At 39.3% G+C, this 72,089-nt stretch overlaps 2 long non-coding RNA genes and 1 pseudogene across 2 annotated transcripts; all 3 read right to left on the reverse strand.

The window, feature by feature from the left end:
- Window positions 1-3,341: 3,341 nt before the first annotated feature.
- On the reverse strand, window positions 3,342-40,108 carry LOC104236422 (transcription initiation factor TFIID subunit 11-like; annotated as a pseudogene).
- A 1,225-nt stretch (window positions 40,109-41,333) lies between these two features.
- On the reverse strand, window positions 41,334-44,649 carry LOC138880523 (uncharacterized). Its single transcript, XR_011403250.1, has 2 exons — window positions 44,575-44,649; window positions 41,334-41,573 (listed from the first exon to the last, which is right to left on the reverse strand). It is a non-coding gene; the product is annotated as an uncharacterized lncRNA (long non-coding RNA).
- A 107-nt stretch (window positions 44,650-44,756) lies between these two features.
- Window positions 44,757-46,378, reverse strand: LOC138880522 (uncharacterized). The gene is made up of 3 exons (XR_011403248.1): window positions 46,172-46,378; window positions 45,623-45,719; window positions 44,757-44,850 (listed from the first exon to the last, which is right to left on the reverse strand). It is a non-coding gene; the product is annotated as an uncharacterized lncRNA (long non-coding RNA).
- Between the last annotated feature and the right edge of the window lie 25,711 nt (window positions 46,379-72,089).

Genomic DNA, 72,089 nt, shown 5'->3' on the forward strand with positions numbered 1-72,089 from the left:
CCGTTGCTAACCTCCACTTCATCCACCCCACCCCTATACGATGTGTGACATCCTCGTCGATCTCCCCGGTCCCCTGAATAACTGACCCAAGGTACTTGAAACTACCCCTCTTAGGGATGACTTGAGAGTCGAGCCTCATTTCCACTCCTACTTCCGTCGGCTCGGCCCCAAATTTGCACTCGAGGTATTCCGTCTTCGTCCTGCTCAGCCTGAAACCTTTAGACTCAAGAGCATGTCTCCAAACCTCTAGCCTCTCGTTGACGCCGCGTCGTGTCTCGTCAATTAGGACTATGTCATCAGCAAATAGCATGCACCATGGCACCTCCCCTTGAATATGATGTGTTATGGCATCCATCACCAGGGCAAATAGGAAAGGGCCGAACGCAGACCCTTGGTGCAACCCCGTAACAACCGAAAAATGGTCGGAGTCGCCTCCTACTGTCCTAACCCGAGTCTTAGCTCCATCATACATGTCTTTAATCATCCTAATGTAGTTAACCGGGACCCCTTTAACCTCTAGGCATCTCCATAGGACCTCCCTAGGAACCCGTTTTCTCTAGATCGATAAACACCATGTGGAGATCCCTCTTCTTATCTCTGTATTGTTCCATCATCCTCCTAATAAGGTGGATAGCTTCTGTGGTAGATCACCCCGGCATGAACCCGAACGGGTTATCTGAAATAGACACCGTCCTTCGCACTCTCATTTCTACCATTCTCTCCCAGACTTTCATGGTATGACTCAATAATTTAATACCCCTATAGTTGTTACAGCTCTGAACATCGCCTTTGTTCTTATACAGCGGAACCATTGTAATCCACCTCCACTCTTCAGGCATCTTATTAGTCTTGAATATAACATTAAACAACCCAGTAAGCCATTCCAAGCCTGCTCTACCCACACACCTCCAAAGTTCAACCGGAATTTCATCTGGCCCGGTAACTCTGCCCCTCCTCATCTTACGCATTGCCTCCATGACCTCATCGTCTTCAATGTCCCTACAATAACTTAATTCATGGGGGTTGTTGGCATTCCTCAATTCACCTAGCACAATATCCTGATCCACTTCTTCATTTAGAAGTTTATGAAAGTAGGTCTGTCATCTCCTCTTAACTGGTCATCCCTCATCAAAACTTTGTTGTCATCATCTTTTATACACCTCACTTGGTCCAAATCCCGAGCCGTCCTCTCTCTAACCTTAGCGAGTCGGAATAACTTCTTCTCCCCTCCTTTGTTCCCTAGTTCCTCATACAGACGAGAAAAAGTTGTCGTCTTAGCCTCCATTACTGCTATCTTCGCCTCCTTCCTAGCTACCTTATATCTCTCACTGCTCGCTCTCTTCTCCTCCTCTCCAGAGCTCCCTACGAACTGCAGGTACGCCGCCTTCTTCGCTTCCACTTTATCTTGGACAACTGCATTCCACCACTAGTCTCCTTTGTGGCCACCAGTGCGGCCCGAAGATATCCCTAACACCTCTCTCGCCGCCTTCCTTATACAATCAGCCGTCGTCGACCACATAGTGTTTGCGTCCCCACTACTTCTCCAAGCTCCCATTGCCGATAACCTTCCTTCCAACTCCTGAGCTTTATCCTTAGTCAAGGCGCCCCACCTAATCCTCGGACGGTCTCGTACTGACCTCTTCTTCCTCCTTATCCTAATACCAATGTCCATCACCAAAAGCCTATGTTGCGTTGCTAGGGTCTCACCTGGGATAACTTTGCAATCCTCGCACAACCTTCTGTCGCATCTCCTGAGGAGGAGATAGTCAATCTGTGTCTTCGCCACCGAACTTTTGTAAGTAACCAAATGATCATCCCGCTTCGGAAAACTTGAGTTCGCAATCACTAGATCGAATGCCTTGGCAAAGTCCAACAGCGAAGTGCCCCCCCCCCCTCGTTCCGCTCCCCGACACCAAAGCCGCCATGCACCTCAGTATAACTAACTGCAGATGACCCAATATGACCATTGAAATCTCCTCCTATGAATAACCTCTCCGAAGGCGGAATACTATGAACGATGTCATTCAACCCCTCCCAAAAATGCCTTTTAATCTCCTCATCCAAGCCTACTTGCGGCGCGTACGCGCTAACGACATTTAAAGTACATTCACCCACCACTAATTTAATAGTCATTAGTCTATCATTCACCCGCCTGACCTCTACCACCGAATCTCTAAGATGGTTATCTACCAGGATGCCCACTCCATTCTTACCCCTCAGGACTCCAGAGTACCATAACTTATACTCATCCACGTTTTTCGCCCTCGATCCAACCCACCTAGTCTCCTGGACACACGCTATATTAATCTTCCTCTTCTGAAGTATCTTCGTCAACTCTATAGACTTACTCGTTAGCGAACCTATGTTCCATGACCCGATTCTCAACCTATAGGCTCCCTTGTCCCCTCTACCTCCCCTACCTCCCGTCCCACACCCTAACCCCGGCCCACACTCTGCCCCACCCGAGGACATGCCCTTAATCTATCATCCCAGATTGCAGCCACTACAAAAATATTAGGACATAAAGTAGTCATATTAACATGACTAAAACTTAATCACAACTAACGTCGCCTATATATATATATATACAACAACAATAACATCCCAGTATAATCCCACATATATATATATATATATATATATATATATATATATATATATATATATATATATATATATATATATTCTTGACTTGCTGGACTAAACTCATATAGTGTGTAAGCCTCACTTGCTAAGCGATAGAAAAACATATAATCTTGACATCAATGAGACATTTTATTGCTTTATATTGTATAAAGCCCTCCGACTGCATATATATGTGTGTGAGAGATGTTGAATCTCCTTAACATGAAGAAAAATTCAAGTATTGTAGTAAAAATAACACGGTATAGCTATTTTTCGGACTAGTCATTCAAAAATAGCCAGCGTTTACGAAGTCAATGAAAAATAGCCACTATTTTGCTGCAACAGAGACCGGTCCAGCATAATATACTGGAGTTCGATGCACCTGTGTATGAACTCCAGTATATTATGCTGGACCGGTATACTTTGCTGACTCCTTATAATATACTGGCGTATTTTTCGAATTTTGAACAGTATTTTCGCTCAGATTTATCTCTACATGAAAAGTGGTTAAATTTGAATTACTTTTGAAACTGGGCTATTTTTGAACGACCAGTTATAAATCTAACTATTTTTGAATTTCTCCCAGTATTGTAGTGAAGGGGGTTCAAAAGTTGCTTTAGGTCATAGGTTTAAATCCAAACGGCAACATCCTAGAAATTTTTTGGATCCCTTTATATAAATTTCTGGTTCTGCTACTGTTCAAACCTGTTCTGAGATAAAAGAAATAAAGGATCCAGTTCTATTATACTTTATCTTTGTCCAATGGTTAAAGATCTGGTCATTAACCATATCATTTCTTGACCTTCTAACATTTCCTACTAATTTTCATAATTTCTTGTATGCTAATTGCTAAGTATGCCCTTCTGAACAGGGAAAAAGGAAAGCGACAGCTTAAAGTCAATGTATTACACACTCTAAACTGTACAATTGAGTACTTCAAGATGTACCACGATTCATCGACTTGGCTGAATGCTCTTAAAATTAATTCTCCGAAAATCACCAGCATCTCACCTTGTAAAGGTAATATTGAGCTCCAGAAAACCTAAATAATCAGTCATTGAGCTTTTCATCCAAGATTTAAAAGGGTGTCCGACGACTTTCTGCAAGGAAAATGGCTGGCTGCTACAAATCTGAGATAAAAGGAAACACAGGATGAGAAACACTATAAAAACTTAGAACATGTGAATAAATTGAGCATAGAAGTTGACGCCCACAGTTAGAATTAAAAAGGAGCACCCAAACTGCTCCGCACTGTCCTTTGGTTTCTTTTTATACTCAACGAAAGTTTTGGTCGATCTTGCCTCCTTCAAACATCATGGTGGATGGAGTATTGTGGTCCATCACTCCATATTTTCTCTTTTGTCCGAGTGCATCCAAACGTTCAATACCAATAGATGATACCAAGTCTCGCACGTTCAAAGTATTAGTAGTTTATACACAAGCTAATTTAAGAGACAGTGACTAGATAGACGTGTGGTTCTTACAGATATAATGATGCTGTTATTAAATAGCCACACTTTCAGTTCCAGGTTAGGAGCAGTATGAATATAGTTTGAGACTATTTCTTGTCAATTTTTATAAATGTTAACTTTTTCCCTCTGATTAAAGCAAACCCCACATTTAACAGGGCAGAACTGCCACAACTTTATGACTAGCAATGTTTACTTGACCTGAAAGTGCAAAGATTATGGTTTTATGACAATCTAACAAAGGCATATAAAAGGGCTCAACTGGTGTAAGCAAAGGGAGGACAGCTAACCTGAAATAAAACTACAGGTTGCTTCAGCATCTGCTAACGGAAAAGCCTTGGCACTGATTTTTTTGGAATCTTGCCTTCAAGTTTTAGCCTTCTATATGCTTCTCTAACGTGACACGGCCTGATTGGCCCTGTATCTTTTCTCTCTGCCATCACCATTCTAGCTGCAAAATGAATTATAAAATGACTGAGTATGATTACTTGGGGAAAAATTAATGCAGCATAGGCCCTTCAACTTTTCTTCACCGAGAACAATTCCACCTCAAAACACTAAAGATTGTCACCAGCAGCCCTTCAGTTAACTAAAGTCTCACATAGTAAAAGCACTATTCAGGAATTAGCAACTTTTCACTGCATAATTACAGTGGAAATTGGTTAACCACAGTTCACTGAGGTTTACGAAAGACATCCCGTCTATCAATCTTTTGAAGAAGGGAGAGGAGAAGCAGGGCAAAGAGTGAGATTGAGCTTTTACAGGTAGAAGGTAGCAGAGAACACTAGCAGCAAAGGGCAATGCTTTTGGGTTAACAGGCATGCAGAAAAGTCATTTTATTTATCTTGCCTTAAAGCCCTTCTCATTCGCTGATTGCAGGTGTTTCCAGATCTATTAGGGCTTTTCTAGAAAAAAATAAAACCATATATGTAATGCAAGGAAAATTTAAGAATTTCATTCATAACAATTTCCTTAACAATTAATGTATCTTTTTTCCAATTCTATTTATTGTTTTGCACCGCTTTATTCAAGATAGAACTTATTGGCAATGAGGCGCACGCCTTAGTGCCTTGCCTACACTAAAGCACAGCCTAAGTGAGGCAAAGTGCATACCCTGAGCTTTTTTGAGCTTCGGGCTTAAGCGCGCCTCAAATGAGCCTTTGAGAACAGTGGTTTAATTAGTACAGGACTCTTCCATGCAATCTGTGAGTCCGCAAGACATTTTAAGCCACTCTTTAGTACTCTATAGGGGTAAGTTTCCAAATAAATTTTAACCACCAACACGCTTAGTCATGGACAGTATATGACAATAAGGACTCTAAGGCTTTGAATCATGATTGTCGCAAATCGATCAGACACCAATGACAGAGTTTGGCCAAATATTTGAAGCTGTGCACTAGACTCAAAGAAAAGAAACTAAATAAAGTTTCGGGGAGAAAATAAAATCATTCCAGAAACAACATCCCTTGTTTCCAAATCATGGAGAAACATTTTGCTTCAGTAATCATCTTATAAAAAGTTATAGATGTCTATGGACCTGTTTCAATTAGCTCACCAACAAACATTTTCGCTATCCCAGAAACCACAATTGTCATAGGAATAGAAATCTTGGCACTTCCGGTGATGCTCGTCAGCAACTGCATTGACAACACAGAAGAAGATTCACGAGAGAGCAATTAAGAACATCAAATTATCAAACTGGAAAAGCAAACATCTCACGCCCTGAGGCTTCAACAAGTTCCTCATGTTTCCCAATTATATTCACAGAGATTTGGTTTCATTCTCAATTTTCTGATATCACATGTCTGTAATGAAAGACGAAACACTTTGCTTCAATGGGCTAAATGTTAGGGATTGGTCAAATATCTGGTAACGGGGCCATCTCAACTCAAACAAATGATACCAAATCATGCTAGGAAAAGTATAAGATAAGACAAGTAAGCATCTCAATGGGCCACAAGACCATAGAGAACAAAGATATTCTCTCCAACATTTATCTTTAACAATTTGTCATGTTCTGACATTATATTCTTACGGAAAGACAACACTTAATGCTTACATGGGCTAAATGTTAGGGGAAAATATCAGATAAAAGGCCCTCTGAACTCACACAAATCAAACGCAAACTAGCATGGGACTGCATGTGAGACAATTTCCAAATTAAGGTCTTCTCATAGAGAGTTGGAGACAGGGAGAAAATTACTATATTAGGAAGTATGCAAGTCGAAGAGATCAAATATTTTGCGAGTATCAGAGATGAATATAAAGAAAATGAAAGCGGTTTATTGGTTATGAGGACAGCCCAGTTCACTAAGCTCCTACTATACACGTAGTCCGGGGAAGGACTGCACCATACTGATTATGAAGTCACATTAGAGGATCAGTTGATATAAAAATTAATTTCTGCCCATTTTCTCAGTGTATTCCTTTTTTTTAACTCCATTCCCCAGCCCAAGCAAACAAAAGGTGACACACACATGAATAAGGCCACGAACACACATGCACAAGCTAAGGGAGAGGAGAGAACCACTCTCAAGCAATCATCTGCCGTGCTTTGTGAACAATAATATAGAACATATACAGGACATGCAAGAAGAGGGAAATAAAAGATGGTAAAGGGGGAGAATGGGAAAACATACCCGCTTCATGTTGGATTTCTGAAATCCAGATCTCCGAAAAAATTCATATCTACTCATTTGCTCCTCTGTAAATTGGGATAATATGGACCTGAAAGAGAAAAGATTAAAAAAAATGTGGTCTCCTTTTTTGCTTTCACTGATTTGAAAGGAGCGGAAAATAGATAACAAAGTTTGACAACAAAAAGCCACGTACAAGTTTTCCGAAGCCAATATCCACCTCCTTTCTTCTACCTTACCTTATCCAAAAAAAATATCTACCTTCTTTCTTGAAGTGTCGCAGCGACATTATTATTTCCGGGTCGAAAACTGCTGAGAATAGGAGAGAGAATTTATCTGAATTGGAGCTTACATAACAAGGAGGTTTAGAAGAAATACTTTAACATAACAGGTATATATATAGCTGCGATGAACTATTCACATTAGTTATTTTCCAATTTTGCCCTCAAGTAACAGTGCTCCTACAAGTAAGACTTAGAGACTTGCTAGGAGAAAAGTATTTTATCTGGGCAGTAGGAGGCACCTCATAAAGTTTTACATAGAGCTAGTCTTTTTTATTTCCTTTTTGGGGATAAATTTTTGCATCGAGCTAGTTTGAAAATGTGAATTTAATATTTAACACCTACTAATATTTTCTATTGGTATTTAACTTTATTATATCACGCAAGATGCATCTTATCTGTTCACAGATCTCAATAGAAGCATCAACCTTCTTGATATAGATACATAGTTTTTGAATATTTTCATATAGCAGATATCCTATGGGTACGCAACATACTGAAGAGAGTTAAATTAATAGTTTGAGTAACAAATAGACAAGGAGAGAAAGACGAGGGGGAAGGATAGAAATGATAAGAAAAAGAGTTTTTCTTGTACGCCAAGCGATTATTAGGCAGGTCCCACCAGCCACAGAAGCTATCACGGAACAGGATAATAACATACAATCCTGACAATTCTCTACGAATGAAATCCTTAAAAACAAAAAAGAATCAAGAAATTTGATAATATAAATTGACAAACTTACTGCATCTTAGACATTTTGTCAGGATCACTACTTGCTGAGAATTTTCCTAACTGCACATCCATGTTTTCTTCCTCTTCCTCCTCATCTTCCTCTTTGGGCTTGATAATCGGACCAGCAGTACCAACAGACTGATGCAGCTCTAGATGCTGAAGGGTTGTCACGAGAACCAGTATTAGCATCATCACCTACATGAACATGAACATCAACTGCAGCTTGGTCTTGGCCTTCATTCTCGTCAATGCCAACAGGGGATTCAGGGGGTGAGTCGTCCTGCCCCTCAAAAGCAGCTTCAAAAGGATCCTTAGATCGCTTCATGGAATTCACTGCACCAGAATGTGAGATTCAGGTGAAGTGTACACCATGCTTATCATTCATCCATTTTGATTGAGATAAACCAACTTCCAAGTATGAACACTGGTGTATTATGTTAGAATGCTTTTTTGGGGCAAGCGTGATAAAAAGATATGAACTAGTTTGATTTGGACCTCATATGATATAGAGTTCTGCCAAACTTCCAAATCAGGTTGATTGATAAATTAATGGCATTCAACTCTTGCAGCTCTAATATTCTCAAGTCACATGATCAATTGTGAGGATGAAAAAGATTAAAGCATTCAAAATGAAGGTAAACAAAAGGATGAGGCAACAATGTTAAAGGAACATTGTTGCGCTTTGGATTAAAAGCGACACCATCCCTCTATATTTCTAGATGAAGAAAAAAAATGAGTAGGAGTAGAAAATAAAAGCAGGCAGTCAACTAATGATGAAAAAGAACAAGAAACACTGCACTATAGCAAGCGAGACCAAAAAGGTAAAGCAGTTGCACACTTTATTTTCAAGTAGTTGCCCACTTGCCCTGTTAGAGTTTGATTTTATAACTGCAGTTGTTTCCTTGAAAGAAATTTTAGAAAATAGACTAAGATGCAGCCTAGCGCATAGTGTAATGAGAGAAAGAGAAATGTTATCATTCTTTGATTTTCTTTCCTTTGATTATTCAAACTTTATCTTTTACCCTTTGTAAGCATCTCCTTTTAGTTCTAGAGTGTCTTGAGATATCATCATGGTTCGTTTTTGATCGGTAAAGAGTTACTTTGTATTAATAAATAAAACCAGCAAAAAGTATAAGATGATGGCGGGAATGTTACAAACAAAAGGAATATGTTACAGGTTGTGTAATGTGCTAATGAAGTCAATCAAGGCATCAGGGACAGAGACATTTACGTCAGCCATGTTACACCAAACTTAAGCAAAAAGAAAACATTTTTTTTTTATATACACTACCAGTCCACCATACCTCAGCTAGTACAGATATCATCCTGATTCAAAAAAATTAAATTTTACACTATTCACCAAATTTCATCTACTTAATCATATAAATTTAGGCTTCTGGCCGACTCTCTTTGGCACATATCTTGGAAACTCCGCAGGGAATGGGCCCACCCCTTTACCCTCCTCCCAACTTAAGAATAAGAATATGTATATAAGCAACACGGGAATTAACTATTTAAAGACGAAAATTTCCTTTTAAAGTAAGTAATTCATGTATAACAATTCCTTCACTAAGCACCACATAACTATCCCTTCATTTTTACAAACAACAACAACAACATACCCTTCCATATTAATCACCTCATAAATAATCATTGCATAAAATTTGAGGCATAGTTGTTGTTATTAAAAGGACAGCTCGGTGCACAAGGCATCCCGCGTTCAAGCAGGATCCGGGGAAGGGCCGCACCTCGAGGGGTATGATGGAGACAGTCTACCCTAAAGCAAGCATTAATGGCTGCTTCCACCACTCAAACCGGTGACTTATAGGTCACACGGAGGCAACTTTACCGTTGCTCCAAGACTCACCTTCGTTGTTGTTATATAAGTGAATCAGTGAACTCCTTAGTTAATTAGGGAAGCTTGGCACCTCTAAATTCCCTATAAGAATTTTGCATACATCATTCAAGAATATTGCAAGACAGAATCTTAGAATGTCTGGACAGAGTGTAAATACAAAGAAATCCTCTCTTCTTCTTTTTGGGTAACTAAGAACCCAGAGGGTTAGTGGTGCACTGTTTGAAAAACGGTGGATAATGGGCCTGACCCTCTATCCCCTTCTACTTAAAGACCAGGATTTTGTTAGCGAGAGAGTCAAAACTTGTGACGTGCACCTAACCCACACATCACGCACCAAGTAAATCCTACAGGTTACAAAGGGAAAGAATTGCATCTCATTTCAATCATAAGAGTCAAACTAACAGTTCAAACAGACATACTAATCAAGAATGTGGTAGAGAAATGCATTCACAGAGGCGGAGCCAGGATTTGAAGTTACTGGTTTTGGGATTCTAGCTTTTTATATTAGTGGGTTCTAAAGTAAAAATTTGTACCTATTCAATGGATTACAATTATACGGTTTGCACTAAAGCAACTCGGTTCAGCCGAACCTGTTACCGGAGTTCTAGCTCCGCCCCACCATTCAATTAATTATAGTATAATATTACACGCACACAGACTAATCAAGAATGAGTAAATCTGCTAAATACAAATAGAAAGGAAAAAAGAAAAACCTTGAAAGCAAAGGGACCCAAAATATCGTGATTCTGAACCCTCACAAAGATGATTCGGAAGGGTGTGCCGTTGCCGGCGAGTATATCAGATGGGTTCCGCTATTCTCAAGAAATTGAACGGGCTGGGATTGCTGATGTGGGTTCGTGCGTTTGAATTCGGGTCAGCTCGTGGGTCGTGGTCTTTAGTTTGGGAAGTGCACAAAATCGCCATTTTAAGATCTCTATTTAAAGTTGGAAAAAGGTCAAATTTATAAATTAAAATAATTTTGATTGGCAAAATTTATAAAGTTAAGTTTAACCGTCTCAAAATCAATTGTACACCGCTAAATATGAAGTTTGTATTATAAAATAAAGATTATAAAGTAAAGGCAAATATAGAGAGAAACTGATATATTATTCGAATTCAAACTGATATACATATTGAACTGAAATCTCTTCTATTTATAGAAGAAAGGAAGTTGCTGTGTAAGCTGCTACTATACCAGATATGGATAATCTTCTACTGAGAGCAATGTTTATCCATAACGGAGTACTGAAAGGATAAGCTTATTATACCCGATATGGATAATCTTCTACCGGGGGTAATGTTTATCCATAACTGGGTACTGAAAGGATAAGCTTATTATACCCGGTATGGATAATCTTCTACCGGGGATAATATTTATCCATAACTGGGTACTGAAAGGATAAGCTTATTATACCCGGTATGGATAATCTTCTACCGGGGGTAATGTTTATCCATAACCGGGTATCGAAGTGATAAGCTTCTTCAGGAAGCTTATTTCCAATAGAGTACTTAAATAGATAAACATATTTACGGTGGAGTCCCATATGGATAAGCTTCTTCAGGAAGCTTATTTACAACGGAGTACTAAATGAACATCCATAATATAATATATTTATTCCGACTCGCTAAGGCGAGAGAGAGGACAACTCGGGATCTGGACCAAGTGAGGTGCATAAAAGATGATGACGACAAAGTTTTGATGGGAGATGACCAGATTAAGAGGAGGTGGCAGACCTACTTTCATAAACTTCTAAGTGAAGAAGGGGATCAGGATATTATACTTGGGGAATCGAGGAATGCCGACAGTCACCATGAAGTAAGTAATTGTAGGGACATTGAGATCGATGAAGTCATGGAGGCAATGCGTAAGATGAGAAGGGGCAGAGCTACCGGGCCAGACGAAATTCCGGTTGAACTGTGGAGGTGTGTGGGTAGAGCAGGCTTGGAATGGCTTACTGCATTGTTTAGTGTTATATTCAAGACTAATAGGATGCCTGAAGAGTGGAGGTGGAGTACAATGGTCCCGTTGTATAAGAACAAAGGTGATGTCCAGAGCTGTAACAACTATAGGGGCATCAAATTACTAAGTCATACCATGAAAGTTTGGGAGAGAGTGGTAGAAATGAGAGTGCGAAGGACGGTGTCTATTTCAGACAACCAGTTCGGGTTCATGCCGGGGCGATCTACCACAGAAGCTATCCACCTTATTAGGAGGATGGTGGAACAGTATAGAGATAGGAAGAAGGATCTCCACATGGTGTTTATTGATCTGGAGAAAGCGTACGATAGGGTTCCTAGGAAGGTCTTATGGAGCTGCTTAGAGGATAAAGGGGTCCCGGTTGACTATATTAGGGTGATTAAAGACATGTATGCTGGAGCTAAGACTCGGGTTAGGACAGTAGAAGGCGACTCTGAACACTTTCCAGTTATTACGGGGTTGCACCAAGGGTCTGCGCTCAGCCCATTCCTATTTGCCCTGGTGATGGATGCACTGACTCATCATATTCAAGGGGGGGTGCCATGGTGCATGCTATTTGCTGATGACATTATTCTAATTGACGAGACACGAGGTGGCGTCAACGAGAGGCTAGAGATTTGGAGACATGCTCTTGAGTCTAAAGGTTTCAAGTTGAGTAGGACGAAGACGAAATACCTCGAGTGCAAATTTGGAGTTGAGCCGACGGAAGCGGGAGTTGAAGTGAGGCTTGACTCTCAAGTCATTCCCAAGAGGGGTAGTTTCAAGTACCTTGGATCGGTTATTCAGGGGATCGGGGAGATTGACGAGGATGTCACACACCGTATAGGGGTGGGGTGGATGAAGTGGAGGTTAGCGTCGGGAGTCTTGTGTGACAAGAAAGTGCCACCGTTACTAAAAGGTAAGTTTTATAGAGCAGTGGTTAGGCCTGCCATGTTATATGGAACTGAATGTTGGCCGGTAAAGAACTCACACATCCAGAAGATGAAAGTAGCAGAGATGAGGATGTTGAGGTGGATGTGCGGGCATACAAGGATGGATAAGATTAGGAATGAAGATATTCGAGAGAAGGTGGGCGTGGCCCCCATGGAGGACAAGATGCGGGAAGTAAGACTCAGATGGTTCGGGCACATTCAGAGGAGGAGCACTGATGCACCGGTGAGGAGGTGTGAGCGACTGGCTGTAGTGGGCACGCGGAGAGGTAGAGGGCGACCTAAGAAGTATTGGGGAGAGGTGATCAGACAGGACATGGCGCGACTTAGGATTACTGAGGACATGGCCCTTGACAGGGAATTATGGAGGTCGAGCATTAAGGTTGTAGGTTAGGGGAAAGTTGCGAATATTTCTACAGCACAATAGAGTGAGACTAGCTAGTTAGGAGTTAGACTAAGAATGTCATTGGTCGTCTATTGATGCAGGGCTTTACCTGCTAGTTTTTACTATACCAGCCATTTATTTCGTATTTCGTATTCTGTATTTCATATCTCTTATATTGCTGTTATTATATTATGCATTTTTTATGGTACTAATATATCGGCTCCTGTTGCTGTTGCTTTTTTTGAGCCGAGGGTCTCCTGGAAACAGCCTCTCTACCCTTCGGGGTAGGGGTAAGGTCTGCGTACATATTACCCTCCCTAGACCCTACTTGTGGGATTATACTGGGTCGTTGTTGTTGTTGTTGTTGTTGTTGTTGTAACTGGGTACTGAAAGGATAAGCTTATTATACCCGGTATGGATAATCTTCTACCGGGGATAATATTTATCCATAACTGGGTACTAAAAGGATAAGCTTATTACACCCGGTATGGATAATCTTCTATCGGGGGTGTGAGCACGTAATTTTTGCCTTATGAAAACTACTCCAAAATAAATCAAAAAATAAAATAAATTTCTTTTACTGTGTAATTTTTTGAATTTGCGTGGTGTTAAATACTTGTGTTATGTCCGTAAGTGTTTACATTGTCATAATAAAATGAAAAAATAAAAAATAAAATACATATTGCATGCATATATGATTTAATTATGCATTTAAAAGATAATTTAAATAAAATCACAAAAAATATGCAATCGTTCTATTTTAAATATTCCACTGTGTGATTGATGTTTTGTCTATTTGTTAAATAATTGTTATAGAGTAATTAATATATTTTTGTGAAGTTAAAATTATTTTATAGTTAATATTAAAAATTTAAAATAGAAAAAATGAAAAAATATATATATACAAAATCGGACCTGGATTAAAATCCAGGCCCAAAACATTTTAACCCCCACAGCCCAATCCTTTAGCCCAGGTCCGGTCCAAACCAGATGAACCAAAACGACAGTGTTTGGTCGTGGCTTCTCAAAAACCGTTGGATCAAATCCAACCAACGGTCAAGATCTTTACCCGTAACCCGTAACCCGATCCAGTGACCCGACTCAGCCGACCCTGGCATTAAACCAAACGACATCGTTTGGTTTAATGAATTGATCCTGGCCCTTCATCTTACTTGATCGGACGGACAATATCAATCCACCCCACCCCTATATAAGTCCCAAGCCCTTACCCCGGCCCCAAACTAAGCACCCCCCCTCCTACACTGTTCATCATCGTCCCCCAAACCCCCACTCCTAACCCTAGCCGCCCTAGGATCCCACCGCTTGAAACCCGGCGGCATCAACGCCGCCGGTCACCAAAATAACACCCTAGAACCCCCTGAACATCCTCTACACGAATCTGACCTTAGTTTCCTTCGAATCAGGCCCCAACCCTTCGAATCTTAAATCGAAGGTTGGCCTGAAAACCTGATCTTCTCCGATGGCTTCCAAAATAACACCACAACTTCCCCTAGATACCCTCATCATGGATCTGTTAGTTGCATGGTTCGAATCATACTGGAACTACTCGAATCTTCATTTGAAGATTCGAGTACAACCTGACCTTATCCCAACCTACTTCAAACCCACACCAGTTACCCCACTGACCTCCCTCGTGCCTAGAACATCTTTGGTTTCCCTCGAATCTAACCAGAAATGAGTAAATCCCAAATCGAACTTTCAAGAACCCTAAAAATACCAGACTTTTGGATTCTGTCCAGATTGAATAAAGATTGAGGTTTAATCGACCTTAGTCGAAGTATTTTCAGTGGAAAATACTTCGACTAAGGTCTGTTTGATTTCAAACAAAATCCAAATCCAAGTCGAGTTGAGTTCAGTTGAATTTAAAGGTTCAGAGGTAATTTCTGTTTCTTATGTGCATTCTATGTGTATTCTATGTTCGTTTCATTAGTTTGTTTAATTTTTCATAATTTTCTAGTCAAATTTTGTTATACTGTCCCCTACCCGTCAACTTGATTCTAAATGTGAATTGTTTCTGTTGATTGTGATTATGTACAATGTGTGTAATCGACTCGACTAAGTTCGTCGATTAGTTATATCATAAATCCTGCTTCTGAAAATGTTGACTGAAATAACCTGTTTTGGATGGATTATTTTGCTATAATCAGTTAATTAGTTATTGTTAATCAGTTGGTTCTTGTTTAATAAATCCATCAAATGGGCGTTATATGTGTGTTGTTTTCTGAACATTAAGTTCAGAACATTGTCAATATATTGACAATGCTCCTGTTTGTTTGATCTTAGTTCAAAAGCTGAGTTCAGTTGAATTATTAGGCTGAATTCAGTATAATGTTGTTATGATATTAGGTTTAATTTCAATTTCACAAATGTTGGTTAGATACCATTGTGTTAGAAAAGTGCATTCTCAGTCAAGATTCAGTCCAGAACTTGATAGGATTGGTTATAGCTGTTTAATTCAGAAGGATAATCGATTCTGAACAATTTTTAAAATCTGTTTTTTTATCAGATTCTGATTTTAGTTTAAGGGCTGTAATTACAGAAGGATTTCAGGTTTATTTTAGAATGAAACAGTAGGGTAATGTGATAGTGTGCTTTCAATAATATGATAGTGGCTATAATTTAAGTAATAATGGGGAACAAGGGATAATGGGGCTGCTGAAAAACAGGATAAATAGCACTTAGTTTTAAATTATTCAAAAGTAGTTTTAATGGGAAAACTTTCTGATTTTTAAAGGAGAAAAGGGTCCATCCAGCACTAAACTGTATAGGACCAGCCCTGTATAAATACAGGGAGCTGGACAGACTGAGAGGATCAGTTTTTGAAGAGAGGGAATTGAGACTGATTTAGAGCTGAAAAGGAAAGAAAACAAAAAAAAATCAAATTTGAAAGCAGATTTTAAGAAGAAAAAGAGAGTGTGAGATTTGAAGAGTTTTTAGAGAGAATTTAGAAGAGAGCTTTGGACAGACTTTGAGAGTTTTTCAGACAGAAAAACAGAATTTAGGAGAAGTTAGACAGACTTTAAGAGATTTAGAGAGGAAGAGAAAAAATCTAAAAAGATACAGTTTTCAGACAGAAAGATAGAGCTTAATGTGACCGGAAGGGTTACAGTCATAATAAATTTGAAGGAGGGTTACAGTCACACACACACACACACAGATACAACAGCAGAAACAGAAAATCAGAAAAAATGGAAATTTGAAACCGAAAAGAAACTGAAATCTGAAATATTGTTCTTTTGTTGAATCTGTTCAACTTTATTTGGTTCCACTGATTCAGTTAACATCTGAAGTGTCTTTTAAAAATAACTGTACTGTGCATCTGTTTTCTTCGGGTCTTATTATTGCTCAAATCTGTGGGAATACTGGTATTTTGCTGAGTTTGTTACTGCTGCTACTGCTGGAATTTACTCCTTCCACCTTCATTTTCAGGTACATGTCTTTTAAATTTCATGTTGGAAAGAGATTCAACATGACTAATCAATGAAGCTTGGATTGCAATTCTGTTTTCCATTTGTCCAAGTTCATCAGTTTAAATTTCATTTTTTTTATGTTAGTTAATTAGTAGTGAATTCAATTTGATAACTATGAGTTAATTGTCTTACCTTGAAATTCATATAAGGCTTTGTAATAATGTTAGCTCTTCATCTCATTAGTTTTGTCATGTTTGAACTGTCAAGGTAGGAAACATGATATAAAGATTGGCCATTAACTAGGCCTTGTGACATTGTTAGTTGAATTAAAAATAGCATAAAAAATATAAATACCATATTGCTAGTTTATTCTGATAATCTAATTTAGTTGTGGAAGGAATGATATAAGTTGTACGTTCATATGTGGCATTATAATAGGTATCTATAGAACCACTAGTGGATGGTAAGTTGAGTTGTTATGGCTCATTATGATGTTAAAGTATTACGAATGTTTCAAAACATACAAATATGAATATATGGCATGTAAGGCAATGTTGTTAATCACTTTGTATAATAATTCCCTTTCTTATCAATTTAATGCTTATTTACCATCCTAAATAAGTAATTAGGCCTATTGGATTAAAAGCAAGTATATGAGAATAAGATGAGATATACAAATTGCAACACTTTAAGTCAATGACAATTAGAAATGGGATTTGCACTAATTAAATAATGAAAAAAATTGTTCCAAAATACTTCTTCCTTTCATAAATCATGTTTGTTAGTTTCATATACAATTCATCCTTTGGCATATATATGTTGTATTTGTTTGAATCATATTTTTATTCTTTTCTTCGAATTTGAATAGCGGGATGAATATAATTTATACTCGGAAATTATAATCGACGGACAACCTTTAATAGATTGTGAATTCTTTTCAAAGAATTCAAAGGCCTCTAAAGTGGGAGTTCTCATGATTTTCATATAAAAAATGTATGATATAATAAATAATTTGTAAAAAGTCCATAATACTATTAACAAAGATTTTGCGCAATCAGGGATGCGTTCGCGCACCCTGATTATATTTTAAAAGTAAATTCGGATTATGTGTACGCGCAATTTCGAGCGAATATTTAATAAAACGAATTTCTTTTAAAAAAAAATATTAAATAATTTCATATAAATCTGAGGTATGCAGTTCATTATCTAAATAAAAAGGGTGATGATGTTCCTGATTTTATTTTTAATTTTCGAATATATTTTTTTATAAAAACTATAACATGGATGATTTTATTGTGTACACGTACGCGTGGCACAATCCCCGGTAATTATAAAAGATATATAATACGAATATACGTACGCGTAATTCGTCATAAACAATAAGTAAAAAACGGTAGTAAAATCATGCAATAAAAATGTATTTAATAAAATCAAGATAATTAAGCCAAGAATGAAAGCAGTTGAACGACCGTGCTAGAACCACGGAATTCGGAAATGCCTAACACCTTCTTCCGGATTAACAGAATTCCTTACTCAGGATTTCTGGTTCGCAGAATAATAAACAGAGTCATATTCTCCTCGATTCAGGGATTAAAATTGGTGACTTGGGACGCCTTAAAATTCCCAGGTGGCGACTCTGAAATAATTAAATAAATCCCGTTTCACTGTCCTTTAATTGGAGAAAACTCTCCTTCTACCCTCATGGGGGTATGTAAAAAAGGAGGTGCGACAGCTCTGGCGACTCTGCTGGGGACAAAAACCAGTGTTATTGTAACCCAGAACCATTGGTTCAGGGTTTAAAGAATTCGAGCTTAAAATATCTGTGTTAATTGGCTTTATGATTTTCAACTGTTTACATGCTAATATGCTAAATGTTTTTTTTACCGCTTTAATATTATTTGAATTGTGAATATATACAACTGCTACGAAACCCCCTTCTTTCTGAGTCTTCTGAATTTATGGTGTACACGTGCGCGTGACCCACCTTTCTGTTAAAGTCATACCAAATAAGACGGAGTTGGGACAAGTAACTAGGCCGGGCAGACTTTCGTGCTCCCGGTACGTTGCCCCCGCTTCGGCTCAAACTGTCCGTTTGGGTAAGCCAGGTTTAGAACAATCAACCTAAGGTTTTACACTTAGAATAACTCAGCCATGTACCGGATCCCTAGTAGGAACGTCTATTTGCATCATACACATTTGGCCTTGGAGACTCAACACAGGGGTTGGGTCTGTCTAGGACAGGTGAACCCAAAATAAAAAGACCATCATGATGCATCCTACTTGTTACTTGTGCATTCATTTGCCTCGAACATGCTTGTTGACCAGCTTAAATAAAATCATGGTGAGAAGAAGGGAATAAAATGGGTTGTTTTAAAAAAAAAAATTCGAAAAAAAAATAGTTTTAAATTTTGAAATAAAGGTATTTAATAAATAAATAAAAAAATTCGAAAATGATTTTTTTTTAGTATAAATTTTCAAAAATGAATTTTGACTTTATCAAAATTAAATTTCAGATACAAAATGAGCACCACACAAAGCCCCTCATCCACAAGTACGGAAGAATTTCTATGTCAGCTTCAAATGTGGTGGTATGATTTAGGCGAAGACGGTCAAAAATGGGTCGTCAAGCATTTGGGAAATCTCACGGACATTATGAAAGTTAAACCCCGTGATGATCTGATTGCGGCGTTAGTAACTTTTTGGGACCCTGCTCACAATGTTTTTCGTTTCTCTGACTTCGAGCTTACTCCTACATTAGAGGAGATAGCTGGATATGCTGGTTTTGACGGAAGTTTAAGAAATCAAAGCTTGATATTCACAAAGGCTCCTTCGGTACATCGATTCTTCGGTCTTCTGAACATCAGCAGTCAAATCAGGAAAAGCAATGTCATCAATGGATGTTGTTCCTTCAACTTTTTGTATTCAAGGTTCGGAAAGTCAGATGGGTTCGAAATTCATGAGAAAGGCCTTACTAATAAGCAAAACAAAGACACTTGGCAGATGCACCGTCGATTTGCTTTCATGGTGGCTTTTCTAGGAGTCATGGTCTTCCCAAATAAAGAGCGAACAATTGATATTCGCACCGCAAAAATTGTGCAAATCCTCACCACCAAAGAAAATCACACCTTTGTCCCCATCATTCTATCAGACATTTATCGGGCTTTGACTTTATGCAAATCAGGAGCAAAAGTCTTCGAAGGATGCAAAATTTTGTTGCAAATGTGGGTGATGGAGCATCTCCAACAACAGCCCAAGATCATACAGTATGGGTCAAACAATGATAATTGCATCGAAAGCTATGAGGAAAGAACAAAAAATTATCAGGTTCCAGAAGGGATAGAAGCATGGGTATCTCATCTAAAGGCTTTAACGGCAAATCAAATTGAATGGACTCTGGGATGGCTCCCGATGAGGGAAGTAATACACATGTCAGCCTCAAATAGTTATCTACTACTATTGGGATTGAGAAGCATTCAGCCGTATGCACCACTGAGAGTCCTAAGGCAATTAGGGAGATATCAAATAGTTCCTGATGATGAAGATTTGAGTGTGCAAGTAATCGAATTACACCCAGAAGCCACTATTCCCGAGGCTCTACTTCAGCAGATGTGGAATGGGTGCCGATACTTGAAAAGTGATACTCAAGTCCCAGACGCTACAAAGGGTGAGATAAATCCTGGATATGCAAGGTGGTTTGAAAAACGGTCTCGCGTAGATGATGTACCAGAGCCTGAACTAAGAAGGCCAACAAAAAGACCCCATGTTCAAAACTTCAATGATAAAATCCAAGAACGGTTGATCTGGGGAGAAAAGGAAAAAGGGTACAAAGCAACTATCCATGCCCTAAAAGAAAATCTGAGAAGCCTCAGTTTGGAAAAAGATTTACAAGCACAAGAAGCCGAAGGCGAGAAGAAGAGTCTAGCTTGTGAGAATGAAAATCTTCATGCTCGATTCCAAAAAATGAAAAGAGTTTCTGAAACGCCAAAGAGGAGCTGGAAGGATCAAAAAACCATCGCCAATCTCTTTGAAAGAATGCAAGATTATGATTCCATTCTTGCGGAAAACGAAAGGGAATTAAGCAAGGCAAAAGAAAGGATCCAACAATTAAACGAAGAAGCCAGATCTAACAAGGAACGCCAGGATAGGCAATCCGAAAAAGACAAGGCACAATTCAAGAAGGAAAAGGACTATTGGATGCAATCAGAAGACCAGCTTCGTGCACAACTAGAAGAGGCAAGAAGATGCAACAGAAAACACCAACAAGCAGACCTCGACAGGGAAAGAGCGCAAGCAAGATTAGAGCAGGCCAGACTCCGAGCTCTGTTAGAATCAGCTCTAGATCGTGAGAACCGTGTCAGAGATATAGCCACCACTCGTCAGCAGCAATTGCAAGACCAAGACCAACGTCTCCAAGGTTTCAGGGCACAAATCCACGACCTGGCAGTCTTCACATCTCAAAGTTATGTAAACTGCCAAGGAATGGATTATGAAAGGTTTACAGAGCATGCGCCCACTTTTGCTCGTCATCTAGCAATGGAGTTGGAAAGGATGTATCGTACGCTGGGAGGCCATCCAGGTCAAGCCCCACATTGAGCAGATAATCCAATATTTGACAACAAAAGTGGAAAGTGGGGCACGTTGTGAGATGTTAAGAATTGTATCTTTTATTTTGATTTAAGTGTGTGTGTTTTCAAGCCATTTTCTTAAAGTTTTCAAATGTAATTCCATCTTTGTGTAATGAATAAAAGTGATTGCCTTTGGTCCGAACTACGCAAGGTCTGATTCATGTAAGGCATGATACGTAGGCAATCTCTAAGATTCGACCACCACGATAAAAGATATATAAATAAAAGTGAATAACAATAAAAATTTCAAGAAAGCTGGGACGACACAAACAGCCGAGCAAATGCATAATAGAAAGGGATTATTTGTCTAGGAGCATTGCATCTCAACGTGTGATTATATATGTGTTAAACTCTCAAAACTAACAAGTTTATTCATTTTCAGAATTCAAGCAATTAGTTTCTCTAAAGAGTATACTGGCATATTATCACTATCACACAAGATCAAAAGGACCAATACCCGAAAGTATGTCTATCCCAGATGTTGACACAGGTATGGAGCTAGAAGAGATGGATGTCGGGAAAATGAAAGAAGAGATGTTTAAACTCAAGCAACAAATGGCTGAGATGTACCAAGCCTGGTCTACAGGACAGTTACCCCCATCTCACCCAAATAACCCTGCTCCATCAATGACCCAAACTCAGGATAATATCACCACTGAATTATCCCCAAATTTCCCCATTTACCAGCACTACCGAGGCACCACCTCTCAGATACCACAGTCTCCACCTCTAAAACCAGTTCCGTACTTTCCTCCACCTATGACTCCTGTTTTCGTAGCACCTCCCCCCGCTACATTTCACAAATCTCCTAGTGAGCCTACATTCTAGGCCCAAGACAACCAATATTACCCCCCGGAGCCCACCTTCAAAGCCTCCGAAATCAATTCAACTGCTCCTCGGTTTGATCTCCCAACCGAAATTGACAAGCCAGCCAAAAATGTTGAACAAGAAGAGATGTTCAGGAAGGTCAAAAGTCTAGAACAATCGTTCCGAGACATGCGGGGATTAGGTGGGCAAGTCAGTGTAGCATACAAAGATTTATGCTTATTCCCCAATGTACAATTGCCAGTTGGCTTCAAGATGCCCAAATTTGACCTATACAGCGGGCACGGCGACCCAGTAGCCCACTTAAGGGGTTTCTGTAGCAAGATGCGAGGAGCTGGAGGAAAGGATGAATTATTGATGGCTTACTTCAGTCAAAGTCTAAGCGGATCAGCTTTGGAGTGGTATACACGCCAGGACCATAGAAGATGGTACACCTGGGATGACCTGGCACAGGCATTCGCATACCATTTCCAATACAATCTGGAAATCATCCCAGATCGATTGTCTTTGACAAAATTTGAGAAGAAACACAATGAAAGTTTCAGAGAGTATGGTTTTCGGTGGAGAGAACAGGCAGCAAGAGTGGATCCTCCTATGAAGGAGAGCGAAATGGTAGACTACTTCCTCCAAGCCTTGGAACCGACTTACTATGCCCATTTGGTTTCAGCGGTTGGGAAATCATTCAACGAAGTAGTGAAGATGGGAGGTATGGTGGAAGAAGGCCTCAAGACAAATAAAATCATGAGCTATTCAGCAATTAAGGCAACTACTCAAGCTATTCAAGGCGGGGTAGGAGGAATCGGAAGAAAGAAGAGGGAGGAAGCAACAGTAGTTGATTCAGGAATTTGGTCGGGACCCAGAGGTTCACCGCTTTACTATAATCAACCACGACCTCGCCAATCAGCTTACCACCATGATTCATCCCAACACTACTATCACCCTTCAGAGCCTCATTTTTCCATTAACCATGCTCAAGCATACAATCAGCCACCTGTTCACACCAATTGGCGTGCTCCTGTCACACCAAATACTTACCCACGAGCCTATCCCGGACCAGGTTTCAGGCCTAGGCCAGCATTCAGGGGAGAAAGGGAACAGAAAAAGAAAACTTACACTCCATTGGGAGAGTCTTACACTAGTCTGTTCCACAGGCTGAGACAGCTAGACATGCTGAGACCAATACAATCCAAGCTACCCAATCCTCCTCCAAAGAATCTGGATTACACCATTAGCTGTGAATATTGCTCCGGTGCACCAGGCCATGATACGGAGAAATGTTGGCATTTGAAAAATGCAATACAAGAGCTGATTGATACTAATAAAATCGAGGTTCAAACCCCCGAAGCCCCAAATATCAATAGAAATCCAATGCCAGCCCATCAAGAGGCTAATATGATAGAAATCATACAAGCTGATGGGGAGACAAAGAAGCCGTCACAAACTGTCATGATGATCAAATCTCATGAAACCAAGCCAGATAAGCAGTTAACAGAGGAGAAGCCGGTATCTAAGCAGAACAGAAATGGTGATGGACCATCTATGATAATCGAGGAGGGATCATCGAGCAAAGTTGCCGCAAAACAAGAAAGGCCGATAGTGATAGTACCAGGGGTTGCTAACAAACCCATTATATTTGTGGAAGGAGCCCGTACAGATCAGGTTATTATTGCACCTGTAATCCAGCTGCCGGTCATCAACAACAAAGCCATCCCATGGAACTATGAACGGGTGACTGTAATGTACAAGGGCAAAGAAATCAAGGAAGAAGTGTGTGAGGTGCAAGGCTTGACACGTTCGGGAAGATGTTTTACTCCCGAAGAGTTGAGAAAAACTAAAAACAATCCAACGCCAACAAAGAGAGCTGTGACGGAAGAAGAGGCGGAGGAGTTTTTAAGAAAAATGAAACTCCATGATTATTCTGTTGTGGATCAATTAAAGAAGACCCCCGCTCAAATTTCATTGTTGTCATTACTGATACATTCAGAGGAGCACCGTCTGGCTTTGATGAAAATCCTGAATGAGGCTCATGTTCCTGAAAAAGATCTCTGTAAATCATTTGGGAAAAATAGCCAACAGAATCTTTGAGACAAACAGAATTACATTTGCTGATGATGAATTACATGTGGAAGGTACCGAGCACAACAGAGCTCTTTACCTCACCGTGAAATGTGAAAACTCCGTAGTAACCCGGGTATTGGTTGACAATGGGTCCAGTGCAAACATATGCCCTCTCTCCACTTTAAACAAATTAAAAATTAAAGAGGAGAGGATCCAGAAGAATAGTATCTGCGTACGAGGATTTGACGGTGGAAGCAGAGATTCATTTGGCGACATAGTGTTGGAACTAACTATAGGGCCAGTTGAATTCACAATGGAATTCCAAGTGTTGGACATGACTGTTTCTTACAACTTGTTGTTGGGTCGACCATGGATCCATGCTGCTAAAGCAGTCCCGTCAACACTACATCAGGCTGTCAAGTTTGAATGGGATCATCAAGAAATAGTCGTGCATGGAGAAGAAAGTTTAAATGCTCACAACAGTACCATTGTACCGGTCGAGGGAACAGAAATTGACCAAGGACCATGGGTATACCAAGTGTCCGACACGGTGTCGGTAGAGAAAATTCCAGAAGGGAAATACCTTCCGAATCCAAAGATATCCTCTGCATCAGTCATGGTAGCTTATGAAATGTTAAAGAATGGCTTTATACCCGGCAAAGGTCTGGGCTTATCTCTGCAAGGAATTGTACAACCAGTATCTCTCCCCGAGAACTGGGGAACATTCGGTTTAGGGTTCATACCCACCGCCAATGACGTGATAAGGGCCAGGAAGTTGAAACACCGAGCATGGGTTCTTCCAAAACCAGTACCACATCTGTCAAAGTCTTTTGTCAAGACCAGTGCTAAAAATCGCCCGATAACAACAATTCCTAAATCCCGGGTCAATCCTGAAGAGGAATTAATTGAAAGGTTCGAGAAATTGTTTAGTGATGTGAATATGTTGGAAAGCGGAGAAGGGTGTAGCAACGCAGAAGTTCAATTCGTTGGGCCAGAAACAAAGCTCAATAATTGGAAAGCCACTCCTCTCCCAATTCGAAAGGAGTCTTGGTAGTTTATTTTGATTTTCTTTCAGTTTGTTTGGGTTATTTCAAGGTTGTAATCCCAAAGTTTATCTTACAGTTGGTTTGAAGTGTGCAAAACCTTGTTATCTTTCATCATCCAATAAAAAGCAGTTTCCTTTTTATTATCATTCCTAATAGCTTTCTTTTCTTTTTCTTCTTTCCTGTACAGTTCCTTTTACGCTGGCTCTAGTGATATGGCATGCATGAGGAATCTTCAGCCCAGTCTTAAAAATCAATCTGGTTCCGAAATATTAATTCAAGAAATATATTGTGATTATGAATCAGAATATGATGAAGATGAGGTTTTTGAAGAGATTAGTAAAGAGTTAATTCACTTTGAGGAAAAAATCAAACCTAACTTGAGTGATACCGAGGACGTCAATATAGGGGACACGAGTAATGTCCGGGAAACTAAAATAAGTGTCCATCTCGAACCAAAGATCCGAGAGGAGTTAATTAGAGCACTCATAGAATTCAAAGATGTTTTTGCATGGTCGTATGACGACAAGCCGGGCTTGAGCACTGATTTAGTGGTCCACAAATTGCCCACCGATCCAACGGTGCCTCCTGTCAAGCAAAGGCTGAGAAAATTCAAGCCTGATATGAGTGTGAGAATTAAGGAAGAAATCACCAAACAATTGGAAGCAAAGGTCATTCGAGTCACTCGATATCCTGTTTGGTTAGTCTAATGTCGTTCCTGTGCCAAAGAAAGACGGCAAAATTAGAGTATGCGTCGACTATCGCAATCTCAACAAAGCAAGTCCAAAGGATAATTTCCCATTACCCAATATCCATATTTTGATCGACAATTGTGCCAAGCATGATATAGGGTCTTTCGTGGATTGTTATGCCGGGTATCATCAAATTCTAATGGATGAAGAAGATGCAGAAAAGATGGCATTCATCACACCATGGGGAACTTATTGCTACCGGGTAATGCCATTCGGTTTAAAGAACGCCGGAGCAACCTATATGAGAGCAATGACCACAGTGTTTCATGATATGATACACAAGGAGATTGAGGTATACGTGGACGATGTGATCATAAAATCAAAGCATCAGGCCGACCACGTTGGGGATTTGAGGAAGTTCTTCTTAAGACTTCGCAGGTACAACCTCAAGCTTAACCCTGCCAAGTGCGCATTTGGAGTTCCATCTGGAAAGTTGCTGGGATTCATAGTCAGTCGACGAGGCATCAAGCTAGATCCGTCAAAGATTAAAGCCATCCAAGAACTGCCACCTCCAAGAAACAAAACTGAAGTAATGAGTTTGTTGGGGAGGTTAAATTACATCAGCAGGTTTATTGCTCAGCTCACAACAACCTGTGAGCCAATTTTCAAATTGTTGAAAAAGGATGCTGCGGTCAAATGGACCGATGAGTGTCAAGAAGCGTTCGATAAGATAAAAGGATACTTGTCAAACCCACCCGTGTTGGTCCCGCCAGAGCCAGGAAGACCATTGATTCTTTACTTGACGGTTTTGGAAAATTTATTTGGTTGCGTATTGGGGCAACATGACCTCACTGGCAGAAAAGAACAGGCCATCTACTACCTTAGCAAGAAGTTCACAGTTTATGAGGTTAAGTATACTCATCTGGAAAAGACATGTTGCGCCCTAACATGGGTAGCTCAAAAATTGAAACACTATTTGTCATCCTACACTACTTACCTCATTTCTCGGTTGGATCCATTGAAATACATTTTTCAAAAGCCTATGCCAACGGGAAGACTTGCAAAGTGGCAGATATTGCTCACAGAATTTGACATCATCTATGTGACTCGAACTGCAATGAAGGCTCAAGCGCTGTCCGATCATTTGGCCGAAAACCCGGTCAATGAGGAATATGAGCCGTTCAAAACTTATTTTCCTGATGAAGAAACAATGCATATCGATGAGGTGGAGCAAATTGAAAAGCCTGGCTGGAAACTTTTCTTTGATGGAGCCGCTAACATGAAAGGAGTCGGGATAGGAGCTGTAATCATTTCTGAAACAGGGCATCACTATCCTGTTACGGCTCAGTTGCGATTTTATTGCACCAATAATATGGCTGAATATGAAGCTTGTATTTTGGGGTTAAGGCTAGCCGCAGACATGGGTATCCGAGAAATCTTAGTTATGGGAGATTCGGATCTGTTGGTACATCAAATTCAAGGAGAATGGGAAACCCGAGACTTGAAGCTCATACCATACCGACAATGTCTACATGATCTTTGTCCGCGGTTTCAATCAGTAGAATTCCAACATATTCCAATAATCCATAATGAGGTTGCCGATGCATTGGCTATCCTGGCATCAATGTTGCACCATCCGGACAAAGCTTATGTAGATCCAATACATATTCAAGTCCACGATCAGCACGCTTATTGCAATATGGTTGAGGAAGAATTTGATGGTGAACCATGGTTCCACGACATCAAGGAGTATATCAGGATGGGGATATATCCCGCACAAGCCACAGGAGACCAAAAGAGGACCATTAGGCGATTGGCAAATGGATTCTTCTTAAGCGGAGGAGTTTTGTATAAAAGAACACCAGATCTTGGATTATTAAGATGCATAGATGCCAGACAAGCTACAACTGTCATGTCTGAAGTACATTCAGGAGTTTGCGGACCCCACATGAGTGGATATGTGTTGGCAAAGAAAATCCTCCGAGCTGGTTACTATTGGCTTACCATGGAGCGAGATTGTATCAGTTTTGTGCGCAAGTGTCATCAATGCCAAATACACGGAGATTTGATTCATTCTCCACCATCCGAGTTGCACACAATGTCGGCACCATGGCCCTTCGTTGCCTGGGGCATGGATGTAATTGGACCAATTGAGCCGGCAGCATCCAATGGGCACAGGTTCATTCTGGTAGCTATTGATTATTTTACCAAATGGGTTGAGGCCAAGACATTCAAATCAGTGACCAAGAAAGCTGTGGTCGATTTTGTCCACTCAAATATCATATGTCGATTCGGAATCCCGAAGGTGATCATCACAGATAACGGTGCTAATCTTAACAGCAACCTAATGAAGGAAGTATGTCAACAGTTTAAGATTACACATCGCAACTCTACCCCATATCGGCCCAAGGCGAATGGAGCAGTAGAAGCAGCCAACAAAAACATAAAGAAGATACTTCGGAAAATGGTAGAAGGTTCAAAACAATGGCATGAAAAATTACCATTTGCATTATTGGGATACCGCACTACTGTTCGCACTTCAGTAGGAGCCACTCCTTATTTGTTGGTATATGGCACTGAAGCAGTAATTCCTGCAGAAGTTGAGATTCCTTCCCTTCGGATCATCGCCGAAGCAAAGATTGATGATGATGAATGGGTCAAAACCCGTCTAGAACAGTTAAACTTAATTGATGAAAAACGATTGACCGCAGTATGCCATGGTCAATTATATCAAAGAAGAATAGAAAGAGCATACAACAAAAAGGTACGTCCCCGGAAGTTTGAAGTAGGTCAGCATGTGCTGAAACGTATTCTTCCACATCAGGTTGAAGCAAAAGGCAAATTTGCCCCGAATTGGCAAGGACCATTCATTGTGACCAGAGTATTATCGAATGGTGCACTATGCTTAACAGACATTGAAGGCAAGTGCATAGACATCGCGATCAATTCTGACGCGGTAAAGAGATATTATGCATGAATTTTTGAATGTTTGTATTTAGCATTATTTCGAAGATTGGAATGACAAAGGCAATTTATTCTGCTATCCGAAACACTATACCCTTTGTTTCCCCTTTGAGCCATACTTGTTTCTTTCCTACCCTCTCTTGGAATCAATGAAAATCAAGTATGAAATAAAAAAAACAAAAAAAACATCACTATTATTTAGTGAACTACGTTTGACCTGATTCCTCAAAGAAGGATACGTAGGCGCCTCACGGCTCGGTCATAGGGTGCACAATATACATAAAATGTGCACAAAAAGAAACATCAAGCGACCCCAATCAAGGAACTGGGGCAAGAATTGTATTGGAAATAAGAAAAAGATTCCAAGAGTTGTAATTTTAAAACACATACCAAAACTGTTTAGCTTTTAATACCTTTTCCATTTCTAACCCCATACCAGAAAGACCTTTCGACCAATCTTAGAAAAATGTTGAGTCAAGCAAATGAAGATGGTTCATAATACTCTGGTACAAACAAGAAAAGAAAAGTAAAAATGAGAGAGTCTTATAGGTGAAAACCCACACGGGCACCATAAGGCGACGGAAGTTGAGAGAAAAGTAAAATGAGAGAGTCTTATTGGTGAAAACCTTCGTGGGCACCATAAGGCGAAAAGGAAGTGAGAAATGAACAAATGAGGAAAGTTTATCGGTGAAAACTCTTTGAGACGTTGCAAGTCCAACAGGTTTGTGAAATGAAAAATGAGATTGGATTATGGAAATTTTGGCGAAAACAAAAAATGAGACAATTGAAAGAAGATTGATTAAAAGACTGGGTTGATTAATCCGAAATGCATACCCTGTTCATTGGTGCCGGTAACTCCAATCAGATAAGTTTTCATTCTTTCTCCAAACAGTCATCCAAACTTGGATGTTTCTTTTCATTCTATAATTGTCGAAATCAGTGTATTTCATCACTAATAATCTTACTTTCCTAAAAAGTTTTGAGATAAGCTTTATTCCAAACAAATAAGAAAAAATGTCAAGATATACTACCAAGATTCAAGGTTACAAAATACGGCCACGAAAGGTGGGAGATAAAAGATATAGGTGTAAGAAAGGTGAAATCGAAAGTGGATCAGCAAAGTCAGAAGGGACATATGATTACAGTTAAAAGGGTTTGAAGGAAAACATACAGAGGGGAATCCTATAGTCAAGGATCAATTACAAGAACAAAACAGTCTTTTCAACCATTCCAAGGCAATAAAGAGAGATGAGGAGAAGCCTCACCATCGGCAAGAATGCCCCAGTTAACCACCCTACTTTAAACTAACGAAGTTTTCTTTGATTTAAAACAGGGGCAAATACAATATTTGTGTCAGGAAATACCAGGATGAAGAAAAAGAAGAAGTCAGGCGTCCACCTGGAGAATGAGGATGAGAAAAAGAAGAAGTCAGGCGTCCACCTGGAGAATGAGGATGAAGAATTAAAGAAGTCAGGCGTCCACCTGGAGAATGAGGATGAGAATTAAAGAAGTCAGGCGTCCACCTGGAGAATGAGGATGAGAATTAAAGAAGTCAGGCGTCCACCTGGAGAATGAGGATGAAGAAGTTAAAAAGAAGTCAGGCGTCCACCTGGAGAATGAGGATGAAGAAGTTAAAAAAAGTCAGGCGTCCACCTGGAGAATGAGGATGAAGAATTAAAGAAGTCAGGCGTCCACCTGGAGAATGAGGATGAAGAAAAGAAGAAGTCAGGCGTCCACCTGGAGAATGAGGATGAGAAAAAGAAGAAGTCAGGCGTCCACCTAGAGAATGAGGATGAGAAAAAGAAGAAGTCAGGCGTCCACCTGGAGAATGAGGATGAGAAAAAGAAGTCAGGCGTCCACCTGGAGAATGAGGATGAAGAATTAAAGAAGTCAGGCGTCCACCTGGAGAATGAGGATGAAGAATTAAAGAAGTCAGGCGTCCACCTGGAGAATGAGGATGAGAATTAAAGAAGTCAGGCGTCCACCTGGAGAATGAGGATGAGAAAAAGAAGAAGTCAGGCGTCCACCTGGAGAATGAGGATGAGAAAAAGAAGAAGTCAGGCGTCCACCTGGAGAATGAGGATGAAGAATTAAGAAGAAGTCAGGCGTCCACCTGGAGAATGAGGATGAGAAAAAGAAGAAGTCAGGCATCCACCTGGAGAATGAGGATGAGAAAAAGAAGAAGTCAGGCGTCCACCTGGAGAATGAGGATGAGAATTAAAGAAGTCAGGCGTCCACCTGGAGAATGAGGATGAGAAAAAGAAGTCAGGCGTCCACATGGAGAATGAGGATGAAGAATTAAAGAAGTCAGGCGTCCACCTGGAGAATGAGGATGAAGAATTAAAGAAATCAGGCGTCCACCTGGAAAATGAGGATGAAGAATTAAAGAAGTCAGGCGTCCACCTGGAGAATGAGGATGAGAAAAAGAAGAAGTCAGGCGTCCACCTGGAGAATGAGGATGAGAAAAAGAAGAAATCAGGCGTCCACCTGGAGAATGAGGATGAAGAAAAGAAGAAGTCAGGCGTCCACCTGGAGAATGAGGATGAGAAAAAGAAGAAGTCAGGCATCCACCTGGAGAATGAGGATGAGAAAAAGAAGAAGTCAGGCGTCCACCTGGAGAATGAGGATGAGAATTAAAGAAGTCAGGCGTCCACCTGGAGAATGAGGATGAGAAAAAGAAGTCAGGCGTCCACCTGGAGAATGAGGATGAAGAATTAAAGAAGTCAGGCGTCCACCTGGAGAATGAGGATGAAGAATTAAAGAAATCAGGCGTCCACCTGGAAAATGAGGATGAAGAATTAAAGAAGTCAGGCGTCCACCTGGAGAATGAGAATGAGAAAAAGAAGAAGTCAGGCGTCCACCTGGAGAATGAGGATGAGAAAAGAAGAAGTCAGGCGTCCACCTGGAGAATGAGGATGAGAAAAAGAAGAAGTCAGGCGTCCACCTGGAGAATGAGGATGAAGAATTAAAGAAGTCAGGCGTCCACCTGGAGAATGAGGATGAGAATTAAAGAAGTCAGGCGTCCACCTGGAGAATGAGGATGAGAATTAAAGAAGTCAGGCGTCCACCTGGAGAATGAGGATGAGAAAAAGAAGAAGTCAGGCGTCCACCTGGAGAATGAGGATGAGAATTAAAGAAGTCAGGCGTCCACCTGGAGAATGAGGATGAGAAAAAGAAGAAGTCAGGCGTCCACCTGGAGAATGAGGATGAAGAAAAGAAGAAACTAGGCGTCCACCTGGAGAATGAGGATGAAGAAAAGAAGAAGCCAGGCGTCCACCCGGAGAATGAGGATGAACAAAGAAAAGAAGCAGTCAAGGCACCCACCTGAAGAACGAGGGAATGAAATTGAAGTGTTGAAATCAAAAGCCCGCTCATATGAAAAAGGAGCACACTTAGAATCAATAAAGCAGAGGAGTCCAACAGAATCCCCAGCAAGAAACAACAAGAGTTCCAAAAGAAAATACGGGACACAATGAAAAGGAATACGGAATAAGCCAAATGCCCAAGAGTCACCAAGATATCAAGACAACAAGAAACGCTAGGGCATGATCTAGATAAGATTTTTATAATTCCTGTACCATAATCTAGTTTAGTTTTTTTTGTATTACCTTTGAAGTAAGGTGTAATAAGGAGGTCAGCAAGCAGTAAAAACAGCACGAAGCAGCAGTAACATCACAGTCCCATGGTAGTCCCAGCTACCCAAAACTTCCCGAACTACATTGACCTGATTCCTTTATAGCCAAGGATATGTAGGAAACCTTTGAAGCAGAGGTTCGGTCAAATCTTTCAAAAAAATGCTTCCCACGGAGTATTTGAACGGGCAAAAATCGCTCGTATCCGCTCACTTTATCTTTGCACAAGAACTCTTCGAGTTTCCGCACAAAGAGGGGCAGCTGTGAGCACGTGATTTTTGCCTTATGAAAACTACTCCAAAATAAATCAAAAAATAAAATAAATTTCTTTTACTGTGTAATTTTTTGAATTTGCGTGGTGTTAAATACTTGTGTTATGTCCGTAAGTGTTTACATTGTCATAATAAAATGAAAAAAAATAAAATAAAATACATATTGCATGCATATAGGATTTAATTATGCATTTAAAAGATAATTTAAATAAAATCACAAAAAATATGCAATCGTTCTATTTTAAATATTCCACTGTGTGATTGATGTTTTGTCTATGTGTTAAATAATTGTTATAGAGTAATTAATATATTTTTGTGAAGTTAAAATTATTTTATAGTTAATATTAAAAATTTAAATTAGAAAAAATGAAAAAATATATATATACAAAATCGGACCTGGATTAAAATCCAGGCCCAAAACATTTTAACCCCCACAGCCCAATCCTTTAGCCCAGGTCCGGTCCAAACCAGACGAACCAAAACGACAGCGTTTGGTCGTGGCTTCTCAAAAACCGTTGGATCAAATCCAACCAACGGTCAAGATCTCACCCCCTTTACCCGTAACCCGATCCAGTGACCCGACTCAGCCGACCCTGGCATTAAACCAAACGACATCGTTTGGTTTAATGAATTGATCCTGGCCCTTCATCTTACTTGATCGGACGGACAATATCAATCCACCCCACCCCTATATAAGTCCCAAGCCCTTACCCCGGCCCCAAACTAAACACCCCCCCTCCTATACTGTTCATCATCGTCCCCCAAACCCCCACTCCTAACCCTAGCCGCCCTAGGATCCCACCGCCTGAAACCCGGCGGCATCAACGCCGTCGGTCACCAAAATAACACCCTAGAACCCCCTGAACATCCTCTACACGAATCTGACCTTAGTTTCCTTCGAATCAGGCCCCAACTCTTCGAATCTTAAATCGAAGGTTGGCCTGAAAACCTGATCTTCTCCGATGGCTTCCAAAATAACACCACAACTTCCCCTAGATACCCTCATCACGGATCTGTTAGTTGCATGGTTCGAATCATACTGGAACTACTCGAATCTTCATTTGAAGATTCGAGTACAACCTGACCTTATCCCAACCTACTTCAAACTCACACCAGTTACCCCCTGACCTCCCTCGTGCCTAGAACATCTTTGGTTTCCCTCGAATCTAACCAGAAATGAGTAAATCCCAAATCGAACTTTCAAGAACCCTAAAAATACCAGACTTTTGGATTCTGTCCAGATTGAATAAAGATTGAGGTTTAATCGACCTTAGTCGAAGTATTTTCAGTGGAAAATACTTCGACTAAGGTCTGTTTGATTTCAAACAAAATCCAAATCCAAGTCGAGTTGAGTTCAGTTGAATTTAAAGGTTCAGAGGTAATTTCTGTTTCTTATGTGCATTCTATGTGTATTCTATGTTCGTTTCATTAGTTTGTTTAATTTTTCATAATTTTCTAGTCAAATTTTGTTATACTGTCCCCTACCCGTCAACTTGATTCTAAATGTGAATTGTTTCTGTTGATTGTGATTATGTACAATGTGTGTAATCGACTCGACTAAGTTCGTCGATTAGTTATATCATAAATCCTGCTTCTGAAAATGTTGACTGAAATAACCTGTTTTGGATGGATTATTTTGCTATAATCAGTTAATTAGTTATTGTTAATCAGTTGGTTCTTGTTTAATAAATCCATCAAATGGGCGTTATATGTGTGTTGTTTTCTGAACATTAAGTTCAGAACATTGTCAATATATTGACAATGCTCCTGTTTGTTTGATCTTAGTTCAAAAGCTGAGTTCAGTTGAATTATTAGGCTGAATTCAGTATAATGTTGTTATGATATTAGGTTTAATTTCAATTTCACAAATGTTGGTTAGATACCATTGTGTTAGAAAAGTGCATTCTCAGTCAAGATTCAGTCCAGAACTTGATAGGATTGGTTATAACTGTTTAATTCAGAAGGATAATCGATTCTGAACAATTTTTAAGATCTGTTTTTTTATCAGATTCTGATTTCCTTGAGGGCTGTAATTACAGAAGGATTTCAGGTTTATTTTAGAATGAAACAGTAGGGTAATGTGATAGTGTGCTTTCAATAATATGATAGTGGCTATAATTTAAGTAATAATGGGGAACAAGGGATAATGAGGCTGCTGAAAAACAGGATATATAGCACTTAGTTTTAAATTATTCAAAAGTAGTTTTAATGGGAAAACTTTCTGATTTTTAAAGGAGAAAAGGGTCCATCCAGCACTAAACTGTATAGGACCAGCCTTATATAAATACGAGGAGCTGGACAGACTGAGAGGATCAGTTTTTGAAGAGAGGGAATTGAGACTGATTTAGAGCTGAAAAAGAAAGAAAAACAAAAAAAAAATCAAATTTGAAAGCAGATTTTAAGAAGAAAAAGGGAGTGTGAGATTTGAAGAGTTTTCAGAGAGAATTTAGAAGAGAGCTTTGGACAGACTTTGAGAGTTTTTCAGACAGAAAAACAGAATTTAGGAGAAGTTAGACAGACTTTAAGAGATTTAGAGAGGAAGAGAAAAAATCTGAAAAGATACAGTTTTCAGACAGAAAGATAGAGCTTAATGTGACCGGAAGGGTTACAGTCATAATAAATTTGAAGGAGGGTTACAGTCACACACACACAGATACAACAGCAGAAACAGAAAATCAGAAAAATGGAAATTTGAAACCGAAAAGAAACTGAAATCTGAAATATTGTTCTTTTGTTGAATCTGTTCAACTTTATTTGGTTCCACTGATTCAGTTAACATCTGAAGTGTCTTTTAAAAATAACTGTACTGTGCATCTGTTTTCTTCGGGTCTTATTATTGCTCAAATCTGTGGGAATACTGGTATTTTGCTGAGTTTGTTACTGCTGCTACTGCTGGAATTTACTCCTTCCACCTTCATTTTCAGGTACATGTCTTTTAAATTTCATGTTGGAAAGAGATTCAACATGACTAATCAATGAAGCTTGGATTGCAATTCTGTTTTCCATTTGTCCAAGTTCATCAGTTTAAATTTCATTTTTTTTATGTAAGTTAATTAGTAGTGAATTCAATTTGATAACTATGAGTTAATTGTCTTACCTTGAAATTCATATAAGGCTTTGTAATAATGTTAGCTCTTCATCTCATTAGTTTTGTCATGTTTGAACTGTCAAGGTAGGAAACATGATATAAAGATTGGCCATTAACTAGGCCTTGTGCATTGTTAGTTGAATTAAAAATAGCATAAAAAATATAAATATCATATTGCTAGTTTATTCTGATAATCTAATTTAGTTGTGGAAGGAATGATATAAGTTGTACGTTCATATGTGGCATATAACATGTATCTATAGAACCACTAGTGGATGGTAAGTTGAGTTGTTATGGCTCATTATGATGTTAAAGTATTACGAATGTTTCAAAACATACAAATATGAATATATGGCATGTAAGGCAATGTTGTTAATCACTTTGTATAATAATTCCCTTTCTTATCAATTTAATGCTTATTTACCATCCTAAATAAGTAATTAGGCCTATTGGATTAAAAGCAAGTATATGAGAATAAGATGAGATATACAAATTGCAACACTTTAAGTCAATGACAATTAGAAATGGGATTTGCACTAATTAAATAATGAAAAAAATTGTTCCAAAATACTTCTTCCTTTCATAAATCATGTTTGTTAGTTTCATATACAATTCATCCTTTGGCATATATATGTTGTATTTGTTTGAATCATATTTTTATTCTTTTCTTCGAATTTGAATAGCGGGATGAATATAATTTATACTCGGAAATTATAATCGACGGACAACCTTTAATAGATTGTGAATTCTTTTCAAAGAATTCAAAGGCCTCTAAAGTGGGAGTTCTCATGATTTTCATATAAAAAATGTATGATATAATAAATAATTTGTGAAAAGTCCATAATACTATTAACAAAGATTTTGCGCAATCAGGGATGCGTTCGCGCACCCTGATTATATTTTAAAAGTAAATTCGGATTATGCGTACGCGCAATTTCGAGCGAATATTTAATAAAACGAATTTCTTTTAAAAAAAAAATATTAAATAATTTCATATAAATCCGAGGTGTGCAGTTCATTATCTAAATAAAAAGGGTGATGATGTTCCTGATTTTATTTTTAATTTTCGAATATATTTTTTTATAAAAACTATAACATGGATGATTTTATTGTGTACACGTACGCGTGGCACAATCCCCGGTAATTATAAAAGATATATAATACGAATATACGTACGCGTAATTCGTCATAAACAATAAGTAAAAAGCGGTAGTAAAATCATGCAATAAAAATGTATTTAATAAAATCAAGATAATTAAGCCAAGAATGAAAGCAGTTAAGCGACCGTGCTAGAACCACGGAATTCGGAAATGCCTAACACCTTCTTCCGGATTAACAGAATTCCTTACTCAGGATTTCTGGTTCGCAGAATAATAAACAGAGTCATATTCTCCTCGATTCAGGGATTAAAATTGGTGACTTGGGACGCCTTAAAATTCCCAGGTGGCGACTCTGAAATAATTAAATAAATCCCGTTTCGACTGTCCTTTAATTGGAGAAAACTCCCCTTGTACCCTCATGGGGGTATGTAAAAAAGGAGGTGCGACAGGGGGTAATGTTTATCAATAACTGGGTACTGAAAGGATAAACTTATTATATCCGGTATGAATAATCTTCTACCGGGGGTAATGTTTATCCATAACCGGGTATCGAAGTGATAAGCTTCTTCAGGAAGCTTATTTCCAATAGAGTACTTAAATAGATAAACATATTTACGGTGGAGTCCCATATGGATAAGCTTCTTCAGGAAGCTTATTTACAACGGAGTACTAAATGAACATCCATAATATAATATATTTGTAACGGTGTGAATGTAGTTGAATAGATTGTGGTAGAGTTTAACGTTTTAAGTATACACAAATGTCTAAAGAAGAACAAAAAGTTTGAGTTTTGTCAAAATTAATTAAATTTTAAATACTTTTTAAAAATTAAAGTTGTCTTTAATGAGATCGCTCAAAGCGGTTACCAGATGTTGTAGAGAAAAAAACTACAAGAATAAATTACAAATAAACATTATGTGCCAATAATTAGCCATTAAGTCATACTACTAAAAATAACCATTTAAAAGTTACTAATGATATATAACATTTAAAAAATCAATGCAAAAAGGATTTTTTTCAATGGATGTAGTCGTAATCCGTTGAAAACACATATATGAGGTAGTATATAAAATTTGAGAAAAATTAGAGGTGATTTGAATTGGTTTGAAGTCAAAATTTGTTACGAATGACACAAAAAATTCAAAAAAACCTAGGCAAAATAAAAATTAATGGGTATAGTTAAAATTCAATGAAAACAAATAAATGAGGTAAAAATAAAATTTGAGAAAAATTAGATGTGATTTAGCCTAGTCTAGAGTCAAAATTCATTATGAATGATATAAAATAGTCAAAAGACCTAGGCAAAAATATTTTTTTCCAAAAGGTATGTTTAAATTCATTGAAAACACATAAATAAGATGAAAAATGTAAAGTTTGAGGAAAACTGGAGGTAGTTCAGATTGGAGTCTAAATTCATTATGAAGGATATCAAATATTCAAAAAAACTAAGACAAAAAAGATTTTCTTTTTCGATGAGTATGATTAGAATTTAATTAAAACACATAGATGAGATAATATACAAAATTTCAGGAAATCATTTAGACTAGTATTGAATCAAAATTCATAACGAATAATATAAAACATTCAAAAACCAAAGCAATTTTTTTTTCAATAGGTATGGCTGAAATTCGTTGAAACATGTTGATGAGACAATATAAAAAATTTGAGAAAGATTGGAGGGTTTGAAGTCAAAATTCGTAGTTGAAATCGAATTTAAATTTTTTTGCAATATATATATACATGAGATACACAAGGGATAGATTGTTACACATGTGATACACATCTCATGTATACATGAATATCTTTGGTTTAAATAAATCAGTAAAATAATAGTAAGAGAATGTAAACAAATATTGTCAAGCAAATTAAACATTTACGTACAATGGAGTTTTTTTTTTTTTTTTGGGGGGGGGGGGGGGAGGGGAGGTAACTGGAACTTACAAAATCAAACAACTGTAACTTTTTTAATTAGTACAATTATTTATTTAATTGAGTACTACTTTATTTGTCCTTTGACAAATAGGTAAACTATAACGTGTAATTTGTGATATAAAACAAAGAAGTAAATAGTAATCCGATCGTCTTAGCCTAAAGACTCTTAGGTATCAAATTATTTTATTTTCGACAAGGACTAGATTTGAGTTCTTTGACAAAGTTATATTATATTATATACATAAATCAACACAACTATAAACCCTAATTTTTTTTTCCTCTGGAGCAGCAGTCAGTTCTTTGGCCTTCATCTAATAAGGTGAGTGTATTTATTTTTTTAATTAATTTCGTCGTCCGGTGACACGAGACCCTTATATTATATACGTAAATCAACATAACTATGTCACACATTCGTGTACATAATCACGATAATTTATTTATAAGCGCACCTAAAGCACTCTAACAGTGTTCCTTATTTATTTCTTTTTCCTAAATTTTAAAGTTATTGTGAGGCCAAAAATTCTGGAGGTTATTGTGAATGTTGTAGGTATTATGGAAGTCATTTGAAGTTATATTAATTTATAAAGGAGAGCTAGCCTACATGTTTATTGGGATCGGGCCAACAATTTACTTATTCTTATTGCCTTGGGCCCAAAACGTGGGTCTTTTAACATTACTGACTAATGATGCCTAAAACTAATTTGCAAACAAATCATATGACCCACTTAGCAATTAATAACTAAACAAAACTAAGGCAGAATACTACTTAATAAACTTCAAACAACTAATCAGAGATATTATGCAATAATCAAACTTATGAGCATTTATATCAATGTAATCTAGCAGACTCTATTCTAACAAATAAACATCCAACATAATAAATTCAAAGATAAGTTTAGAGAGAGGATGAACCTTTATTGCTAGAATTTTCAGCAGGTAAATTGAAGGGGAAGCTCCAAAACAGCAAAAATTCAAAACCAACGCTTAATCAGGACCTCAAACGACGGAACTCTAACACGACTTCACTTTGGTGCTGGCTTTTGACGATATGTATTGGGGTTGATTTTGGGAGCTGTGAAGCTGGATTCCGAGGTATTTTGGAGTGAGTTTACAGCTGATTTTGTTGAGTTTTTGGGGGTGAAAGGAGCTGATTTTCGTCACTGTTTTCAGCTAGTTTTGGGTGAGGTTTTTGGAGCTGAAATGAGGTATTTTGAATGTGCTTTTAATGACATTTTTGGAGGTAGTTCAAGCTGGATTTCTTGGCTGTTTCTGAAGCTATTTTCGCAGCTGTTTTTGTGTGATATTTGGGGTGTTTTCAGGTGGAAAAGGGGCAGCTTTTAAAACTGTTTAGCAGTTGATTTTTGCTGCTTTTTTGGACTGTTTTCGCAACTGGTTTTGCTGCGATTTTGAGGTGATTTTCGCTGGGTTTTGGGGGTTGTTTCAAACTGGATTTAGAGTAGTTTCAATGGAGTTTCAAGGAGTATTTTTACATGGTTTTCAAAATGGAAGAAAAATTGGTGATTGACCATGGAAAGAAAAGAAGAAGAGATCGGTCCCCCCCCCCCCCCCCCCTTTGTGTGTTTTTCTCGTTTGTTTTATGGAAGAGAGAATGAGTGAGGGGATTATGGGTTGATGAGTGGGCGAAAGTGAACTTTTTTGTCAGTAATAACAAATGTTTGATGATGTTTATATTCTTATTTGTTTTAAATTGGCGTTATACGAATTTGAAATAACATAATAAAACAATCAAGGTAATAACAGAAAAATAAAAACAATCAAAGGTAATAACAAAAATATTCACCATTGATCATATAACTAATATTGAGATAAAAGCTCCTTAAATTAAAAGAAACATAATTAAAGTAAATCTGTCCAACATAAAAGTCTAACTGAGAATTGAGATATACTAAATATTACTCCTAAACTAGGACAGAGAAGTGGAGGAATGCAATGACAGTTCACTTGCAATTAATCATGATCCAATATTTACCTTCATATACCTGTATAAAAGATAGAGAAAAAATTAAGATTTAATTTAATACTTTATGGTATCATGGTATAAATAAAATATAATTGGTATAAACTACAACTTTTTGTTAAACATAGAGTATAATTGGTGAAACAAATAACTGAAATGTGATACAAAAAATAAAAATAAGAAAAAATAAATAGTGTGAAGTTTAGTGTACCCAAAGTTGATAATCTAGTGGTGCTCAATCTTCGCTGTATCGTAAAAAAGACATTTGAACTTACATGCTAAAAGAATTATAATTAAATTTATCATTTAAAGATGTAGCACTTCTAATCTTGATGGTGATGAGCCAATAAAATGACGTTGCATTTGATTTAATATCTCCTCTTGGTGTGCCCGTAGAGTACCCAACTTAGAAGTTAATGTTTGTACCTGTATCTGTTGATTTGCTACTTCAGTTTCAGCTGCATTCAAACGTTGTTGTAAACCATGTTGGACAGTAGCAGCAGCCTCTTTTGCCCTCCTAAGAGAGTCCTCTAATTCTAATGTCCTCCTTTTTGTTGTAGTAGTTGTATTAGGCTTTGGACCATAGCCAAGGCCTTTAATATATATGTCACGATCCGGATTTCCCATCCTCGGGGTCGTGATGGCGCCTACTAATAAGAGCTAGGCAAGCGAACTTAAATTACCTTCCGTTTAACACACATCCTTTTCCATAATTATCAACATGTAATAAAGGTAACATAATTAAAAATTTCAAGCGGAAGTCTTAACTTATATAAAAACTGAATAGAAATGTGGAAAATTTAACATAATCCTCTACCCAAGATTGGTGTCACAATGCTTACGAACTTCTAAGATTTACTAAATACAATCATCTGAAAGAAAATTACAAACTGTTTGTTTCGGTACAAAAGATAACAAACTGAATAAAGAGAGAGAGACTCCGGGCCTGCGGACGTCAGCAAGGCTACCTCCGTGTCTCTGGACTGAAGTCAGCTCCCGATCAAATCCTACTACTGAGGTCCAAAAGCTACTCCTGGATCTGTGCAAAAAGATGCACATAGTGTAGCATCAACACAACTGACCACATGTGCTGGTAAGTGTCTGGCCTAACCCCGGCGAAGTAGTGACGAGGCTAGACAGGACCTACCAAAAACAACCTATGCAGATATATGCAATAAAAGGAAATATACAGAATTTAAACAGCTAAGAGGGGGGAGCATACTATGGGAGCTAACAGTTTCATATAGAAATCCTCAATAACAGAAAGAAGTAACAAAGCCAGAATGTCAACAAGAATCAAAAGTCAACAATTTGCACGACATCACCCTTCGTGCTTTTACTCTCGTCCTCACCAAAATAATACACGGCATCACCCTTCGTGCTTTACGCTCTTCCTCACCCAAACAACAATCACAAGGCAAATAGGGTAAGGAAATCTATAACCTCGAAGTAAATCAAATAAGAACAAGTAATGAAAGAAACAACATAACTCGAATATCAACAAAGAATCAGAAAGCAACAAATACAAGGCATCACCCTTCGTGCTTTACGCTCTTGTCCTCACCAAAGCAATCATATAAATGAAATATGCATGACATCACCCTTCGTGCTTTTACTCTCTTTCCTCACCATATAATCAATAAAATCGACACAGAATGGTACATCGTGCGGCACGACATCACCCTTCGTGCTTTACATTTTTTCCTCACAATAGCAAACAATGCACGACATCACCCTTCGTGCTTTATCATTCTTCCTCACCCAAGAAACAATCACAAACAAGGGGCAAGGGAGTAGACAAATAATGATAGAAATCCCGGTAAGGGAATACAAATAAACAGCTAACTCCCGGCAAGGGAGCACAATTAAGCAGTTAAAAACCCGGCAAGGGAACAATATCAATAATCTCAACATCCCGGCAAGGGAGATAGTCAACAAAGAAACAAGCATCCCGGCAAGGGAGATAGTCAACAAAGCAACAAGCATCCCAGCAAGGGAGATAGTCAACAAAGAAACAAGCATCCCGGCAAGGGAGATAGTCAACAAAGCAACAAGCATCCCGGCAAGGGAGATAGTCAACAAAGAAACAAGCATCCCGGCAAGGGAGATAGTCAACAAAGCAATAAGCATCCCGGCAAGGAAGCAATTCAATAGTTCTTTCTCTTTCTTTCACTTTTACCTCTTATCTCACTTTACCACCTGAGCCAACGCTCCAAAGGGGTTCAATCCTTTCATATACTTTCACGCTTTATGATATACTCGAGTCAATGCTCCAAGAATGTACAAATCATAATTCTTCCTCAAACTCTTCACATTATATGAAATTTATCAATTTAACAAGGAAGAGGTATCACAAAATTCGAATAAACACAAATAAGACTCACGGTCATGCTAGACTCCGGTGTATAGATACTCGTCACCATGCCTATACACCATACTCAACAATTAGCAAATAGCAAACAACACTCTAATCCTATTCCCTCAAGACAAAGTTAGAACAAACACTTACTTCGGTCCAAAGAATAGCAATCAACCCTCAAATATCGCCTTTTATTTATAATCCGACTCCGAAACAGCGATATCTAGGCATAATTAATTCAATAATATCAATAAAGACTCGATAACAAAATCACATAGCTTAGATATGAAGTTCTTAGCATTCTTTCAAAAATACCAAAATTCAACCCCGGGCCCACATGGTCCAAACACGAGGCTCGAACCAAAACCCGATTACCCATAACCCCACGAGTTCAAATATATAATTTATTTTAAGATTCGACCCCAAATTGAGGTTGAATCACTCAAAATTCCCAAAAACCTAACTCTGCCCAAAACCCCTAATTTCTACTTTGATTTCATGATTTAGGTTTAGAATTTCAGTAATTAATGAAGAAAAGTGAAGGAAATAGGTGGGAAATTACTTACCCAAAAGACTTTGATGAAGAAGAGCTTCAAAAATCGCCCCTAAAGGTTGGAGAAGGCAAGTTTTATGAAAAATGATAGAACTCCCGTAATGGGTCTGTTTTGGACTTTTAAAATAACTGGGCGGAATTGCCCTATGCGATCGCGGGAAAGGGAATGTGATTGCATAGGGGAAGGCAGGCTGGTCACTGCGATCGCGGGATGACGAATGCGATCGCATAGAGGGTCAAAGCGGGGCTAGGCCTTTTGTGAATTGCGATCGCAGAAGGGAGTGTGCGATCACATAGAATGAGTTTGCAGAGGTACGCGATCGCATGACCTATAACGCGATCGCATAGAATAAAACTGGGCGACTCCAAAATAACTCTACGCGATTGCAGACATACCTATGCGATCGCATAGAAGAAAATGACTGGGCACTGACTGCAAAAATGCTGCAACACTTCCTAAGGCCAAAAACACCTCGAACCGCCTCCGAATCACTCCCGAGCCCTCGGGGCTCCTAACCAAACACACACGCTAACTCAATAACATCCTACGAACTTACTTGAGCGATCAAATTGCCAAAATAACATCAAAATCAATGAATCAAGCCTCAAAATCATCAGTTTTTCTCAAACTTCATCAAGTTTCAAATTTAGGAATTCAAGTCCGAATCACGTCAAACGACGTCCGATTTCAACCAAATTTCACAGAAAGCTCTTAAACCACATATAAGACCTGTACCGGGTGCTCGAACTAAAATACGGTCCAAATATCAATGCTTTCTAATTCATTTTTATTTCAAATTTTCATATTAAATTTAAGAAAACAATTTTTTTAAAAATTCATTTCTCAGGCTTGGGACCTCGGATTTCGATTCCAGGCATACGCCCGAGTCCCATATTTTTCATGGGTCCGGGTCCTTTTACCCAAAATGTTGACCAAAGTCAACTTTAACCATTTTAAAGCCACAATTTATCAAATTTCACATAATTTAACACATAAGCTTTTCCGACCACATGCCTGGACTGTGCACGCAAATCGAGGCAACTAAAAGTGAGGTTTTCAAGGCCTCGGAAGCACGAAAAAAGGGAGAAAACCGGTGATGACCCTTTGGGTCTTCACAATATACCGACCTTGTACCAAGTACATTATCAGCAATTTCATCAATAGCCATTGGATTCTCTTCAGAAATAGACCGAGCTCTCAAATCTCTCATTTTGTTCTGCATAAAGATATTACATCAGTTAAATTAATTATAAGATAGAATGAATATATATGACATGTTACTAAAGTATTACTTACGTAGTTAGTCTAGCATCCGGAGATGACCATCCTTTTTCACTAGATTAATGGGTGTTTTTGTAGAACTCAATCCTATTTGGCTCTTCTCCTCCATATTCATTCACACCCTACACAATATGAAAATAATACGAAATATTGCTAAAATATCATCTTAGTAATGAATGTGGAGGGTGATTGAACCTCAACCACATTAACATGATTAAATTACAGGTTCAACAAAAGGTAATGAATGTACTGTCTATTAGGATCATGATTCTTTATATTATGCAGCTATCTATTGTATAATGAAAAATTAAAAACTAGTTTTATTAGTTAATAAAAGCCAGATGTAAGTTAGTAGAGATATAGTCTTATGTTTAATCAAAAGTTGAAAAACGACTCTTGTTGCCTTGATATAAATGTATATGTATGTGACTTGTAATTTCATAAGCTTTCACAAGGAGGGAAAACATGCAGTTATACCCTCGATGAAGTTTTATTAAGACTACACAAATTTATATCTCCCTGAGGTACTACAAGTTAATTAAACACCAGTAACTAACACTCATCTATTATTTGGAGGATAAATAATAAATAATCATTAGGAAAAATGATAGAAAGGAGACAAATAGCAATACTAACTTTTATATTAAACATAAACTAAACAATGTCCTTTTCTTTCTCCTTTAAGAAGAAAAAGAATTGAAGTTATGATTTGAATTATGAATGTAAATGACAATACTTAAAAGTATGTGCAAGTAGAATTAGATGTATACCAAACTTATTGACCTTCTTTCTTTTTTTCCACCATTTTGAATATTAAAAATGTACCTTGAGATTTCACTCTTTGCTTACCAAGTAAAGAGATTGGCAAAGTTACAAAAAGTTAAAATAATATACCTCACTATTTCAGCACGAGCAGCTACAAAAGCTCTTCACCCCATGAAATTATTAGATTTCAGCTTTGTTCGATTGACCTTGTTTATCTCTATAGTCTCTACAAAAAATATATAAATATAAGTAAATAAAATTATAATGACAAAAATATGATGCTAAAGCTTATTATCATTTTACACTACAAGTTCTCAGATGTTAGCATAAAAGAGTATAGAAACTAAAGAACCACATCAAGCTCTTCTCAAATGTTGCATTTTACAGAGGCATTTAAAGGATCTTTTTTTCTCTTTTTTTACTTCCAGTTTATTTTCTCACTCTTATTTGTATCTTTTATAAATGCAAATTTTTGAAGGGTCTACTCATATCAATGTAAGCCATATCATCCATGAAGGAATGTTGCAACTACAAAGTAGAGAAAAATATGTTACTTAAAATATCTTATGTACATTTTGTTTGTTCGTATACTTAATTACTTAAATTATCTTTTTCTTTGAGAAATCATGAATGTTGTTTGCCAGAAAAAATTATGAGACAAATAGGAATAGAAATTACCTTATGCTCTGGATTCGCCCACATATCACAGAGCCTATTTCAATTTTCTAGGGTCAACTCTGGCACTTCAATTTTACGAGCCTCTTCCTCGGAGCTTGCACTTTCAAATAGCTTTTTTAATTTGCAGCGCCATTGTCGGCTTCTATTTTTCAGAATATCCTTATAGCTATCTTTGGTGTAATGCTCATCCAAGTTAATTTCAAATTTCTCCTGCAAAATGAGAAGTTTCGAAGACACTCACAAAACAATCAAAATTTTCTTTACTCGTAAAAGATTAAAAACTAACATATTTACAATGTACTAAAACTTTTACCAAAATATAGAATCCTTACATGACATCTAATTAATGTTGCATCCTTATCCTCTCTTGTGAGTTCCTTCCACTTGTTTGGAAGCAAAAGAAAGTTGATTCCTACCTCATTTGATAGCTTTGCTGATGGAATTGCCTCAACTGGCCTTCCTTGACCAACTGGGATTTCTATAACCATCTTTCTTCCTATAGACTTCTTCATTTTCTCAAGACCTTTTCCCATTGTCCTTCCACGACCTTTCCCGATTCTAGTTGAATTATCTGATTTTAAAAAGCAAAAGTCAGTTCAAAATACCTGCTAAAATTCAGAAATGGTAACCATGTATACATATTAGTAATTAATTGCTATGCTACAAATGAAAACTCTATTGTTACAAGTTTAACATTAATGAATATTTCAAATGTTAATATATTTGGTTCCAACTTTAACACAAAAGAATCTTAGATGCTGGAATATAAAAATAGCTATTTCTTTCCAGTCGAGGAAAGTAAGAATTTGTTGCAACTTCTTATTGGGCGACAATCAGAAACTTTGTTTACATCCCCTCTTTTAACACAATCCGTTTTTTATAAAGATAAACTCAAGAATAATATTACAGTAGGTGTGAAGTTCTTGGCTCCATTCGTATCTACTAAAATCAATAAGAAAGAATACGTGCAATGTAATTTATCAGATAATGACTTCCACAGAAATGGAAATCCCCAATATACTAACAACAATGAGCAATAAGCATAAAAAAAAAAGAACAAACAATAACCAATAGATATACTCCTTGTCGTGCCCCCATTTTCCCTCCTCACTGAGATAGAGAGAGGTCTGGGTTTCGACATTTCATGGGGTGCAGTGATTCATTTTCTTTTTGGGAATTGGGTATTTGAAGAGTCGCCACCTAACGGATTATGGTGCGTTAGGGCACCTAGAGTGATTAACTCTTAGGTTGGTTTGCATTACCATAGATTAGGGTAAGGGCTCGAGATAACCTCGAGGGGAAGGTGTTAGGCACACCTCTTGGTCCACAACTGTGGGTCCCGACCAAACTTATATTTTTACAAATTAGTCCATACAATTAATTGAATCAAATAGGTGCAGTACGTTTGAACAAGTCAAGTAGTGAAATAAAAGTTGAACAAATTATGAAGAAAAGTTTTAAACAAGTATAAGGTTAGGGGTTAAAGAGGGGTCCTAAGTTGTTTATCCTACGGGATCACCCCATGCAATATTCGGTAAGCATTCCTTAATGAGGGGCTACACGTGACATTAGCGTGTAGTCATCATATCCCAGTCTACCCTTCTCATCCCCCTATTGGTCATGCAAAGCGAGTGTTGGTCATCGATTCCTATTGCGTGCTGCTACTCGTCCCTTCTTAATTGTCTCGGAGGGAATTAGGACCTCTTCCTATAGGCAGTTCTAGACATACCTCTAAGGTTTAAAAGCAAAATTCTAAGGCGACAGTAAAAAAAAGCAATTTAGGAATTTCACATAATGGAGAAATTAAAGGCTCATAGTTTCCTCCGCAAACAAGCATACATGCAGCACGACTTAACCACAAATAAGGTCTTTAGCAATCAAAGTCCTAAAGTAGGATTTATAAATGATTATGTAGGAATAAACTACTTTCAGATGCAGAAGTCACAACCTATTAGTTGCCTAGGATCTCTTTTAAAAGCTTATTAGGATTCAGAAATGTTGAGTGACAGAAACAGCTTCAGTGCAGTACAAGTTTTTAAAATGCCCTAAGGCTTGTCTACATGCAGGACTGATACTTATGTTAATGCAGAAACAAGCAAGTTTTGAAATAATCCCTTTTAAACCTACATGCAGGATATCTAATGAGATTACAGTAGTTTTGAAAGGACTAACTTTAGAAAAAAAGAGTTATTGCAAGGTTTTGAGAAGTAAACTAGGCGAGGTACATTTGATCTATTAGACTAAACAGAATTGCAAATTAAATCATGGTATCTAGGCGTATTACTGTTTTTAGTCAACTTGCAGTAACCTATGAAAGGCTTGCTGAATCGGAATTACACCCTATAGGCATGGTATCTACACTTGAGTTGATTTAAAACATGATGACTTGGAACCTAGAAACATGGTTTCTACATGACAAATGCATGATTTAAGAACATGATTTGTATATGATGTAGGTGAAATTAAAAGTGAAGTCCTTATAGGCATGGTTTCTATTATGATGCAAATGAGATTGAAAACAAAACCCTACATGCATGCTTCTACTATGCAAATGCAATCAGATTCAATAGGAACAGAAACCCTATAGGCATGTTCTCTAGTGAGTGAGGCAAGCAGATTCGAATATAAATCCTAAAGCAAGATTTCTACCCAAGTTACCCCATAAAGTATACATCTACCCACCCTTTCACTAAATGCCCCAAATATCTATTTACAAATTATTACAGGTCAACAAACAAATTACATAAGTGAAATAAAAATTAAGAAACTATTCTATAGAGAGCCTGCAATCAGGCCATAGTTACCCAAAGCCTCCAATGGTCTTTCAATTCTTGTTTCCATAGACAAATCAGAGTCTAGGTGCATCAAAGTTCCTTAAAGGTCTCAAGGACCCTAGGCAATACTTATACCTAGACATAGTAGCCAAGCATTGAACCAGTACAATATGGAAAGCCAGCCTCAGTATGCCAGAGTTCCAAGGGTTCTCAAGGGGATCCCAAGGCAGTACACATACTAGAGAGGGCAGAACTTATTAACTAGGAGTAGAGTGAAAGTGCAGGACACATGTTTGAAAGGAGTTTGTTAAAAAACTAGACTAAAAGGTCCATTTTGAAAGCAATTAGTAATAGAGATGGTTGAAAAAAGTTGGATTAGTAAAACAGAGTTCAAACACTTCAAGGTAAGACCACACACAATAAGTGATTGAATTCAGTAATCACACATGGGGTTAAGGGGGTTTGGGGATGCATATACATTGACTACAGACACCTGACCCCAGTAGGAGTATTAGGACCGGTATGGACATGCTCAGAGATAGTTAGACACTGGCATAATCACAAACCAGTCATGAACAAATAGAAGAGGTATAGGGAATTTGGGAATCACAAAATGGTAAGTGCACAGTAGGTAAAAGAATACAATTGTCTAGACATGCTTGAATCACATAAAAGGAATACATGAATTTAAAGGGAGGGGAATCATATCATCATGCTTAGATAAAGACTTCACAACAAAACCACAAGTAAAAGCAGGCCAGAAATAAAAGAAACTGAAATAGAAATAGAAACATGTTGTTGTTGAGACTTTAAATTAAACTAGGGCATACCAGTGAAGATAGAGGTAAGCAAAATGAAAGAACCAAGGTTTACATATGATTAGCCTTGGCTTGCAGCCGGCTAATAGTAGTAGAATAACACAGAGTTTTTTAAGTAAGAGAGGGGATTTTGAAAGCCAAGTCTCGTGTGTTGTTAGTGAAACACTTAGGGTATTTATAACTTTGAAAACAGGTAGAAAATAAGGCAACAAGTAAAGGTTTAGCACAATTATGGAAGTAATCACAATTAGAATCTAATTAATACAAGTACTCCCTTTTAATCAAGGAATTGCAGCTTAAACGGATACCAACAGGGATAACCAAGGAAGGAAATTAGTTGAGAAAGATGGGTTTTTACCATATAAGGGGTAGTAAAAGTATAAAGCCTATGATTGAGTTTAAGTACAGAATACACTAATTAGGGAAGGGATTCAGCAAGAATGAAGCACCACAGCAAATAAGGAATTGGAATCAATCAACTTAAACAACCGAGTAAAATTTTAGGGTTTTATAAGAAAATCTTGCAATCAAATCATAAATTAAGGAAATCAGGATCAATCAAGAGGGAGTCATGATTCTGTACTTCATCATATAAATAGAGAAGAATGAATAGCCGTAGAAGACATGCAAGGTCATCCATAACGACAGAAAGAAGCAAGAGACGAGCAAACCAGATGGACATAATCATACAGAAATGACACGAGTAGGCTAAGGACTCAGTAGAAAAACCCATTCGAAGCATGGTAACCAATAGAAACTTAACAAAGTCAATTAGTCATGGCTAACACACAGAAACAGAGTGAATAAAACCAATCTAACACACAGAAACAAGTAAAGAAGATTAGGCCAACACACAGAAACAAGTAAAGAAAATCTTTAAGAAATTAGGGTTTTTAACAGAGTTGAGTTAAAAAGCAGTAAGTGCTTAGAATCGGTCAAGATAAATAAAGAAAAAGGTTTAATCATAAAAAAATCAGTCGAACAGGTATAGAAAGAACTCCGAAAACTCTAGTTTCTCAAAGGGAGTAAAAAATGGTTTAAAGTAGAAGATCTTTCAGAAGAAAGCTCGAGAATAAGCAAGTCACAGAAGGAGATAGGCTTAAAGAATAAAAATAACATAGATCTGAGAGATTCAGAAGAGAGTTCGGGTTTCAAAAGAAAACCAAGTAAAAATTAAAGGAATCTGTTGAAACTTCACCGATCGTGACATATAAGGTGTGATTTTGCCCAATATTACACCGGAAACCCATAAGTAATAGGAACAGAAACCCTAGGTCCAAATCGACATGACCTAGGATCCTTGAGGGCCTTAGAGATGATGAGCAGGGTAAGGAGAGACCCATTGGAGGCTTGGATTTGAAAGGGTGGTCGCCGGAGATGATCAGAGAAGGAGGCGGTGAAAAGTTATTAGGGTTAGGTCGAGAGAGAAGAGAGACAAGAGCATCTGAGGGTTGCACCCTTAGAAAAGTGATTAGGGTTAGGGGGTCTCTTAGAATTAAAAAGGAAAGGTTGAACGAGGGCGTTTGATCTAAGAGATCAATGGCCAGGATTTAGGATTTCTTGGGTGTATAGGATCTGGGTCGGGTGGTTTGGGTGTGAAATTGGGCTGGAAAGGGTCCAATTTTGGCTATAATTGAAAACCAAATTTGGCTATTATTTAAATAGCCAATTTCACCTATTTAATTTATAAATAAAATAACAAGCAATTTCTAGAAAATAAATTTAAGGTGCCAAAATGATTTAAAATATATAATTAACAATTTGAAAATATGAGATCCAATTTTATGCATATAAAACATAATTAAATCTTAAAAGGGCTCATATTGTAATTATGTACGATTTAACTTTAAGAATACTAAATGTAATTGTAAAAATATATGAAAATTACCTTAGCCATATTTTGGCATAAACATAGAAATTAAATAGATGAATTATCAAAACAATAATTTTGAGAACAATTATTGGGGATTTTATGGATAAAAAGGGAGAAAATAAGTCAATTTAATCCCTTAAAATTATGGGAAAAATAATAAAAATCTTGGACATGCTTATATATGCATATATATGCTATTTTGAAGGTAGTTATGAATATTAAAAATATATATGAAAAAATTGGGTATCAACAGCTGCACCTCTTTACTCGGGAAGGATGAAAGAGTTTCCGAGTAAAGACATGATGGCCAATTTTAACTAGACGGGATATTTTGAAAGACAGAGGCCGAGCTCCGGTTTCCGAGTTGCCTACATATCCTTGGTTTTATAGGAATCAGGCCATGTGTAGTTCTGGATTCACCTGCGGAGTATGCCGATGAAATTTTGTAAGAACGGACACGAGGTGTGGAAGCGGTTACGGTGAGCATTTAAGGCTTGGGACGGTTGGAGGGAACTGGAGCGAGATTGCTCATGCTAGGATAGCGGTTGCTTACTAATTACCTGCAGATAAAAGATGCTACAAACCTATTTGCGAAAATTTAAACATGATGCAAATTCCCTTTGGACAATGAAGGTTGTCTTCAGACGATTAAAGATGACGTCCTTAGACCATGATGTCCTAGGCCATGAATTGTTTAATAAGGGATTCGTAGGACATGAAATGATGTTCTCAGGCTATAAGGATGGTGCCTCCGAACCATGACGCCTTTGAATAATGATATGCAAAAGATTGAAAGAGTTCCTCACGCCATGACATGGTGTTCTCGAGCTATGAAGATGGTGCCTCCGAACGATGACGCCTTTGGATAAGTTGGCAATATTTTAGCCCATGAAGGATGCAGTAGTATGATGCGGACAAGACAAAGATCAGTCTTGCGAATCGAAGGGCAGATCTTAGCCAGTAAGAGAAGCGAGATAAATAGTGCTTGGGATAGCGCTTAGTTTCGAAGAAAATTGGAGGTAGAGCTTAGCCTCGAAAGGCAGGAGAGTAGCCTTATGCAAAGATGCGAATGCAGGTGGAGGTAGAGCTTAACCTCGAAAGGCAGAATAGTAGCCTTATGCAGATTTGAAGCAAGAATAGTAGCCTTATGCAATGCATATGCATATGGAGGTAGAGCTTAACCTCGGAAGGTAGAATAGTAGCCTTATGCAGATTGGAAGGCAAATAGTATCCTTATGCAATGCAGATGCAGATGGAGGTAGGGCTTAACCTCGGAAGGCAGAATGGTAGCCTTATGCACATTGGAAGGCAGAATAGTAGCTTTATGCAACGCAGATGCAGATGGAGGTAGAGAACCTCGGAAGGCAGAATGGTAGCCTTATGAAATGCAAATGCAGATGGAGACAACGTTTAGTCTTGGAAGGCAGAATGATAGCCTTATGCAAATTAGAAGGAAGAATAGTGCCTTATGCAATACAAATGCAGATGGAGACAACGTTTAGTCTCGGAAAGCAGAATGGTAGCCTTATGCAAGAAATAAGATAACAAATGATAGTAGAGTTTTCTTAGCTAACGGAAGATTGTGGCGTTGTGATTACTATAAGCATTGTGACATACATAATATCACAGGTGTGTGCTGATAGCAAATGTTGGCGAGTGCAATAGTTCTGAGAATCGTGTTCTTGAACAATGTTTTTCCTATAGGTGTATAGTATGTTAATGATTTCACAATCCTAGTGCGTGCATTCAGAGAAAAATCATGAGTTTTGTCAGGGGGAAGGTTAGGTCGTGTCCCTGCTGTCTTTGGTTGACTCGTTTGGCTTTGATCTGGTGATACCGTATGTATTATTGGGGTAGCATTGCTAAACAAGCAGTTTCAATACTAAACATGCATGATTTTGTAAAAGTATGACATAAAATAACTTTTAGATGAATCGACGACTGTGATGTAGTTCAGGACATTACAACCTCTCTTGCTACGGAATTTTGAGAGTCCTCCTCAAAATTCTGCCCCAGTTTGATGGGTTGACATTTCTAACTGTTGCTCGTATGGCGATCGGCTGAAATTATTTCGAAATTTTGAGGGTCCTCCTCAAAATTCTGCCCCAATTTCCAATTGCGAGGGAAAATGAAATTTTATTGCATTATGACTGAACCCATAGGGCTGCCTACGTATCCCCTCTTAAACGGGAATCAGGTCAGGTGTGGTTCGATTTACATCACATAAGGAAATCATAAAGATTACACATAATAACACTTGACTGCATCTGAATTAATCGGCTTTGGCCAGACGTCTCCGTCTATTTCTGCAAGTATGAAGGCTCCCTTTGTCAAAATTCGGTGGACCATGTATGGACCCTGCCAGTTGGGAGAGAGCTTCCTTTTGGCTTCATCTTGATGTGGAAAATTTTTCTTTAACACCATTTGTTCCGGTGCGAACTGTCTTGGCTTGACTCTTTTGTTAAAGGCTCTGGACATTCTATCCTGATACAGTTGACCCATTCATTCTCTTTTCGTCTATAAGGGCTAGTTGCTCATAACGAATTTTCACCCACTCTACGTTGTCGAGCTCAGATTCTTGTATGATCCTTAGGGAAGGAATTTCTACCTCAACGGAATGACAACCTCTGTACCGTAAACCAGCATATAGGGGGTTGCCCCGGTTTATGTGCAGATTTTGGTACGATACCCTAATAGAGAAAATGATAACTTCTCGTGCCATTATCTATGATTCTTTATCATTTTCCTCAATACTTTTTGATATTCTTGTTGGCGGCTTCTATGACTCCATTCATCTGAGGTCTGTAGGCTGTGGAATTCTTGTGTTTGATCTTGAAAGTTTCACATATATCTTTCATCAGGTCGCTATTGAGGTTGGAGCCATTATCAGTAATGATTGAATTTGGAATTTCGAATCGACAAACAATGCGGTCGCGGACAAAGTCTACCATGACTTTCTTAGTCACTGCTTTGTAAGATGTTGCTTCAACCCATTTGGTGAAATAGTTGATGGCTACTAGGATAAACCCATGTCCATTGGAAGCAGCGGCTCGATTGGTCCAATAACGTCCATTCCCCAGGCGGCGAATGGACATGGTGAGCTTATTGTGTTAAGCTCTCTTGGAGGTACCTTTATCATGTCTGCATGTATCTGACAGTGGTGGCATTTCCGGACATACTAGATGGAGTCCGTTTCCATAGTCATTGAAATGTAACCAGCCCGGAGTATCTTCTTTGCTAAGACAAAATTGTTCATATGTGGATCGCAGGTCCCAGCATGAATTTCCTCTAGTAGCCTGGATTCTTCCTTTGCGTCGACACATATTAATAATCCTAAATCGGGAGGCCTCCTATACAGGATTCCTCTGCTGTGAAAGAAGTTGTTGGACAATCTTTGAATTGTGAGTTTTTGAGTAGGATTCGCAAGCTCCGGGTACTCTCTTTTTGCTAAATATTCCTTGATATCATGAAACCAAGGCTTTTCGCCTGCTTCCTCTTCAACATGGGCACAATAAGCTGGTTGATTATGGATTTTCACCGGAATGGGATCAATAAAATTCTTGTCGGGATGTTGTATCATAGATGATAGGGTAGTTAATGCATCAGCGAACTCATTCTAGATTCTAGGATCATGCTGGAATTCCGTCTTCGTGAAACTATTTCTCAATTCCTATACATGATGCAGATACAAGAGTATCTTGGAGTTCTTGGTTGTCCATTCTCCTCGTACCTGATGTATAAGCAAGTATGAATCTCCAATCACTAGCAGCTCTTGAACGTTCATGTCAATGGCCATTTTGAGTCCTAAGATGCAGGCTTCATACTCGGCCATATTGTTGGTGCAGGGGAACCTAAGTTTGGCAGACACCGGATAATGCTGACCGGTTTCTGATATTAGGACTGCTCCTATTACAACTCCTTTGAAGTTTGCTTCTCCATCGAAAAACATTCTCCAACCGTCATAGGATTCCGCAATGTCTTCTCCTATAAATGATACCTCTTCATCAGGAAAATACGTTTTCAGGGGTTCGTATCCTCCATCCACGGGGTTTTCAGCAAGGTAGTCTACGAGTGCCTGTCCCTTGACCGCTTTTTGAGTTACGTAAATAATGTCGAACTCACTCAACAGGATTTGCATTTGGCTAGCTTACCGGTGGGCATGGCTGCTGAAAGATGTACTTCAAGGGATCCATTCTTGATATGAGATATGTAGTATAGGCGCAAAAGTAATGTCTCAGTTTCTGAGCTACCCAAGTCAAAGCATAAAAGGTGCCTTCCAATAGAGAATACCAAGCCTCGTACGGGGTGAACTTCTTACTGAGGTAATAAATGGCTTGTTCCTTCCTCCCTATTTCATTGCACTGCCCCAGAACGCAGCCGAAAGCTCCATCTAACACTGCATGGTAGAGTAATAAGGGTCTACCTGGCTCGGGCAAGACTAAGATTGGTGGTGTTGATAGGTACTCCTTGATTTTGTCGAAGGCCTTTTGGCAGTCGTCGGTCCATTTGGTGGCGGCGTCCTTCTTTAGCATCTTAAAGATTGGCTCACAGATAACTGTAGACTGTGCTATGAATCTGCTGATATAGTTAAGCCTTCCCAAGAAACTCATCACATCCTTCTTGTTCCTTAGCTGTGGTAGTTCTTGAATGGCTTTGACTTTCGATGGATCCAGTTCTATTCCTCAGCGGCTCACAATAAACCCAAGAAATTTACCAGCAGGAACCCCAAATTCACACTTTGCGGGGATTAGTTTCAGGTTGTATCTCTAGAGTCTATTGAAGAACTTCCTCAGATCTTCTATGTGGTCAGTGGCCTTCTTGGATTTGATGATAACATCATCCACATATACCTCTATTTCCTTGTGTATCATATCATGGAAGATGGTAGTCATGGCCTCATGTAGGTGGCCCCTGCATTCTTTAGGCCGAATGGCATCATCTTGTAACAGTACACTCCCCACAGTGTAATGAAAGCTATTTTCTCAGCATCTTCCTCATCCATACAGATCTGATGATAACCAGTGAAGCAATCTACAAATGACTGTAGTTCATGCTTCGCAATTGTCAATCAGGATGTGTATATTTGGCAAATGGAAGTCGTCTTTCATATTGGCCCAGTTGAGATCTCGGTAGTCGACACAGACTCTGACCTTCCCATCCTTCTTTGGCACTGGCAAAATGTTGGCTAACCATGTCGGGTATTCTACTACCCTGAGAACCTTAGTGTTGATCTTCTTGGTGACTTCTTCCTTGATTTTCACGATCATATCAGGCTTGAACTTTCTAAGCTTTTACTTTACCGGTGGACACATTGGATCGGTTGGCAGTTTGTAAGACACAATTGACGTACTCAGACCAGTCATGTCATCATATGACCAGGCGAATATGTCCTCACACTCCTTTATAAATTCTGTGTATTCTTTCTTCTCTGATGGAGATAGGTGAATGCTGATTCGCGTTTCCTTGACCTTTTTTGCATCTCCCAGGTTGACAATTTTGGTCTGGTCCAGGTTGGACTTAGGTCTATTCTCAAAGTTCTCAACTTCTTTGACAATCTCGTCAGGTATGTCATCTTCCTCTGAATCCATGTCCATTTGTTGCGTTGTCTCATTGCATGTCACAGTCATTGGTTCTTCAAGACAAGTAATAATAATACTGTATTGGTAAAGCAAGGAGAGAAAACGATTCATAAGAAAAATCAAAAATACTTTTGATAGATTGAGTAATGGTTTTGAACATCGAAGATCTTATTGCGGGAATTGAAGAAAAATGCAAAAAGAAAATCATTTAGTAAATGAAACAGTGAGTAATTCTTGTTTTAGCCTTGCTACCCCGAGGCTCGTCGAGCTTTAGTTGTCCTGATGGTCCAATTCTTGATATGTACCCCTCTGCTCACAGCCTATATTGAAGGGCCTTCCTCCCCCTCATCCTTGAGAATAATGCAACAGCCCATATCACTGTCCTCTAAAAATAAGTTCTTCACTGCTGCAAGTGCTTCTTCTTCATCTGACCCATAAATAATGTCAGCCTATTGGAAGGTCTGCTCCAAATGCGGTATTGGCTGCTCTAGTGGGTATTAAGGACCGCGCCATGGTGGCGACCAACTATTGAATTCTTCCCAGGTGTATTCATATACCTAACAGCAGGTAGTGCCATGTTTCTTATGTTTTATGGGTTTAGAGATTCCTTGGAGGTTCTTGCCGAGCCCTTTCCTAGGTTTGTACCCACTCCAACTCAGTATACTCTCGATTTTGCTACCCCACCATTTGTTTTTGTTGATAGCATTGACCTTCTCAATGTTGTGGTAAGTTTCTCCACCCAACTTCCTTCTTCCCTCGATTACCGGAATGGTCTGACAACTGTATATAGGGTTGCTACCGTTGCTGTGAATGATCACTTCCTGGTGATTCCATTCGAACTTCATTGCCTGATGCAGCGTTGATGCTACGACCCCAGCAACATAAATTCATGGCCGTCCCAGTAGCAAGTTGTAAGACGCTGGTACATCTATTACCTGGAAATCAACCTCAAACCAGGTTGGTCCTATCTGCAGGCATAGATTAATCTCACAAATGGTGGACCTCTGAGAACCATCAAAGGCTTTCACATTGATTGCTCCATCCTTTATCTTATGTATCCCTTTACCCAACTTCTTGAGTGTTACCAGCTGACAAATGTTAAGACCGGAACCTACATCGATCAGGATTCTGGTGATGAAATAATCTTCGCATTGCACGATGATGTGTAGTGCTTTGTTGTGCCTTAGCCCTTCAAGTGACAACTCGTCCTCATAAAAGGTTATCTTATGGCTTTCCAACACTTGTCCTACCATATTAGCCATTTTCCCGCTAGTGATATTACTTGGTACGTACGCTTCATTTAGTACCTTTAACAAAGCATTCTTGTGCGTCTCAGAATTTTGCAGCAAAGAGAGAATGGATATTTGCGCTGGCGTCTTGTTTAATTGGTCGATGACCGAATATTCCTTGGCCTTTATTTTCCTCCAAAGGTAGTCCGGACCTGCCTCAATGACAGGCAGCCAATTGGAGGCCTGCTTTCTTGATTCAACTAGATGTTCAGGGGTATAGACTCTACCAGTTCTTGGCATACCTTGTACTGCGATAGTTTCTTCAATCCTGACCTTTCCTTTCCTTCTCGCCTTGGCTGTATAGTCCCAGGGTACAACATTTGTATAGAATAGTGGCATGGTTGACATCACCACTAGGATCAGCGTGACTATCCTCACTTCAAATGGAACAAGTGCCTTGGGTGGCAAGACTGTAATCTCAAATGGTGCGGGTGTATTTGCCGGAGACACGAATTCAACCTCAATTGGTGTCGGTGTCTTTGCGAATGGCGCTGCTTCAAACTCAAGAGGTATAGACATATTTATCTCAGTGTCCTCAGATGGTTGGATTTGTACTATGATTGGATTGAGAGTAATTGTCGGTTTGTTTGGATCATCACCTTCTGCGATTAACTCGATTGATCCTTCAGGATCCCAATCATCTTCTACTTCAATCATGTGGATACCTTCACCCTTATGGTCTGGTATAGGGTTGTTGCAGACGTTTGGAGCGGGCTCCTTTGCCATAATGATCTTATTATCTATCAAAAACTGTATCTTGTCTTTCAATGAGCGGCATTCATCGATGGTGTGCCCTTTCATGCCGGAGTGGTATACACAGTACTGGTTTGGGTTAACCCACTGAGAAGGATTCTCAGGGGTTGTAGAAGGGATGGAGGTGACATAACCAGCAGCTTTGAGCCTCTCATACAGTTGGTCAATGGGTTCAGCGATGGCCGTATATTACTTTGGAGGTCTGCGATCAAAGTTAGGCCGGGGCCTAGGGAAATTTTGACATGTAGGGGGTGATTGATAATGGGATGGTTGAGCATTATAAGTTTGGTAGACATGAGTGGGTTGGGAGTAGTTGATATGTAGGAGGTGGAGATGACTAATAAGTTGGTGGCGAAGCTTGGTATGATGGTGCTTGGTAATTTAGGGTTGGTTGGTATGTGAGTGGAGGTGTTGGGTAAGCTTGGTATTTAAAGGGATACTTGGTCCTTTGTGAAACCATCACGATACCTACGTCCCTTTTCTTGGACACACCACCAGACTGTAAAGCCTTATTCGTGGCTTGCAAAGCTTCAAAATTTGTAACCATACCACTTTTAATACCTTCTTCAATTCTTTTACCTAATTTGATAATGTCGGAGAACTTGTGGTTCTCAATCATCATCAGCCATTCATAGTACGGCGGGTCCTGAACTCGGACAAAGAACTTGTTTATTTTCTCCTTTTCTAAGGCGGGTCTGACCTTAGCAGCTTCGAACCTCCAGCAAGTAGCATACTCACGAAGTGTCTCCATGGCCTTCTTCTTCTAATTCTAGATATAGAACACGTCTGGTGCGTTCTCTATATTAACATGAATCTGTCCATAAAGTCAGATGCCATGCCTACCCAACTTGACCACTTCTTGGGATCTTGGCTGATGTACCAAGATAATGCATCTCCTTTCAAACTCCTCATGAACAGCTTCATCCAGATCCTTTCATCCTTCCCTACTCCAACCAGCTTGTCGCAATATGTCCTCAGATGGACCCTTGGATCACCCGTACCATCAAATATTTCGAACTTAGGAGGTTTGTACCCCTCAGGCAGTTCGACATCAGGCTATATGTAAAGGTCCTCATAGTTCAGCCCATCGATTCCCTTGCTTCCCTCAACGCCCTGAATCCGGTTGGTCAGTTTCTTAAATTCCTCGGCCAAGTTCCTAATAAGTAGATCCTTTTCATCAGACTCAGGTGTGCATGAGATAGGTTGGGTGGACTGTGGAATGGTTTCCACATAGATAGGAGTGTTATAGTGGCCTGGTGTATGGGTGTGGAAATGGTCGTTTGTGGAGTTCTGAGGTTCTTGGATGAGTAGTGGAGTGTTGTTCGGGGTATGGCAGGTGTTGCATTGGTTCTTTGGTGGAGCAGCGTGATGATGAGGTGCAGGGTGATTATGCTGTTTTGGGATATTTTGAGGAGGTGTAGGGTTTTGAGCATTGGGGAAGTTGATATCCGAGGCGTTAAGGTAAAATGACAGGTTTGCCAGATTTCAAACCTGATCGAGCTCTTCCTGGAATTTCAACAGTTTCTGTTCAAGTTGTAACACATTCTTGTTAGGAACCCGAATACCCTGGCCATCAGTGGCCTCTACCCGTTCAGCTGTGTTCTCCTTCCTGATGTTGTTTAAATCTTCCATTTTATACTTGGCTTTATTCTTGCGTTTAGAGGGACTAAGAGGAGGAGTGGGTGGAGGGCCCCTGGATCTTGTGAAATAAGATGATGATGCCATAGTGCACGAACTAACCTTTGGGGAGGGAAATAATAAAAAATAAAACAAAAGGTAATCAAGTTAGTGATGATTATAAAATATATTGCAATATTTAAACATATAGTGCAGGAATGTAAAGCGTTTCCTAATTTGGGAACCTCTTTGTGCCCGAGGTAGGCCTAGCGACAAATAGATTTGGAGAACTTCGAATGCCAATAAATTCTTCATTTCATAATATAAAAAATAGACAAATCCCAAAACGATACTAAGGTAATAATAAGTCACTACTGAGGCTTGGCCTTATTACATTTGGAAATAGAGTAAACCTAATCTATTTGGCCTCAGAAGGACCTTCCTTAGGTTGAATGATCTCGTTGATCAAATCCTCCAGTTCGCGTAAGTTCACCAGTAAAAATGCCTTTTCCAGGTGTTTTCCTTCGTGTCCCTCAGTGCTCTGGCAGTCGGTGACTCTCTTCCTCACTTTTCCATCTAATTCCAGCAGACTGTAATCTAGATATTCCAACTTTTCGCTAGCTTTGGCGACCCTCTCTTTCCACTCATTGATTTGGTAACCATACCGAAACTGGGGACCTCGTGCCTCATTTTCTGCAAAATAAAAGGGTTACACCCTATCCCCACCGGACTCGACTATTTATACATTTATGATCAGCACATCGACATTTAGTTCTCCAAATTAATGCATAGAACGTGATGATGTCCGTTTGGGTTTAGGGCAACCCAGTGGACTTTTGGACAAGGCTATCTTAAAGGATCATTATGTGGACAACATAACTGACCCATCTAGGTTTGACCATGATGCATGCACAATTTAAATAGAGTAAGGTTTCTATGGGGTTTTAGACTCATACCCTTGAGCGGAAGACTCAATGGGGAAGGCACGGAACTGTCGACTGCACCACTGATCGACTATTTTTATCACAAATAAGTCTTTCCGAATTTATGGGGGTAATGATATAGGAAGGGCGCAACCACTCATCAAGCGTTGCTATAGTATTTGTTTGGCACGAGTGGAGTATGATGTGGAGCATGATTTATGCAGCAATTAATAACATGTAGGAAAGTATGTTTCACGTTGGAAAAAGAAATACATCATTTAAATAATTGAAAAAACAGTCACAAGAAAAGGAAAACAAAGAGACAAGTCAGTTTTCAGGGTAATAATGAAATCATAAATGCTTAAAAAGAAACAAACAATTAAATTCAAATAAGATAGGAGGGAACGGGATAAATCATGCTTGGACTAATTTGTAAAGACAAGTTTGTTATGGTAAGAGCCTAAAAAATATCCCCAGCAAAGTCGCCATGCTGTCGCGCCATCTTTTTCCCTCCTCGCGGAAAGAGGTCCGGGTTTCGACATTCCATGGGTGCAGTGACTCATTTCCTTTTTGGGAATTGGGTATTTGAAGAGTCACCACCTAACGGTTTATGGTGCATTAGGGTACCTAGAGTGATTAACTCTTAGGTTAATTTGCATTACCAGAGATTAGGGTAAGGGCTCGAGATAACCTCGAGGGGAAGGTGTTAGGCATCCCTCTTGGTCCACAACTGTTGGTCCCGACTAAACTTATATTTTTACAAATTAGTCCATACAAATAATTGAATCAAATAGGTGTAGTAAGTTTGAACAAGTCAAGTAGTGAAATAAAGGTTGAATAAATTATGAAGAAAAGTTTTAAACAAGGAGAAGGTTGGGGGTAAAGAGGGGTCCTAGGTTGTTTATCCTACGGGATCACCCCACGCAATTTCCGGTAAACACTCCTCAATGAGAGATACACGTGACATTAGCGCGTAGTCATTATATCCCACGTCTACCCTTCACATCCCCTTATTGGTCATGCAAAGCGAGTGTTGGTCATTGATTCCTATTGCGTGCTGCTACCCATCCATTCTTAATAGTCCTGGAAGGAATTAGGACCTCTTCCTATAGGAAGTTCTAGATATACCCCTAAGACTTAAAGGCAAAATTCTAAGGCGACAGTCAAAGAAAAGCAATTTAGGAATTTCACATAAATGGAGCAATTAAAGGCTCATAGTTTCCTCTGCAAACAAGCATACATGCAGCATGACTCAACCACAAATAAGGTCTTTAGCAATCAAAGTCCTAAAGCAGGATTTCTTCATGATTATGCAAGAATAAACCACTTTCAAATGCAGAAGCCACAACCTATTAGTTGCCTAGGATCTCTTTTTAATGCTCATTAGGATTCATAAATGTTGAGAAATAGCTTCAGAGCAGTGCAAGTTTTGAAAATGCTCTAAGGCTTGCCTACATGCAGGACTGATACTTATGCTAATGTAGAAACAAGCAAGTTTTGAAATAATCCCTTTTAAACATACATCCAGGATATCTAATGGGATTACAACAGTTTTGAAAGGACTAATTTTAGAAAAAAAGAGTTATTGCTCGGTTTTGAGAAGTAAACTAGGCGAGGTACATTTGATCTATTAGGCTAAACAGAATTGCGAATTAGATCATGGTATCTAGGTGTATTACTATTTTTAGTCAACTTGTAGTAACATATGAAAGGCTTGCTGAATCGGAAATACACCCTATAAGCATAGTATCTACACTTGAGTTGATTTAAAACATTATGACTTGGAACCTAGAAACATGGTTTCTACATGACAAATACAGGATTTAAGAACATGATTTGTATCTGATGCAAGTGACATTAAAAGTGAAGTACTTATAGGCATGGTTTCTGTTATGATGCAAATGAGATTGAAAGCGAAACCCTACAGGCATGCTTCTACTATGGAAATGCAATCAGATTCAACAGGAACAGAAACCCTATAGGCATGTTCTCTAGTAAGTGAGGCAAGCAGATTTAGAATTAAATCCTAAAGCAGGATTTCTACCTAAGTTACCCCATAAAGTATATATCTACCCAACCTTTCACTAAATGCCCCAAATATCTGTTTACAAATTATTACAGGCCAACAAACGAATTACATAAGTGAAATAAAAATTAAGAAGCTATTCTATAGAGAGCCTGCAATCATGCCATAGTTACCCAAAGCCTCCAATGATCGTTCAATCCATGTTTCCATAGACAAATCAGAGTCTAGGTGCATCAAAGTTCCCTAAGGGTCACAAGGATCTCGGGCAATACTTACACCTAGACTTAATAGCCAAGCATTAAACCAGTGCAGTATGGAAAGCCAGCCTCAGTATGCCAGAGTTCCAAGGGTTCTATCCCAAGGCAGTACACATACTAGAGGGGGCATAACTTAATTAACTAGGAGTAGAGTGAAAGTGCATGACACATGTTTGAAAGGATTTTGTTAAAAAACTAGACTGAAAGGTCCATTTTGAAAGCAATTAGTAACATAGATGGTTGAAAGAAGTTGGATTAGTAAAACAGAGTTCAAACACTTCAGGGTAAGACCACACATAGCAAGTGAATGAATTCAGCAATCACACATGGGGTTAAGAGGGTTTGTGGATACATATACATTGACTGCAGACACCGGACCCCGGCAGGAGTATTAGGACTGGTATGGACATGCTCAGAGATAGTTAGACATTGGCACAATCACAAACCAATCATGAACACATAAAGGAGGGATAGGTAATTTGGGATTCACAAAGTGGTAAGTGCACAGCAGGTAAGAATACAATTATATAGGCATGCTTGAATCACACAAAGGGAGTACATGAATTTAAAGGGAGGGGAATCATATCTGCATGCTTAGATATAGACTTCACAACAAAACCATAAGTAAAAGCAGGCCAGAAATTAAAGTAACTAAAACAGGAATAGAAACATGTTGTTGTTGAGACTTTAAATTAAACTAGGACATACCAGTGAAGATAGAGGTAAGCAAAATGAAAGAACCAAGGTTTACAGATGATTAGCCTTGGCTTGCAGCCGGCTAAGAGTAGTAGAATAACACAGAGTTTTTTAAGTAAGACAGGGGTTTTTCAAACACAAGTCTCGTGTGTTGTTAATGAAAGACTTAGGGTATTTATAGCTTTTAAAATAGGTAGAAAATAAGGTATCAAGTAAAGGTTTAGCACAATTATAGAAGTAATCACAATTAGAATCCATTTAATACAAGTACTCCCCTTTAATCAAGGAATTACAGCTTAAACGGATACCAACAGGGATAACTAAGGAAAGAAAATCAGTTGCGAAAGACGGGTTTTTACCATATAAGGGGTAGTAAAAGTATAAAGCATATGATTGAGTCTAAGTATAGAATACACTAATTAGGGAAAGGATTCAGCAAGAATGAAGCACCACAACAAATAAGTAAATGGAATCAATTAACTTAAACAACCGAATAAAATTTTAGTGTTTTATAAGAAAATCTTGCAATCAAACCATAAATTAAGGAAATCAGGATCAATCAAGAGGGAGTCATGATTCTGTACTTCAACATATAAATAGAGAAGAATGAACAGCCGTAGAAGACATGCGAGGTCATCCATATCGACAGAAAGAAGCAAGAGATGAGCAAACCAGATGGACACAATCGTATAGAAGTGACACGAGTAGGCTAAGGTCTCAGTAGAAAAACCCATTCGAAGCATGGTAACCAACAAAAACTTAACAAAGTCAAGTAGTAATGGCTAACACACAGAACGAGAGTGAAGAAAACCAATCTAACACAAAGAAACAAGTAATGAAGATTAGGCCAACACACATAAACAAGTAAAGAAAATCTTTAAGAAATTAGGGTTTTTTAACATAGTTGAGTTAAAAAGAAATAAGAACTTAGAATCGGTCAAGATAAACAAAAAAAAGGTTTAATCATAAAGAAATCAGTCGAAACAGGTATAGAAAGAACTCCGAAAACCCTAGTTTCTCAAGGGAAGTAAAAAATGGTTTAAAGTAGAAGATCTTTCAGAAGAAAGTTCGAGAATAAGCAAGTCACAGAAGGAGATAGGCTTAAAGCATAAAAATAACATAGATGTGAGAGATTCAGAAGAGAGTTAGGGTTTCAAAAGAAAACCAAGTAAAAATTAAAGGAACCTGTTGAAACTTCACTGATCGTGACATATAAGGTGTGATTTTGCCCAAAATCACACCGGAGACCCATAAGTAACAAGAACAAAAACCCTAGGTCCTAATCGACATGGCCTAGGACCCTAGAGGGACTTAGAGGTGATGAGCAGGGTAAGGAGAGAACCATTGGATGCTTGGGGTTTGAAAGAGTGGTCGTCGGAGATGACTGGAGAAGGAGGCGGTGCATAGTGATTAGGGTTAGGTCGAGAGAGACGAGAGACGAGAGCATCTGAGGGCGGCGCCCTTAGAAAAGTGATTAGGGTTAGGGGGTCTCAGAATTAAAAAGGAAAGGTTGAACGACTTAGATCAACGGCCAAGATTTAGGATGGTGTCCAATTTTGGCTATAATTGAAAGCCAAATTTGGCTGTTATTTAAATAGCCAATTTCACCTATTTAATTTATAATAAGAAATAACAGGCAATTTCTGAAAAACAAATTAAGGTGCCAAAATTATTTGAAATACATAATTAACAATTTAAAAATACGAGATCCAATTTTATTCATATAAAACATAATTAAATCTTAAAAGGGATAATATTGTAATTATGTGCAATTTAGTTTTAAAAATACTAAATGTAATTGTAAAAATATATAAAAATAAACTACCTTAGCCATATTTTGGCATAAATATAGAAATTAAATAGATGAATTATCAAAACAGTAATTCTGGGAACAATTATTGGGGATTTTATGGATATAAAGGGAAAAAATAAGTCAATTTAATCCCTTAAAATTATGAAAAAATAATAAAAACCTTGGACGCTTATATATGCATATATATGCTATTTTGAAGGTAGTTATGCATATTAAAAATATATAGGGAAAAATTAGTTATCAACACTCCTCGTCAATATACTATATAAAAGGTATGTATTACCTGTATTAGGAGTAGGACTTTTACTATTTGAAAGATCAGGTGATCGGTTAGCTTGAGTAGAAGCATATGTAAGTGTCATGGGCTGCTTTACAGACATGCCCCATGATCCCTTGGCCGCGCCCCATGGCGGCCTAGCAAGCCTCACAATGCCTAGCGCTATGGTCGGCCCCGTGGTCTTGGCTGCGCCAAGTGACAAGCGCGCATGTGCCTCTGTCGCCCCACCGATGCCTCTCGCCAGCGCCCAAGGGCTGGCCAATGACAACAGCGTCGCGCGCCCTGACAATGCCGCGCGCGCAGATCCTGATGCCTCGCCAGCGCCCAGCTGCAAGCCCATTCCAGCAGCGCCTCGCGCATAGACCTTGATGCCTAGCACCAGCGCCCAGCCTCAGGCCAGCACATCAAGTGTCGCGCGCGCCCACAGCAACGCGCGCGCAGACCCTGACCCGCAAGACAAAGATGCTGCCATCGGACTTAGTTTTACCTTGTAATAATCTAAGTCCTTTTCATTGTAATCATAGACTAGTTTTCATCATTTTCATTTCAGTGTGCTTCTACAGCTTTATTAGGGCTAGTCTTGTAATGTTGGTTTATTTTTTTTAAGCATTATTAAGGGGGACCAAACAATCAAACATTTCAATCAGCATTTTCTGGTGTCTCTCCCCCTCGACACCACATCATTGTAATCATCATTTTCAGTCATCAATAAAATCATCATCAGCATTCAAAACCCAATTCTCTCTCAGCTTCCGCAATTGCTCACGACATTGGTTTTCCCGCACGGCACTGACAATCTAGTCTAGCGTGCGGCGAGGACCTCATTGGCGGACAGCAACCGCACTGACATCGGTTGCTTAGCCTTACGTTGCCCTTCCAAAGATCATCAGGAAGGCGTTGCGTAACAGTTGGTATCAGAGCCTAGGCTCGACATCGGACGAGGGAACATTTGCCATCATCACCATTTCTGACCATGGTGAATCATGGGGAGCGTCTAGCATCCCTAGAAGAGACGGTTGACCGATTACGACCCATCGTGGATACGGTGCCTGATCAAAACAACAACCTAGTGCAAAGGTTGGACGACCTGGACCGCCGAATGCGGCAGGCCGAAAATGACATTGCAAACATCAGTCGTGACTCCGACGAGGATCGACAAACGGCAGCCATCAAAACTGCCAATATTCATGGCAAATTTGAGGACCTCCAACAGGAGCGTGCCGACGATTTAGCCCATCAGCAACAGGAGGCAGACAGACTAACTGCCATGCAGCAAACCATAAACGACTTGACAGACAAGCTCAATGTTGTCAATGCTGCCTTACAGAGCCTACTTCGAGAAGGCGACCATCACATCAGGGGTGTAGCAGACCTCACCCCCATTCCACAAAAGCTTAAGATACCGGAGCCAAAGCCATACGATGGATCCCGGGATGCTAAAGAAGTGGAAAACTTCATCTTCGACATCGAACAATACTTCGATGCCGTGGGCCATTTGGAGGAATCCAAAAAGGTAGCGACTGCTGCCATGTATCTTCAGGGCGATGCCAAACTTTGGTGGCGGGTCAAACACGAAGCCATCAAGGCCGGTGAAGATACTCTTCAGACATGGGACGAATTGAAGGTAGCCATACGCCTGCAGTTCTTTCCCGAAAATGTGGAATACAATTCCAGGAGAAAGCTACGGGACCTCCGCCACACCAGATCAGTGAGGGAGTACGTGCGCGAATTCTCCGCACTCATGCTAAACATACGCGACATGGGGGACAAAGACAAACTCTTCGCATTCATAGAAGGTTTGAAACCTCATGCCCGTATGGAACTACAGCGACAACGGGTAGACACCCTGCCCAAGGCCATTCAAGCTGCAGAATGCCTTGGCGACTATCATTTGGGAACTCAGAATGACAGGCCCCAGCCGTCTGTCCGAGGGGGATCCAACGGGCACCATCCCAGCAATGGTGGCCCAAGCAAAAGTGGGGGAGATCGGAGTGCATCCAAAACTAAGACTCCTCCCTCCAACAGCAACAGTGCTGCATCCATCAACAACAATCAGGGGAGAAAGCCTCCCTCAGAATGCCGTCATTGCGGCGGGGCACATTGGAACAATGAATGCCCAAACATAAAGGTCAATGCTCATCAGACTGTCGAAGATGAGTCAGACGCATCAGACACATCAGAAGACAACCAGGTAGGCGCCTTCAATGCAATTGTTGGCTCTATCCCACATGCCTTAGCGGGGACCAGTGCATGTCCTCCTAAGAAAACATCAGTCCCAATCACCAAGAAAGGGAAGGAAAAGATGGACGAGAGGCCTCCTAAACAAGCGAGGACCCTAATGTTCGTCGAATTGAAAGTGAACGGCAAGCCCCTTCACGCATTGATAGACACGGGTGCCACCCACAACTACTTGTCATCAACACAAGTAGAGCGCCTAGGTCTTGTTGTACAAAAGAGCAAAGGCCGCGTCAAGGCTATCAACTCACCACCTCAGACATTGGGTGGAACAGCTACAAATGTCCCAGTGAAACTTGGCCCATACAAAGGAAGCATCGACCTGCGCATCGCAATCATAGATGACTTCGACATCATAGTGGGTTTGGAGTTCATGAGGCAAACCAACACCATTCCGGTACCATATGCCAACATGCTCCTGATGATGGGAGAAAAAGGGGCCAAGCCCTGCACCATACCATGCTTTCCCATAAAGATGGCCGCTGAAAACATCTCGGCCATGCAGTTGGAGAAGGTAGTCAACAGACATGAACCCCAGGTTCAGGCTACCCTTCGCAGCAACAATCAGTCATCATGTCATCGGCCTCAAAAGACTGGTGACGCTCATCATCGTGTGAAGACTTATCAGCCATGCCACAAGGACAAGTCGGACCACTCATCATAGCCGGGACCCTTGCAGCCATTACATGTCCCTCAGAGACCATGGGAAAGTGTTTCCCTCAGATTCATCATGGGATTGCCCCAAGTCGGCAATCTTGCATCCATCATGGTTGTCATAGATCAGTTCTCAGACTATGCAACTTTCATAGCAGCCCCGCAAAACATCTCAGCAGAAGATACAGCTCGACTCTTCTTCTCGCACATTGTCAAACATTGGGGCCTGCCCAAAAACATTGTTAGTAGGCGCGACTCACGCTTCACTAGCAACTTTTGGACCCATCTCTTCAGGTGCTTTGGGTCAACATTGAGTCACAACACAGACATCCATCCACCATCGGATGGCCAGACAGACCGGTTCGATGACATGCTGGAGGAATATCTCCGCAACTTCGCAACCGGATCACAGAAGCATTGGGTGAAGCTCCTGGATGCTGCTCAACTGTGTTTCAATTCTCAAAAGAGCCATCATACAAACAAGAGCCCTTTTGAAATTGTTACCGGACAGCAACCGCTTCTCCCGCAAACGGTGAATGCATCAACCATGCCGAAATCTCCTCGAGCTGCCAACTTCTCGAGCGAATGGGAGCGCAACATGGAGATAGTGCGGAGCTATCTCATCAGGGCCCAAGAGCGGGCAAAAAGGTTCACCGAACAAAATCTTTGCTTTGCCCAACATCAACCAGGGGACAAAGTAATGCTATGCATCCCAAAGCGGTACTTGTTTGCAGAAAGGACCCATGACCCTCGCCTGCAACAAAAATACATCGGGCCCCTGCCCATTGAAAAACGCATTGGGAAGTCCACATACCAGATCAAAACTCCATCCTGGTGGAAGATCCATCCAGTCTTCCACGTCAGCCGCATGCAATCATTGCTTCGCTACAACAACAAGCTCAAAGAACAGAGGGGCGCAGACCTCCCATCCAACAATCATCAGAAACATCATCATCATCATCATCATCATCATCATAAGGCTCCGAGGACGGCGCCAACTCAGGTGGGGGAGAATGTCATGGGCTGCTTTCCAGACATGCCCCATGACCCCTTGGCCGCGCCCCATGGCGGCCTAGCAAGCCTCACAATGCCTAGCGCCATGGTCGGCCCCGTGGTCTTGGCTGCGCCAAGTGACAAGCGCGCATGTGCCTCTGTCGCCCCACCGATGCCTCTCGCCAGCGCCCAAGGGCTGGCCAATGACAACAGCGCCGCGCGCCCTGACAATGCCGCGCGCGCAGATCCTGATGCCTCGCCAGCGCCCAGCTGCAGGCCCATTCCAGCAGCGCCTCGCGCACAGACCCTGATGCCAAGCACCAGTGCCCAGCCTCAGGCCAGCACATCAAGTGTCGCGCGCGCCCACAGCAACGCGCGCGCAGACCCGCAAGACAAAGATGCTGCCATCGGACTTAGTTTTACCTTGTAATAATCTAAGTCCTTTTCATTGTAATCATAGACTAGTTTTCATCATTTTCATTTCAGTGTGCTTCTACAGCTTTATTAGGGCTAGTCTTGTAATGTTGGTTTATTTTTTTTAAGCATTATTAAGGGGGACCAAACAATCAAACATTTCAATCAGCATTTTCTGGTGTCTCTCCCCCTCGACACCACATCATTGTAATCATCATTTTCAGTCATCAATAAAATCATCATCAGCATTCAAAACCCAATTCTCTCTCAGCTTCCGCAATTGCTCACGACATTGGTTTTCCCGCACGGCACTGACAATCTAGTCTAGCGTGCGGCGAGGACCTCATTGGCGGACAGCAACCGCACTGACATCGGTTGCTTAGCCTTACGTTGCCCTTCCAAAGATCATCAGGAAGGCGTTGCGTAACAGTAAGTGTGGTTTGTCCAAAACCACGTCCGCCTGGTGCCATTGATTTGTAGAATTCTACCAAAAACGCTACTAATTTTAGTATATTCATCAGATATAATATTTATTAGTTTAACAAACCAAAAGTTAGAAATAACTAAAGGAAAATTCAAAAAGAACATAATCATCAATCTGGAAAGCCTGATGCACATTATTTTCTAATAAGAGTTTATTGCCTTCTTCTCCTAATATTTATTGAACTATTGAAGCATCACTAGCCGACTTAAGTTATTAGTATAACATACTAAAGATCTATTTATGCAGGAATTTGTCAAATCAAAAGGCACATAAACTATGTTTTCAAAAACTTATACAAGCGGCAAAGTTATAAGAAGTTGTGTTTCTGATAAAGATTGAGCCTAGTAAAGAAATGTTTATTGATTTCAACAAAAATATAAATTACCCTAAAGAATATTCACCTTAAAACATTTTGGTTCAGTTCATCAGAATTTAAAGTGCCA

This window comes from Nicotiana sylvestris, chromosome 10, assembly GCF_000393655.2.
Source record: "Nicotiana sylvestris chromosome 10, ASM39365v2, whole genome shotgun sequence".
In the NCBI taxonomy this organism is placed as follows: domain Eukaryota; kingdom Viridiplantae; phylum Streptophyta; class Magnoliopsida; order Solanales; family Solanaceae; genus Nicotiana; species Nicotiana sylvestris.